Source organism: Acipenser ruthenus, chromosome 40 (assembly GCF_902713425.1).
Source record: "Acipenser ruthenus chromosome 40, fAciRut3.2 maternal haplotype, whole genome shotgun sequence".
NCBI classification, from domain to species: Eukaryota; Metazoa; Chordata; class Actinopteri; order Acipenseriformes; family Acipenseridae; genus Acipenser; species Acipenser ruthenus.
In genome coordinates this window covers 10,231,303-10,303,391 of record NC_081228.1, presented here as the reverse complement: position 1 = coordinate 10,303,391, position 72,089 = coordinate 10,231,303, and the positions used below count along the sequence as shown (strand labels likewise).

Sequence of the window (72,089 nt, the reverse complement as noted above, 5' to 3'; positions counted from 1 at the left end):
CTCTCGCCACTCCAGAGACAGAGCTTCACGCAGTTGTGCCAGATACAAACCTGCCACATGCACAGACTGCATGGCCAGGGCACCAGCTATACAGTCAGGGCTTTTCCAGACCCACTGCTCTGTGTCTATCAGATCACCAATCTTTACTATTTTAGCTTTCATAAAATAATCATTCAACAATTCTGAGCTATTTAAAGAAATATTTAGGTGTGGGTTAAACACCAAGGGCTGCTCCAGGACCCAGAAGGGACCCAAAGGATCATCATATTCAGCCTTTAGCAACATCCAAGCCCTCAGCACACTCCTATAAAAAAAAAGAGGAAGACTTGAAAATTGTATTTTGTTTAGATCTAAAAGTAGAAAATTAAAGTCAAAACCAAGCCCCCCAACCTGACGAAGAAAGGTAAACGCTAGTTCCCTCCAGGGCAACTTTACTGGAGAGAAAAACAGATTTTTCAGAGCTTGAATCCTAAAGGCAGCCATCCTGCACTCAATGTTCATCAGCCCTTGTCCACTCTCTTCTAGTGGTAGATACAACACACACTGTTTTAACAAATGACACCCATTCCAAAAAAACTCCAATAGCAGGGACTGTATTTGTTTAATCAAAGCTTGTGGGGGCTCCACACAGATCAATTTATGCCATAGACTGGAGGTAACCAGGTTATTCAAAACCAACAATCTTCCTCTAAAGGACATCTGTGGCAGAAGCCACTTCCACCTCTGCAAACGACCTTTCACTTTTTCTAAAACCCCTTCCCAGTTTAACTGTTCTACTTTCTCATTGCCCAAGAAGACCCCGAAATATTTTAACCCTTTCTGACTCCATTCCAGTCCATCTGGTAGAACCAGAGATCTACAGCTTTGTCCCTTCCCAATGAGCACAGCACTGCTCTTGATCCAGTTAACACGAGCCGATGAGATTTTCTCAAACACTTTCTGTATCTTGATTAAAGCATTTATGTCCTCTTGATTACAAACAAACACAGCTATATCATCTGCATAGGCTGAAAGCTTTATTAAGACTTTATTAAGACTATGCATTGCAGTTTGGGATAGATAGACCTGTTAAAACATTTCTTAGTTTACTTAACAATGGATCAATTGATAAGGCATACAACATTCCAGACAAAGGGCAGCCTTGCCCGATTCCTCTCTGTACAGCAAAAGGTGCGCTTAGGCCCCCATTTATTTTCAATAAACTGAACACGTTACAATAGAGCGCTTTTATTTTGCTAATGAAATCAGGGCCAAGACCAAATGTGTCGAGAACCTCCCATAAATAATGGTGGTCTACTCGATCAAAAGCCTTTTCCTGATCTAGAGAAAAAAAGACCAGTACTAATGTAGCCCTGCTGCAAATTTGCGCTATTCCTTTAAATAAAAATGTTGTATTTTTGTAACATAGTTAGAATGCACCAGAATCACATTTACTAGCTTGCGACACCTAAACACAATTCTATTGGACAGGTTTCCCCTCTGAACCAATTAGCCAACAGGTAGTGGAATTTGGGGGTGGGACTTATCTTTTGATTGGGTTTGTGCGAGAGAGAGAAAAAAGGTTCGAGAGAGTGTGAGGAGAGACAGACGCAACGTGCGAGAGAGAAAGGAGGTTCGAGAGAGTACGAAGGAACAGACACAATGTGAGGGAGTGAAAGAAAAGTTTTATAGTAAAAGAAATATTATCTAAACGATATATTTTATACTTTATTAGCAGAGTATAAGAGGCTAATATATTTCAGTAAACTAAACGTTTGCTGTAGACATTACTATCTACCTGTAATTTCACAAGAGAGAAATTAGTCACCATTTTATGGTATAGTCTTTTTTGTTTATTATTAATTTACTTTTCTGCTGGCGTCTGGAACTGCTGCTGAGACCCAGATAGCACTCGGGGTGACCAGGAGAAAGCCCCGAGTACCTCTGGCCACGTTGGAAAAGAAGATTTTTCAGCTGTCGTTGTGTTTATTGTGTCCTTCTACGAAACGAACTTACCTTGGAAGCAAGAAACGGAACTGTGTTGCTGGTCGTGAGTACTGCTTGCATTCAAAATCTACAGTCTGTAGTTTTTTTAAAGTATAATTTTGTTGCTTATTTGACATAAATAAGTGAAGGGGGCATTTTTTTTTTTTTATTGCCACTACGTACCCGAGCGACGGTTCAGGCCTGCAATGTGTTATTTCTTTTATACTGATGCACGTGTTCAGTACACGTGAGTACACGTGTGTGCATGTGTGTGTGGGCCCACTATAGTGCAAGAGTTTAATTATTTTGCATAGCAATGCATATTATTTAAGAGTAAATATATTATTTGTAATATTAATTGTATATTATTTTGCTTAGATTTATTTTAATACCTAGCCTTTGTTTATTGTGTGTTTATGTTATTATTGAAAATACCTTATTATTGCCCATTTATTTGAGTAAATTGTTTACTTATTTCTATTGGTGTGTGTTGTGTGAGTGGATACTGGGGTTAATATTTGATAATAATTCCTATTAGGGGGTGCACTTGTATTTAGATGTCCCTTACATAGGTGGAGGCACCGCATTAAAGAAACAGTACACATATTTCTAACAGACAAATTGTAATTTAAATAAGTATTGGGAACCCAGGCCTTGCCACTTACAGTGAGTTAGGTGTTGTTTACTCCATACACTAACAGGAGTGGGAGGGGCGTTACACTAAAGCCAAACAATTCTGAAGCTGCTAAAATATCTCAAACTAAAAAAATGTTGTCAAAAATGGATCTGTTTGGGATGCAATAAGTTTGATCAGGGTGCACATCCTTATTGATCATTGCGCCTAGCTTATTGGCCAAAGCTCTAGAAAGGACCTTATATTCAGAGCACAACAGCGACACAGGCCTCCAATTTTTTATATTTTTGAGATCGCCTTTCTTAGGAAGGAGTGTGATGACAGCTCTTCTACAGCTCAGTGGTAGCTCCCCTGTCTGAGGTTGGAAAAATTATTTTTACCCGCTCTCCATTCTTTCCAAAAAAAAAACTAAAACATTTCCATTAAATTTCCAATACGAGCTGCTATGTTTAAAGGAGGGCAGCAAAACAGAAAGAGAAACAAGGTTATGATCTGAAAAAAGGTAGGGGAAATGTGACATTGTTTAATTAGATTTAAATGTTCTTTAAAAACATAAACTCGATCAAGTCTAGCCATGGAGAAGTTGTTTTTGCTGTATTTAACCCAAGTGTATTGTCTTTTATCACCATGTATGTTTTTCCACACATCAACTAGCCCGTGCTTTTTAATCAAGACTGCTAGTTCCCTGGCTCACTGAGGGTGTGGCTCGGGGTGATTCCTGTCCTCTTTACAGTTAACAGTGCAGTTAAAATCCCCTGCTATGAACAGTCTGTCTTCAGAGGCACAGTTTACTAACATCTGATCTACGATCTTCAGAAATTCCGACCTCTCCTTTCCTTCATTAGGAGCATAAATATTAACAAAACAAAAAGACTGACCTTCTATTACAGCCTTTACCTTGATCAAACGACCTTTGATTTCCTCTGTAATATTTATTGACTCAGGTGTGAAATGTTCTTTAAATAAAACTGCCACTCCGACACTGACATTAGATCCATGGCTGAACGCTATTTCCCCTTTCCATTCTTTTTCCCAGACTAACTGGGTTTTCAGATCACAATGCGTTTCCTGCAAGAATATTACATCCATCTTTTTGTATTAGGTATTCAAAAACAGAGGCTCTTAAGATTATCTCTACATCCATTTACATTTAGGTTTCCTAATAAAAATGTATTCATTGAGGTAAGTAGAGAAACTAGTGCACAAACAACAGCCAGTATAAGAAAGCAATAGAAAAAGTGTATTCTCATTTTGTTTGCTTTTGTTTAAGACTATTACGAATCTTGACAACATAGGTTTTTAGATGCCAGCGTTCTTGCTTCGTCAAATTAGACCCCGACACTTTCTTTAATAAGAAAGCCCCATTTAGAAACATTTTGAAAAACTCCTCTACATCAATTTTTCTTCTTCCTTTTGTGATTTCTAGAAACTCTTTTATATCTCGTTCGCTATATCCACTTTTTATAAAAGCGGACTCTGAAGTCTGGGATGAGTCAGTGAGTTCTGCCTCGATCTCGCTCTCTGACTCTGAGCTGCTCTCTTTCACACTGCTGGCAATCACTACACTCCAGAGCTTCCCCCCATCAGCTCAGTCATTCTGTGCTACTCCTGCCTCAGCAGCATCTCCTCTCTTTTGCATTAATTTTTTCTTTTTTTTGAGGGGTTTTAAACCCATCGTTTTCATTTACAGGTTCACTCATCTCTGCTTCTCCTCCCATACTCGTTCTAGAAACCTGCACCAACGCAGTCTTTCTCTCTAAACACCTGCCTTCATCTCTAGTAAAATGCCGAGGACTCGCCCTCTGTTTCATCAGCCTCCCTCTCGTTTATATTACTCATACCAGCAGGAGCTTCGTTTGAAATTTCTGCTTCAACCTCAACAGCTTTAATATTCTTTCGGTTTTTCCCCACACCATCACCATCACTGGCACTCGGCCCCGCTGCCTCTCCCTCTTTAATTTCTGTTCTCTCCTTCTCTCCCTCTGCGTTCTAATTTTCTCTTCCACTACCAGCACTACCCGGTATTTTATCTTGTATTTCAATCTCCACAGTCTTTACATTCTTTTGGTTCACTATCGCTCGGCTTCTTGTGAGAGAATAATTACATTCTATGCTTTTTATTAATGCCTGTATTAGGTCTCTAGGACTTATAGAACTCGAGATATATCATTTTAAGTGGTTTGTGTTTTATGAAGTATTTAGTTTATGAGGATAAAATACTTGTTATTCTTTTGTATTGTGCATGTTCTCTCTAGCAGGTGCAGGCATGCCCATATTTGGGATGGAAAGTTTCTAACTGCTAGCTAGACAGAGGAAGTTCTTTTTCTTTTTGTAACCGCAAGCTGCATCCGTGACATTTCTTAAGAAATGTCACCAATTTTAGTTAGAATATGTAAGACAGACAGGTGCTTGCAAGTAGGACAAAGTTGTTTTTGTTGTATATGATTGGTCTCCTCTTAATCTTCCAAGCTGTTGCTATCTGACGTATATTGAGTTAAGCTTCTGTGATTGGCTCGCAATAACTGTAGGTTGCAAGATATATATTATGTTTACTGGCTCTATGTAGTCAGAACATTGCTCGGGTTTCCTGACACTGTATGTGTTGAGCTGTTCTCAGATTTGCAAATCATTAAACTTGTTTACTCAATTTTGTCTGTTCTACTGAGTCTCTATTACAGGGAGTGATATTAAAACTTCCACGACATTCTCTACCCTTGCGTCATTCAACTGAGTGTTCTGGTTTTCCCCTCTGCCACCGGCACTGCGCGGCACTGTGGGGTCCCGGGTCTCGGACTCCTCTCTTTCTGCCCTCTCACCATCTCCCTCTTGCTCTTTGGATTTAGGACAGTTTTTAATTAAATGTCCATCAACTCCTCAGTTAAAACATTTCATGCTATCTGAAGTTGCAAAAATCACATAATTAGTGCCTTCTATTTTAAACTTCAAGACAATATTAAGTTCTTCGTTTGAATTGTTTAAAACCATTAACAACTGCCTCCGAAAGGAGACCACATGTTTTAGCAATGGAGATTTGCATCCCAACGGGATTCTTTTTGGGGCTGACACAATCTGTCCATGCAGTGATAACTCATTCATGATTAACTTGTTTTTTAGAAAGGGCGGAACGTTGGATAGAATTATTTTCTTTGCCGGGAACAAATGAATCATTTATAACAATTCCATTCTCAACAATTTTATTTACTAAATCAGTTTGACTCAAAAAAGCCACAACTGAACCATTCATCCTTGAAGCCGACTTTATGGTTTTCACAACCAACTACTTTGCCAATCGCTAGAACACATTTTTCAACAAAAAGAAGCCTTCTGTAATCACTTTGACTCCGTGCTTTCGAGTCAGCCTTTCAAAGGGGAAAAAACCCTGACCCGGCCATGCTGGCCGCAACACAACTTTCAAAATATCTAAAACTAACAAAAAAAAAAATTCACATAGATATACAAACAAACATAAAGACTAGACAGAAAGAGTAGATAGATAGGATAGATAGATAGATAGTGTGTGGAGCGATAGCGTGTGGAGCAACAGCGTGGGAGAAGTACGAGTCGACAAGTACATCACAGTTAGAAGCAGTAAGGAGGAATTACATCTTTAAATTACATCTTGAATTGCTTTAGTCAGAAAACACTGCAGCTTAAAGTCTAACAGCTGTGTGTCGTTTTCTGATAACGAGCTGAAACTTGGAGCAGCTGATTCAAATTCGCTGCCGTTCTGAGACACGGGGGAGGGGCGGTGCCCGCAGCACAACACAGTTCTAAACAAACAAAAGGCAGCCAGTGTTCACTGCGACAGCATGTGGAGCGACAGCATGGGAGAAGTATGAGTGGACAAGTACATCACAGTTAGAAGCAGTTTGAAAGCAGGTTGACAGCTGCAGAAGCTAAACTAAACTTAAAAAAATAAAATAAATGGTCTTCAAGCCAGTAATCTGTGACAACTGCATGATGTGGGAAATCAGAGAAAACCCAACAGCTCAACCAAGTGTGTGTGAAGTGCCACACGATCCAAGACTTCAACGAGTAAGCCTGTTAGAAATGGAGCTGCAGGAAATGAGACAGCAACAGGAGCTTGAGGAGCTGACACACCCACAATTCATGGAAGTCTGCACCCCTAGCAGACTGAAAGCCACCAGGGAGATGGAAGAGAGTTGAAACAGCTGGGTTCAGATAGGCAGAAGCAGGGAAAAAAGAAACTTCGTAAACACAACCACCAGAAATCAAAACATCAAACAAATTTGAGCCACTTCAACATTTAGATGACCAAAACCAACATCAAGAGAATGAAAGGAACAACACCCAGGACCCTATAAACAGTGCTGGCCAGGCAGCAAAAAGAAGGGAGGTCATGATTGTTGGGGACTCCATATTGAGAAACACAGCAAATTCAGTGCACAGTCTGGACCCCCTTACTACAACAGTGTGCTGCCTTCCAGGAGCCTCTGTCAAGCACATCACTGAGAACGTGGACAGGCTCCTAGAACGAACAGGAGACGACCCGGTAGTAGTCGTTCACATCGGTACCGACAACATTGGAAGAGACAGGCCAAGATCCCTGCAAAACAAATTCAGAGAGCTAGGAAGGAAATTAAAAGACAAGACCAAAACTGTGGTATTTTCTGGGATACTGCCAGCACCTTGCAAAGGACTATATAGACAGCTGGAAATACAAAATCAAAATGCATGGCTGAAATCGTGGTGCACACAGGAAGGCTTCATCTTTCTTGAACATTGGAGCACATTCTACAACAAGGACTATCTATATAGGTGGGACGGACTGCACTTAAACAGAAAGGGAACCAATCTACTTGGAGAAAAATCCTTGAGGAGGTCCAGAAGCATTTAAACTAGAAAGGAAGGGGGGAGAAAACAAATAAAAACAGAAGGGAGACCACATCAAAACAAAGGCAACAACTCAGGAAAGACAGCCATTAAATGCATTAATCTTAATGCTAGAAGTCTCAGAAACACAATGTTGGAACGTGAAGCTACTGCACCAACAAGTAACTACGATGTGATAGGTGTTACAGAAACTTGGTTGTCTGAGAGTGATGGAGACGAATATAATATTAGTGGGTACACACTGTTTAGGAAGGACAGACAGTACAGAAGAGGTGGAGGGGTAGCGCTATACATAAGAAATAGTCTTGAAGCCCAGGTGTTAAACCTGGACAAAGAAAACAACGCTGAATCAATATGGGTCAGAATAATGGACAAAAATTCAAAGGGCATAATAATAGGAGCATGCTATAGACCGCCAAATTCAGACACTGAGCAAAATAATCTGTTATACAATGACATTGGAAATGCGTGTAGAAAAGGAGAAGCCATACTAATGGGGGATTTCAACTTCCCCCGTATAAAATGGGAAAACCCGGTGGGGAGCACGAGGGATGAAATTGAAATGGAGGAAATGACAAATGACTGCTTCCTAACGTAATTTGTCAAGGCACCGACTAGAGGGGAGGCATGCCTTGATTTAGTCTTTTCAAATAATGAAGACAGAATAACTAAAACAGAGGTCAGAGAGCCATTGATAAACTCAGACCACAACATGGTCTCATTCAAAGTGTTTAAAACCCCAAAAGTAATGACTAATAATGACAATTTTAGAAAAGCTAACTATGAAGGTATGAAACAGAGACTAACAGAAGTAGATTGGAGTAAAATAGAGAAAACATCCACAGAAAAAGGATGGCTTTTTAAAAAAAAAAATGTAGTACTAGAGGAGCAAAACAATTACATCCCAAAAGTAGACAAATCTAAATCTAAAACGAAATGGTCAAAATGGTTTAATAGATCAATTAAAAAAAATTTCAGCGAAAAAGGCACTTTACAGAGCGTTTAAAAGGGACCAAAAACAAAGTACACAGAAAGAGTACTTGGAACTGCAAACGCAAGTCAAAAAGGAAGTTAGAAAGGCCAAGAGAGAGATAGAAATCAATATTGCTAAGGGGGCTAAAACCAATTCCAAAATGTTTTTCCAATATTATAACGGCAAGAGAACATTCACAGAGGAGGTTAAATGTCTAAGAGACACAAATGGCAAAATCATAGACGAAGATAAAAAATAGCAAATATATTAAATGATTACTTTTCCCAGGTTTTGTTTTTACAAAGGAGGACACGGACAACATGCCCCACATGTCGACCTGTTCCTATCCAGTTGTAAATAACTTTAGCATAACAGAGCAGAAGTGTTAAAGGGACTAGGAGCTCTTAAAATAAACAAATCCCCTGGGCCGGATGAGATCCTCCCAATAGTACTCAAAGAAATGAAAGAAGTTATTTACAAACCACCAACCAAGATCATGCAACAGTCTCTTGACACAGGGGTTGTACCGACAGACTGGAAAATTGCAAACGTAATACCGATCCACAAAAAGGGAGACAAAACCGAACCAGGTAACTACAGACCAATAAGCCTGACTTCTATTATATGTAAACTTATGGAAAATATAATAAGATCTAAAATGGAAAATTACCTATATGGTAACAATATCCTGGGAGACAGCCAGCATGGTTTTAGGAAAGGGAGATCGTGTCTAACTAACCTGCTTGACTTTTTTGAGGATGCAACATTGAAAATGGATAATTGCAAAGCATATGACATGGTTTACTTAGATTTCCAGAAAGCTTTTGACAGAGTCCTGCTAAAAGATTAATTCTCAAACTGAACGCAGTAGGGATTCAAGGAAATGCATGTACATGGATTAGGGAGTGGTTAACATGTAGAAAACAGAAAGTACTGATTAGAGGATAAACCTCAAAATGTAGTGAGGTAGCCAGTGGTGTACCACAGGGATCAGTATTAGGTCCTCTGCTATTCCTTATCTACATTAATGATTTAGATTCTGGTATAGTAAGCAAACTTGTTAAATTTGCAGATGACACAAAAATAGGAGGAGTGGCAAACACTGTTGCAGCAGCAAAGGTCATACAAAATGATCTAGACAGCATTCAGAACTGGGCAGACACATGGCAAATGACATTTAATAGAGAAAAGTGTAAAGTATTGCATGCAGGCAATAAAAATGTGCATTATAAATATCATATGGGACATACTGAAATTGAAGAAGGAAACTATGAAAAAGACCTAGGAGTTTATGTTGACTCAGAAATGTCTTCATCTAGACATTGTGGGGAAGCAATAAAAAAGGCCAACAAGATGCTCGGATATATTGTGAGAAGTGTTGAACTTAAATCAAGGGAAGTAATGTTAAAACTTTACAATGCATTAGTAAGATCTCGCCTAGAATATTGTGTTCAGTTCTGGTCACCTCGTTACAAAAAGGATATTGCTGCTCTAGAAAGAGTACAAAGAAGAGCAACCAGAATTATCCTGGGTTTAAAAGGCATGTCGTATGCAGACAGGCTAAAAGAATTGAATCTTTCAGTCTTGAACAAAGAAGACTATGCGGCGATCTGATTCAAACATTCAAAATCCTAAAAGGTATAGACAATGTCGACCCAGGGGACTTCTTTGACCTGAAAAAAGAAACAAGGACCAGAGGTCACAAATGGAGATTAGATAAAGGGGCATTCAGAACAGAAAATAGGAGGCACTTTTTTTACACAGAGAATTGTGAGGGTCTGGAACCAACTCCCCAGTAATGTTGTTGAAACTGACACCCTGGGATCCTTCAAGAAACTGCTTGATGAGATTCTGGGATCAATAAGCTACTAACAGAAGACTAGCTGTACCTCCGTTACGCTCCCCTGCCTCCAGAGCCCGCTCCTTCTCCACCCTTGCTCCGCAGTGGTGGAATGACCTTCCTACAGATGTCAGGACTGCCCAGTCCCTGACCACATTCCGGCGCCTCCTTAAGACTCACCTCTTCAAACAGCACCTGTAGAACTCCTCTGTTTGTATCCTGGGACACTATCACCCTTCATGTAAATGTGCTTTATTTTGCTCTTATCTGCCCCCTATTTTACTGCATTTAATCCTGTACTTCAGAATACTGTAATCTGCCAAGTGTTTAACCAGTTGTACTTTGTATTTAATCACATCCTGATGTAACTATCACTATTTAATCATATCCTGATGTAACTATCACTATTATCTGCTGTATTATTGAATTGTGGTTTGTCACACTTGTACTTTGCTTGAACAAAAGTTATTGTATTTCTTGCTCTTATTGTATTACTTGTATTGTAACACTTGAAATGTATTTGCTTACGATTGTAAGTCGCCCTGGATAAGGGCGTCTGCTAAGAAATAATAATAATAATAATAATAATAATAATAATAATAACAACAACAACAACCAAACAAGCAAGATGGGCTGAATGGCCTCCTGTCATTTGTAAACTTCTTATGTTCTTATATATATATATGGGAACTAAATACTAATTTAAAAACAAGCCTGGTCTCTTTACACACGTTTTAGTTCAATATCTAACTTTTCAGTCAGGCAAAAGTAGGTTAATGGTTAATGGTTAATGGTTATTTAAACAAAAGGATTCCCATCTCAAGAGATATTTTAAAGGTCTATGGTTAATGTTTAAACCTTTTTCTCAGGGTATATTGTATAATAAAATCATAGGACCTCATTGTATAAAACTGTATAGAAAGTAGGTTCTTTCAGGGGAACATCTGCTTTTTAATTAGGTTCCCAGGTTGTAAAAAATAAAATAAAACACGTTTTAAAGAAAAATGGGATAGATAGATATTGTAGTTATACAGTGATTATATATTTATAAACTAAAATACAGTATTTCCCTGTATTTTGCTCCATCCATTCTTCCTTCAATTTTAACAAGATGCCCAGTCCCTGCTGATGAGAAGCATTTTTATATATATATTGTAAACGAGCGGCACTCACTCGGGTTCTTTGTCCCTTTAAAAATACGACCCAGCACACAGAAATGGCGTTTTCAAGCGCTGGCGCGCTATATTTTAATAGACACAAAATAAAACAAATACAAAATCAAAATAAACACCTAACTCCTCTTGGAGCACTAACTCAACTTTCAGGAACACACTGCCTACCACGGGACAGCTAAGCTGTTTTCCCGTCCTTACAAAAACACAGGTTTCACACCGCACTTACTTTTTTTCTCTGGCTACTCGGAGACAGAGCACCTCTCCTGCCTCCTTCTACACAGCAGCCTCGAGCAGACTGCCTGCTCTCCTTTTAAACCCTGCACCTGGGTCTAATTCCCATAACGCCCAGGTGTGGATGATAGTTAATAATCAAAAAATTAAACTAAACAATAATACAATTAACAAATCAATTAGAAAATTAAATGAAACAATAAAGCAACACAATCAAACAAAAAGGTGCATTTCTCTCGCAGGGAGGTTTTAACCCCCTCCCTGCTGTCTCTCACAACTCTCTATATATATATATATATATATACAGTGCCTTGTATTCAGACCCCTGACCAATTCCCTCATATTACTGAATTACAAATGGTATATTGAAATTTCGTTCCGTTTGATATTTTATTTTAAAACACTGAAACTCAAAATCAATTATTGTAAGGTGACATTGGTTTTATGTTGGGAAATATTTTTAAGAAAAATAAAAAACTGAAATATCTTGCTTGCATAAGTATTCAACCCCCACACATTAATATTTGGTAGAGCCACCTTTCGCTGCAATAACAGCTTTAAGTCTTTTGGGGTAAGTATGTACCAGCTTTGCACACAGTGTCGGAGTGATTTTGGCCCATTCTTCTTGGCAGATTTGCTCCAGGTTGTTCAGGTTGGTTGGACGACGCTTGTGGACTGCAATTTTCAAATAGTGCCACAGATTCTCAATGGGATTGAGATCAGGACTTTGACTTGGCCACTGTAGGACATTCACCGTTTTGTTCTTGAGCCACTCCAATGTTGCTTTGGCCTAGTGCTTGGGATCATTGTCCTGCTGAAAGGTGAATTTCCTCCCAAGCTTCAGTTTTTTAGCGGACTGAAGCAGGTTCTCTTGGCAGTATTTCCCTGTATTTTGCTTCATCCATTCTTCCTTCAATTTTAACAAGATGCCCAGTCCCTGCTGATGAGAAGCATCCCCACAGCATGATGCTGCCCCCACCATACTTCACTGTAGGGATGGTGTGTCTTGAGGCATGGGCAGTGTTAGGTTTGAGCCACACATAGCGTTTTGAGTTTTGGCCAAAAAGCTCTATCTTGGTCTCATCTGACCACAAACCCTTTTCCCACATCGCAGCTGGGTCACTCTCATGCTTTCTGGCAAACTCCAGACGTGCTTTCAGATGGTACTTTTTGAGTAACGGCTTCTTTCTTGCCACCCTCCCATACAGGCCAGGGTTATGCAGAGCTCTTGATATGGTTGACTGGTGCACCATTACTCCACTCCCAGCCACTGAACTCTGTAGCTCCTTGTCACAAAGACGGCCGGAGTGGGTGGCGTCAGACCAGATGCAGAAAATAAACAGACAGAGATTTGGAGTTTGGTGGAGCTGAGTGAATGGTTTCGCTCAGCATTTAATAAAACAGCACAGAAAATAAAAGGTTTGAACACAACACAAAACAGGACACGGCACTTGCGCCAAAATAAATAGACAAACAAAACATACTAAACACTTAACAAACGGTGCACGGAGAGACAAACAAACAAACACGGTGAGTACAAACACTTATATTTACGATCTTATTTATTTTAACTCCTCTCTCTCTCTCTCTCTCTCTCTCTCTCTCTCTCTCTCACCCGTTCTCCACTCTCGAACACCCAACCCCGACTGAAAGAAACGTGCATCTATATATACTGTTGTGCTGGGATTCAATTACTAATTAATTATTCACTTGAATCCCAGCACGTGAATTAATTCTTTGCAACCCCGTGCTCATATATTACATTTAACCAGCACGTGAAGTGATTTGTGCCCTCCTCGTGCCTAAATACAAATCTACATTTTTAAATACACGTGGGGCGGGGCACATTGCCACATATACCCCCCCTTGTGCGCAGCACACATGGCCTCAATGGCCACCTCCCCCCTTAAAAATCCAGCAGTCCAGAACAAAGTCTCGGGCTGGGAAGGGAGGCTTCAGTGGGCCCATGGCTGGCCATGCTGTCAGCACCCCTGCCGGTAGTGGCACGGCTGACAGCATGCTGGTCCATTCCTGCAGCGAAACTGCTGCTGGGGAAAGTGGTCTCCTGACCTCTCCCCCTGTCTTTGTAGCCGGTAGCTCCCTTTGGTGGGGCTCCGACCACAGTACTTCCAGCAGCAAAGAAGCTGCAGTGGGAGCAGGTCTCCTGACCTCCCCCACGATCTCCGGCAGCGAAACTGCTGCAGTGGGAGCAGGTCTCCGGACCTCCCCCACGATCTCCGGCAGCGAAACTGCTGCTGGGGTTGGTGGTCTCCAGACCTCCTCCCCCTTCTTCGTGGCCGACAGCTCCCCTTTCCGGGGCTCCGGCCACCGTACTCTCTGTGGTGGAGGTACGGGAAGCAGAGACAGCTCCTGCTGTTCTGCTTCTGGCAGTGGCGGAGGCAGAGGCAGCTCCTGCTCCTCTGCTCCTGGAAGTGGCAGAGGCAGCTCCTGCTCCTCTGCTCCTGGCGGTGGTGGTGGCGAAGGCAGAGGCAGCTCCTGCTGCTCTGCTCCTTCCGGTGGAGGTGGCGGAGGCAGAGGCAGCTCCGGCTGCTCTGCTCCTGCCGGTGTAGGTGGCAAAGGCAGAGGCAGCTCCAGCTGCTCTGCTCCTTTCGGTGTAGGTGGTGGAAGCAGAGGCAGCTCCGGCTGCTCTGCTCCTGCCGGTGAAGGTGGGAGCAGCGTGTAGTCTCCTGGCGACTGAGGTGGGAGCAGCGTGTAGTCTCCTGGCGACTGAGGTGGGAGCAGCGTGTAGTCTCCCCCTTTTTCAGGGGACTGGTGCTGCTCTGCCTCTCTTGCAGGGGACTGGTGCGGCTCTGCCTCTGAAGGGGAAACCAGCAGGCATTCTTCCTCTGCTGGTTGTGCTGGGGAAACCAGCAGGCATTCTTCCTCTGCTGGTTGTGCTGGGGAAACCAGCAGGCATTCTTCCTCTGCTGGTTGTGCTGGGGAAACCAGCAGGCATTCTTCCTCTGCTGGTTGTGCTAGGGAAACCAGCAGGCATTCTTCCTCTGCTGGTTGTGCTGGGGAAACCAGCAGGCATTCTTCCTCTGCTGGTGAAGGTGGGAACAGCTGCCTCTCAGGCTTCGGATTCCCGCGGTCCCCCCCTCTGGGCGCTGGACGCTCGCGGTCCCCCCGTCTAGGCGCTAGTTCCTCCTCTTCATACTGGGTGGGGCATATGGCTAACGTGTGCCCATAAGCCCCACAGCCAGGGCATAACTCTGCCGCGAGGTTCTTTAAAAAAACCTCCCAGCCATCATCCCCGACCTCCTCCTTTTTGGGCTGTGGACGCACCGGCTCCTCCCGCTTGGGCTGTGGACGCTCAGGCTCCTCCCGCTTGGGCTGTGGACGCTCAGGCTCCTCCCGCTTGGGCTGTGGACGCTCAGGCTCCTCCCGCTTGGGCTGTGGACGCTCAGGCTCCTCCCACTCAGGTACTGGAGAGGGCAGCGACTGCTCCTCTCCCTCTTGCTCACTGGAAGGCATCCCTCCCATGTCTGCAGCTAGGTACCCCAGCACCACCATGGTGAGGTCACGAACGGATGCCGGGTTGTGTTGTTGCTCCCAGTCCTCCCATCGTTTCCCATCTCGCATCTGCAGCGCGTGAATAACCCAGGGGAGGTCACTGGCGAAGTTCCCCTCGGGGTGCACCAGCCAGTCCCATATTTCCCGGGACGGTGGGGAACCCGGTGGCAGTGGGGGTAGAGGGGTGGCTACTGCCCCGTTGTGGCTGTCCTCCTCCCAGCCCGGCATGCAGGATGAGGGCTGCAGCTGTTGTTGCTGCTGCTGCTGCTTCTGCTGCTTCCTGCAGCTCTTTCTTCCCATCCTCGCTTTACTATTTTATTTATTTATTTTTTTTTTCACAAAACCCCCTCTCCTGGTCTGACGCTTGGAGGCGCTATTATCCCACGATGACACCACGTGTCACAAAGACGGCCGGAGTGGGTGGCGTCAGACCAGATGCAGGAAATAAACAGACAGAGATTTGGAGTTTGGTGGAGCTGAGTGAATGGTTTCGCTCAGCATTTAATAAAACAGCACAGAAAATAAAAGGTTTGAACACAACACAAAACAGGACACGGCACTTGCGCCAAAATAAATAGACAAACAAAACGTACTAAACACTTAACAAACGGTACACGGAGAGACAAACAAACAAACACGGTGAGTACAAACACTTATATTTACGAGCTTATTTATTTTAACTCCTCTCTCTCTCTCTCTCTCTCTCTCTCTCTCTCACCCGTTCTCCACTCTCGAACACCCAACCCCGACTGAAAGAAACGTGCATCTATATATACTGTTGTGCTGGGATTCAATTACTAATTAATTATTCACTTGAATCCCAGCACGTGAATTAATTCTGTGCAACCCCGTGCTCATATATTACATTTAACCAGCACGTGAAGTGATTTGTGCCCTCCTCGTGCCTAAATACAAATCTACATTTTTAAATACACGTGAAACACAGACCCGTTTATATCCCGTGTACCAATCTCTATACACCAACATTAACACACGCACACAACATACAACATATAACACACAAATGCACACAGGGGCGGGGCACATTGCCACACTCCTTCAAAGTGATTATTGGCCTCTCTGTGGCTTCTCTCACAAGTCTCCTTCTTGTTTGAGCGTTGAGTTTTGAGGGACGGCCTTTTCTTGGCAGTGCCTGGGTGGTGTGATGCAGCTTCCACTTCCTGATTATTGATCCAACTGTGCTCACTGGGATATCCAAACACTTGGATATTATTTTGTACCCTTTTCCTAATCTATGCATTTGTATTACTTTATCTCTAACTTCTGTAGAATGCTCTTTGGTCTTCATTTTCCTTCAGATTCACAGCCTGACCAATGATCCTTTAACAGTGGGGTTTTTATCCAGAAAATGTGACAGCAACTTTAATGGTTCACAGGTGGAGGCCAGTGGTAAGGTAATTGTGTCCTTGTTAGGGCATTTTCTTTCATCGGGGTGTAAACTGGGAGCTTCCACAGCACAGGGGTTGAATACTTATGCAAGCAAGATATTTCAGTTTTTTATTTTTCTTAAAAATATTTCCCAACATAAAACCAATGTCACCTTACAATAATTGATTTTGAGTTTCAGTGTTTTAAAATAAAATATCAAACAGAACGAAATTTCAATGTACCATTTGTAATTCAGTAATATGAGAGAAATGGTCAGGGGCACTGTATATATATATATATATATATATATATAATATATATATATATATGGGAACTAAATAATAATAAAAAAAACAAGCCTGGTCTCTTTACACACGTTTTAGTTCAATATCTACACATGTAAAAGGCAGAATATTTTGTTCCCGGGCTTTTCAAGCAGGGAACTTTTTTCATATTTTTATTTGGATGTAACATTTAGATGCTAATAACAAAAATTGCAAAAACTTTTAAGCAGATGCTTAGTTTTATTTTTCTTCAATGTTTTCTATATTTAATCTGTAAAAACTCAAAGAGCTATATATCTAGGCAATCAGAACGCTTCTTGCCATGTGGGCTTGTGAGGCAAGGATCCGCCCACTATTTCAGAAGCTGTTTCTGAGCGCCTTAGTTCATTCCAGTACAGACTTTCAGAGAAGATAGACCTGTTTGTTTTGACCCTTGCACGGTACAGCTCGAGTTTTTGTGAGATGGTAATGTCACAAGTGACGATTTTAGTATATGTATTGTTTTTCTGTTTTTTATGTGTAGAATCTGCTCTTTCCAAATTGTGATTTTTTTCTCCTGTGCACAGTGGCTGGTGGTTAGCTGCAGCACTTTCGCCAGCATTAGGAAGTCCCGCCTGCATGAAGCCATAGCCAATGGCAATGCAGGGGGGGGGACTATAAAAAGGGCAGGAACTGAGTACAGAGAGAGCTGGAGAACAGGAAGGACCTGGAGATTTGGAAGACAGGAAGAACCTGGGGAGTCTGTGCAGGAAGGGCACGCAGCTGCGGGAGTACTTCTGTGAGGATTTGCTATTTTGGTTTTATTTTTTGTTTTCCTTTTTGCCTTTTTTCTTACTTTTTTTCGCTGGGATTTATTGAGAGCGGATCGGAATTTGCCAAATCTTGTGGCATGGGGCAGACTGGGACAGAGACCACACAAGAGGAACGGGTTTGGAATTGTTCTGTTTATTTTTTTTCTGTGATTGCGACATAACAGGGTGTATTATTTATGTTACTTTTTGGTGGCTTTTATAAAGACGTTTTTTTTTCTTTATTTGTTTTCACTTTGTCAAGATTAAGCACGCTTTCGTGATATTTTTTTCTTTCTGTTTCACTTGTGGGCAACTTTTATAGGGAACTTGTGCCCTCCTTTTTGTTGGACTGAGCAGAGCGGATCCAGCTGGTTCTGGACTGGAACTTGTAACTTTTCCCGGTCGAACTATTGTCAGGAGGCAGGTGGCTGAGTGAGAGAGATTAATTACGCTTTCCTCCTTTTTTGTATTAATGTGAAATTACACTCAGACAACAAAAATTAGGTCTAAACAGGGCGGGACCTGTGTGTTTATTCAGGTTTCACTGTGTCCTGACTTACTAACACAACAGCCGTTTACCCTAACTATCACCCAGGCAGCTAAGCTGCTTGCTGGTTTCAAAACAAACCCAAACAAAACCACAAAACCTACAATAGTTTTCGTTGATACCGTGTTTCTATTTTCCTCCACTCCAGTCTCCTCTGTTGTTCACAGACATTAGCCCCACACTGCCAGAGAACCCCTCAGGTGGGGTGTTTAAATACCCATCATTAATTAAGCACGGGTGCAACCCATTCTCCTGTACTCTAGCCACTCAAAGCCCCTTGGGAAATGTAGTCTTTTAGCCCGCCACCATCTCCCTGAACTACATTTCTTAACTCAGTGGGCAGAAAGGGTATATGCTTCTTTCCAGGTGTGGCCCTATGTACCTGCACTCCAACACTTTACCCCACACTTTATCACAATTATATATATAATATATATATATATATATATATATATATATATATATATATATATATATATATATATATATATATATACACACAGTATATTCAATAAGTATATATGTCTTATATAAACATAAATATATAGGTATGGTTTGAAATCTATATACAATAAAATGTTTTTAAAAAAACGCCCCCCCATCAGATAATCATATACGTACACCCCCAGAGGTCAAAGGTGTCATCAATCAAAACTACACAATAGTTTTGACATAAGCTATGTTACTTATACTACTGGCAGGTATGGTAAAATTGAAGGCAATTGCAATAGTTTTTGGCATTTTCTCCAAATCTGCAAATGTTACAGCTATTAAATTAATAAGAGAAGCTAGAAGTTCACCTCTTCAATTTGAGCTCTATCTTCTATCTTGGTTTTTCCGAGGCGTTTTAACGATTTTTAGCTATTATTCCCAGTATGGCAGGTATGGTAAAATTGAAGGCAATTGCAACGGTTTTTGAGAGGTAGGGTGGAACGCGACAGAGCCCAACTGCGAATGGGAGGGGCTCGAGCATGGCGGGTGGGTGTGCCGCGGGGTCTCCCTTTCATCAATCACCGACCCTTGCAAGCAATGCCCCGGCCGGCCACCAACCAACCCCTTTTCTCTGGTACTAACCCTAACCCTAACCTTAATCCCAAGCCCTAGCTCCAGCCCTTACACCTTCCCAAACCCTAACCCTAGCTCCAGCCCTTACACCTTCCCAAACCCTAACCCTAGCTCCAGCCCTTACACCTTCCCCATCCCCAACCCTAGCTCCAGCACTTACACCTTCCCCATCCCTAACCCTAGCTCCAGCCCTTACACCTTCCCAAACCCTAACCCTAGCTCCAGCCCTTACACCTTCCCAAACCCTAACCCTAGCTCCAGCCCTTACACCTTCCCCATCCCCAACCCTAGCTCCAGCACTTACACCTTCCCCATCCCTAACCCTAGCTCCAGCCCTTACACCTTCCCAAACTATAACCTTAGCTCCTGCCCTTACACTTTCCCTAACCCTAGCTCCAGCCCTTACACCTTCTCTAACCCTAGCTCCAGCACTTACACCTTCCCCATCCCTAACCCTAGCTCCAGCCCTTACACCTTCCCCATCCCTAACCCTAGCTCCAGCCCTTACACCTTCTCTAACCCTAGCTCCAGCCCTTACACCTTCCCCAAGTCTAACCCTAGCTCCAGCCCTTACATCTTCCCCAACCCTAGCTCCAGCCCTTACACCTTCCGCATCCCTAACCCTAGCTCCAGCCCTTACACCTTCCCAAACCCTAACCCTAGCTCCAGCCCTTACACCCCCAACCCTAACCCTAGCTCCAGCCCTTACAGCTTCCCAAACCCTAACCCTAGCTCCAGCCCTTACATCTTCCCTAACCCTAGCTCCAGCCCTTATGCCTTCCCCAACCCTAATCCTAGCTCCAGCCCTTATGCCTTCCCCAACCCTAATCCTAGCTCAATCTCATTGTGAGAAAACACACAATGCGAACACATTGGGGAGAACATGCAAACTCCACACAGACAGAAAGACCCCTGAGGCCGGAATCGAGCCCAGGACCCTGGAGCTGTGAGGCAGCAGCACTAACCACCACGCCACCGTGCCGCCCTATTGAGTTTATAGACATTGTATTCATACAATACCTGCACTGTGTTCACAATTTATATTTTCAGCTGGCAAATATTACCTATCAATATTTAAATGTTAATATCACCAGTCGGTTGTTCAGTGACAGTGTTCAAATAAAGTTTGTTCACTATAATCAATTCATAAAATGCAAATAAGTTAAGTTGCATTAAAGGTCATGTCACCTGATGTGGTTTAATTATTTCAATATATATAATTTAGAATGGCCAATTGTTTTTAAGATCTTGTCTTTAAAAAAAAAATCCTCCCAACTTAATTTTTTTATTAGCTGCTAAAACAATTTTAAAAGTGGAATTAATGTTATGCACATTAGTATTACTTCAATTGAAGTGAGTTCTCTCACTGCTGCTGTACCCTTGAGCAAGCAGGCAGGTACTTTACCTCCTAGACTGATAGAGCTAGTTAGACCCTTGAGCAAGCAGGCAGGTACTTTACCTCCTAGACTGATAGACAGACAGATAGCTAGCTAGTTAGACCCTTGAGCAAGCAGGCAGGTACTATACCACCTAGATTGATAGACAGACAGCTATTAAATCAATGTTCTGTTGTATTAAGTCAGTGTTCAGCTGTTAACATTTCAAAGAATAACCAGAGCAATTATGATCAATCTCCATTCCCGAGGTGTTCATAACTCTGAGGTTCTACTGTATATATGTCACTGTTATTATTACCAGTATGTAACTGTACTTTCGAATTATTGCCAATGTGGAAACATCGAACATCCTGGTGTCTTCTGTAATTATTTACAGATGTTGACTTACTCACAACCCTCTTGTACAAATAGGTTACAAAACACATGGTATATATAAACTGTTTTTACCTCAGTACACAGGCTAAAAACATAGAAGATGAAAGTAAATGCTTACAATATATATTTTCTTATTAATAACATGTTCATTTAATAATATGCCATAGAACATAAAAGTTTATATTAAAAAAAAAAGTATTCAAATACTATTTAACCGCATTTAAATGTTATCAATATCTACTATCGCTGATAAGGGTTCACATGACACACACACACACACACACAGAGAAATACAGATCTGCCCATTTAGAAATCGTATATAAGCCAGCCTGGATCTCTGATCTCAATTTGAAGGCTGCATTAGCACCGACAGGTAAGTTCCAACTTCTAAATGTCTGTCTGTGTCTCTGTATGTCTGTGTCTCTGTCTGTCTGTCTTTCTCTGTCTGTCTGTCTCTGTCTGTCTCTGTATGTCTGTGTCTGTCTGTCTCTGTCTCTCTGTGTCTGTATGTCTGTGTCTCTGTCTGTCTCTGTATGTCTCTCAGTCTCTGCTGGTTTTTGTTCGAACTAAGGAGCTGTTCTCAATTACTTCTTCATTGATTGAACCCTTTCTCGTCAATTGAACTAAAACAATTTGCTTAATTGTTAGTTATTCATTATTAATTCAACTTTTTAAAATTGTTTTAACAACTTATAAAAAGTTGTGGGAGAGAGTTCAAGTTTCTGTTGAAGAACTTCATTCCAAAATGCTCTATGCCAATTCCACACATTTCCAGATATTGCTGTAGATTAATACCCTGGAGGGATAGCCTTATTATCACATAGTGTAAAAATCTTCATGTGAAACACTGCGATATTTCTTGTAACTTGTTTGTTTTATTGTTTCTATTAACATAGGAATTAATAGCATTTAAAATAAAAACATAAATTTACCAAAATCAGTGAAAATGGATATAGAGCATTTTGGAATGAAGTTCTTCATATATAATGCTGTGTATTATTTTCTCTCTCTCTCTTTCCAGCAGTATCTAAACTAACTGGATAGTGAAGAAGATGGCTGTATCAATCTTGGAATTCGGGTTCCTTCTCTTATTGGCCGCTCCATTTTCCCTTAGTCAACGCCCCCCACCCCCACCTCCACCCCCACCCCCACCCCCACCCCACCCCAACCCCTGTCCATCGCCATGTGGCAGCAGTTCATCTCCGGGAAAATGTGTTATACCGTTAGACATGGCCGGAAACTCCCTAGATGATCAATATATCGGTTGCGAAGATAACATGTCCAACAAAGTAAAGTCAGTCTATCTGGTCAAAGAATTAGCAGATAAAAAAATCGATTTTAAAACCGGTTGGAATTTTGGAATTCAGTACATGACAAAAAACCAACACCCACACTTAACTTTAGAGCAAGCGACTGCGATCTACGCGTACACTATGAACACGCCGTTGTTCTGCCAATTCAACACAGCAGTACGAAATGGCGGCGGATCGAATTACAATACCTTCCCGTTCAAAGCTCTGCATTTCTACTTGACTACAGCCTTGAAAATACTCCACCGGGAACAGAACTCGGGCTGTCGTGATGTCTTCAGAGGCGAGACCATTAGCAGGACCGTTAAGGTCAGTGAAATCGTGCGCTTCAGTCAGTTTGCTTCGTGTTCAGTGGATAAAGACAGGGCAAAGAGTTTTGCCGGGAAAGACGGGACTGTGTTCAGCATAAATACTTGCCAAGGTGTGCCGATTACTGATTATTCATCGAAAAAGTACGAGGAAGAAGTTCTCATTCCACCTTATGAGAAATTTAAAGTGCAGAGTGTCAAAGGCAATGAAATCACGCTCTCCGCTGTCAAAGGAGACACTAGAAGTGTCAACAACTGTTTGGCAGGTAAGTTACAAACCCAGGGGTAGTGCGGTGCGGTGCTAGTTTAAGAAACGACGACTCCAGAAAAGATCTTTGCAAAACATTTTTGAAGAAGGCAAGGACTACATTAGATATATATACACACACACACACACACACACACCTGCTGCCTCCTCACAGCTCCAGGGTCCTGGGTTCGATTCCAGCTGCAGGGGTCTGTCTGTGTGGAGTTTGCATATTCTCCCCGTGTTCGCATTGTGGGTTTTCTCCGAGTACTCCGGTTTCCTCCCACAGTCCAAACACATGCTGTTCAGGTTGATTGGTCACTCTAAATTGCCCTCTGTGTGTGTGTGTGAGAGTGAGTGTATGAGTGTGTGAGTATGTGGTGCCCTGCGATGGTCTGACGTCCCGTCCAGGGTGTAGTCCTGCCTTGCATTGCCCTGTGTCTACAGGTTTAGGTTCCGGCTCACCGCGACCCTCGAAAGGATTAAGCGGTTATGATAATGGATGGATGGATATATACACACATATATAATATACACATTTATATACATATAAAGCTTCATACCAAAACGAGTTAAATACCAATTCCACACATTTCCAGATATTGCTATAGATTTACACCTGGAGGGGTAGCCTTATCATCACGTAGTGTAAAAATGTTCATGCGAAACACTGCGATATTTCACTTGTAACTTGTTTGTTTTCTTCTTCCTCCTAACATAGGAATTAATAGTATCTAAAATAAAAAAAAAACATAAATTTACCAAAAACAGTGAAAATGGATCTAGAGCATTTTTTAATTATTATTATTAGTTTCTTAGCAGACATCCTTATCCAGGGCGACATACAATTTAAAATTATATCACATTTTTTTTTTACATACAATTACCCATTTATACAGCTGGGTTTTTACTGGAGCAATCTAGGAGGTAAAGTACCTGCCTGCTTGCTCAAGGGTCTATCTAGATATCTGTCTGTCTATTAATCTAGGAGGTAAAGTACCTGCCTGCTTGCTCAAGGGTCTAACTAGCTAGCTAGCTATCTGTCTATCAATCTAGGAGGTAAAGTACCTGCCTGCTTGCTCAAGGGTCTAACTAGCTAGCTATCTGTCTATCAATCTAGGAGGTAAAGTACCTGCTTGCTTGCTCAAGGTTACAGCAGCAGTGTGTCCCTCCCATCTGGGATTGAACCCACAAAAAGACCTTCCGGTCAGGAGTCCAGAGCCCCCCTAACCACTGCTCCACACTGCTGCCTGTGAAGCTCTTCATATATTAACACACACAGATATATACACACATACATATACACATTTATATATAATGTGACTAACAATTTGTTTTCTCATTTTGTGTTTTGTATTGTAGTGCCTTAAACTTCAATGTCTAAATGAAGTGCCTGCAACTCCATTATTTCAGAAAGAAAAGTGGACAACATTGATTTTTTCTGTCTGTCTGTGTCTCTGCTGGTTCTTGTTCCAACTGAGGAGCTGCTCTCATTACTGCTTCATTGATTGAACCCTCTCTCATCAATTGAAATTATTAGAGCGAATTCATTTTTATTTTCTGAAAACTGTTAAAAAAAGAATGACTTACTTTATGGAGTGGGTTGCTTGAATTCTTTCTTACTTTCTGCAATAAAACAGCTTTTGAATCATCATTCAAAACTCAGTTGTGTGTGTCTGTGTGCAGTTATTATTACCTGAAACCAACCAGAGTCTCCCCTGGTAAAGGCACTACAGTGTGGAGTGCAGGGGGAGTCGTATGGTCAGGGGGGAGCGCAGGGAGGGAGGGAGGAGTCTCCCCTGGTAAAGGCACTACAGTGTGGAGTGCAGGGGGAGTCATACAGTCATGGAGGAGTGCAGGGAGGGAGGGAGGAGTCTCCCCTGGTAAAGGCACTACAGTGTGGAGTGCAGGGGGAGTCGTACGGTCAGGGGGGAGCGCAGGGAGGGAGGGAGGAGTCTCCCCTGGTAAAGGCACTACAGTGTGGAGTGCAGGGGGAGTCATACAGTCATGGAGGAGTGCAGGGAGGGAGGGAGGAGTCTCCCCTGGTAAAGGCACTACAGTGTGGAGTGCAGGGGGAGTCGTACGGTCAGGGGGGAACACAGGGAGGGAGGAGTCTCCCCTGGTAAAGGCACTACAGTGTGGAGTGCAGGGGGAGTCGTACAGTCATGGGGGAGTGCAGGGAGGGAGGGAGGAGTCTCCCCTGGTAAAGGCACTACAGTGTGGAGTGCAGAGGGAGTCATACAGTCATGGGGGAGTGCAGGGAGGGAGGGAGGAGTCTCCCCTGTTAAAGGCACTACAGTGTGGAGTGCAGGGGGAGTCGTACAGTCATGGGGGAGTGCAGGGAGGGAGGGAGGAGTCTCCCCTGGTAAAGGCACTACAGTGTGGAGTGCAGGGGGAGTCGTACAGTCATGGGGGAGTGCAGGGAGGGAGGGAGGAGTCTCCCCTGGTAAAGGCACTACAGTATGGAGTGCAGGGGGAGTCGTACAGTCAGGGGGGAGCGCAGGGAGGGAGGGCGGTGTCTCCCCTGGTAAAGGCACTACAGTGTGGAGTGCAGGGGGAGTCATACGGTCAGGGGGGAGTGCAGGGAGGGAGGGAGGAGTCTCCCCTGGTAAAGGCACTACAGTGTGGAGTGCAGGGGGAGTCGTACGGTCAGGGGGGAGCGCAGGGAGGGAGGGAGGAGTCTCCCCTGGTAAAGGCACTACAGTGTGGAGTGTTAACCAGTATGCTAAAAAGGCTTGAATGTAAGAGGACCACTACGCCACTTTGGGTTTCAGAAGGGCAAGGACCTTCGTGGCCGAGAATACTTTTATCTCTACACAGTTTCTTTACGATCCCCGGGGTTCCACACACACGACAACGACGGCAAGTTTAAAATGAATAAAACAAACTTTATTAATTCTCCACAGGGTTAGGTTCACTTGTGGCAACCGCCATATAATGTGATAATGTGCTGCAAGAAGCGTAGCACCTGCGCATTCTTAAGTGAATGCCATTAAGCCTGGCCAGGCAATTCAGTTCTTTCATTATAGCGTCTTTAATTAGTTCCTTAAACTGATATATTTGTGCCTGGTTTAAAATAGCAATTCTTGTTTTAGTTTGTGTGTTGAGTACCCTGTTTATATTTGGGATAGAACGTGATATTCATAGCTAATTCACGGCAGAAACAAAAAAGTGTTGGTCTGTGTTTAGCATATATCTAGTCTTGATTAGTCAAACAACGTTGTTTTGGTTTTTAACCAGTTTCTATATCGTGTCGACTAATACTAGTTCAATAGCTATTCTCACACGCTGATCAGTTACGTTGAGCAATACTCACGTTTTTGTTTCCTTTATCAAATCAGTTGGTTTGATTTATATATTTACTTTGTTACTTTATTATTGCTGTTACGTTACAATGGATCAAGAGCAAACAATTTGAAGCAAGTGGTGACTCACAGCATGGTATGAACTGGAGGACTTGCACACGGATTCATCACGACCGGGTGAGATCCATCCTTTTTGATTTAGCACTGCAGTATTGGTATGTTTCTTGAAGGGTTATCTAGAGATATACTGTGTAGTTATTAATAATGTTTCTATACATTAGTATTTCATTATGTATCTGTAATATATACAGTATATATGTTTGTTTTTCTAATTGCCATGTTTTGTGATTTAGCACTGCAGTATTGGTATGTTTCTTGAAGGGTTATCTAGAGATATACTGTGTAGTTATTAATAATTTTTCTATACATTAGTATTTCATTATGTATCTGTAATATATACAGTATATATGTTTGTTTTTCTAATTGCCATGTTTTGTGATTTAGCACTGCAGTATTGGTATGTTTCTTGAAGGGTTATCTAGAGATATACTGTGTAGTTATTAATAATGTTTCTATACATTAGTATTTCATTATGTATCTGTAATATATACAGTATATATGTTTGTTTTTCTAATTGCCATGTTTTGTGATTTAGCACTGCAGTATTGGTGTGTTTCTTGAAGGGTTATCTAGAGAGATACTGTGTAGTTATTAATAATGTTTCTATACATTAGTATTTCATTATGTATCTGTAATATTGTGACAGAGATCGAATGAGTCTTAGTGTTAGATCTCCCTCTCGACCTGTGAGGGCACGGTGTACGAGGAACAGAGTACCCTTAATGAAATGGCACGACAATTTATTCCGTAGGGTAGATGGAAGTCGGTCAGTTCGGAAGGGGGCGGAGCTATGGCACCCGAGCTCAGTGACCCAGACGGTAAGCGGCGTGGCATCCGAGGACTGGAGGAGCGGATGCGCTCGTTAACCTCGGGGTCATGGGCGAGGGTATAAATAGGGGGCATGGCTCGAGTGATCTGTTCCTTTGCAGATGGTTAAACCAAATAACCTAGAAGGAGCCCGTCTTGTTTGTACTAAAAACCGTGAGTGTTTTGCTTGTCTGTGTATTTACACTGTTTGTCTTGTGTGTCGTTTCTCACCAAGAATATTGAGCACGATCCGGAGCTGCAGCCGCAGGCCAGCTAAAAACCCGGACATCACCACTCACCTTTCCACTACAGGAACTGTCTTTTTGCACCACTAGCACTAAAATCACGCACTGTCGGAATTGTGTCTGTGTTTGTGTTTTGTGTGGGGAAAAGAACGGGACTTTGGGTTACGGGTCAAACCCGTGGGATTATAATCAGAAGTGATACACGCCGCTGTACCACTTCCAACACTATTATTATTTACAGGTTTGCCTTAAGGCTCTGGACATTTATTAAATTAAATAAACACCCTTGCACCTGTACCAAAGTTGTCTGTGTGATTATTCTGCCCCGCACTCACCTGCACGTCTTTACCACTTTGCCACACGTGGTGTCAGAAGAGGGATGGATTACGCAACACTGTCGGCGCTGCTGGAGCAGCTGGACAGCAGACGGGAGGTAGAGGAGAGACGGAGAGAGGAGAGGTACACCGCGCTGATCGAGAGGGTCGGGCTGGCAATACCTCCCACAGCGTCAGCAGAACGCGGCTTTGTAGCGCCCAAAGCGAGGACGCACAAAATGACGGCGGATGATGACCCAGAAGCATACCTGGTGGCATTTGAGCGGCTGGCTACCACCGCGTCATGGCCCCGACAGTTCTGGGCAAGCCAGCTGGGACCCTGCCTGATTGGGGAAGCGCAGGCAGCCTACCAGGCGATGGGGGATGACGACGCCGCTCAATATGACCTGGTGAAACTGGCTATTCTCCGCCGTCTGAATATTACGGAGGAAACACATCGGGTGAGGTTCAGGGAGTACAGGAGGTCCCCGAATGTACGCCCCAGGGTGGTCGCGCAGAAGCTGTGTGACCACATGATACACTGGCTCACCCCGGCGCTAAAAACAACTGCCCAGATGGGGGAGGCCATCGTTATTGAGCAGTTTTGTCATGTGGTCAGCGCCGAGACCCAAGCGTGGATACGGCGCCACAACCCCGACACCCTGGAACAGGCAGTCAAACTCGCCGAGGACTTCGAGGACTCCCTGGTATCCGCCCAGACTGGGCTACTCACCCTGCCACCTCAACGGAGCAGCCGAGCCCCACCTCCTCTCTCTGCTCCACCAACCCCACCACCGGGACCGGTTCAACGACCTCCGAGAGCACCGACCCCAATGGGCGACCTTGCCTCCTCTTCATGGAGACCAAGGTTGGCCCCCAGCTGGGGTAGAGGTGCTACCCCTGCCCCGTTGCCATACCAGCAGCGGGACAGACCATTTAACCCTGTACCCTCCTTTCCCCCTACCTGTTTTAGGTGCCGCCAGCCGGGTCATCAGGCTAGGTCATGCCCGTCTGCGATGGAGTGTGACGTGGCCGTCTGTAATCTGGCATCTGAAGCGGGTAAGCGAGGGAAAAATGGTCGGGAGGGGCCTTGTATTGTTAAGGTGATTTTTGGAAATGTGAAAACCCATGCATTAGTGGACACAGGGTGTGGTCAGACCTTAATTAGAGCGTCTCTCTTAGGCGGTATGGTGTGGCAGCCACAAGGTCAGGTGGCGATCTCCTGTATCCATGGAGACACGGCAACATACCCCACAGTAAAAGCATATTTATCGGTCGGTCCGATTAAACGTCACCTGGTAGTGGGGGTGGCGGAAAGGCTACCACATCCCATTATTCTGGGTCGGGACTGGCCCAATTATAAAGATTTGGTGAAATTAAGGGCAGTCCCGGCCATACACGCAAATGTGGCAGAAAAAATAGAAGGGGAAATGATTGGTAATGTTTTTCCCTTCCAAGCAGAAATGTTCTCTCCTCTGTTCCGGCCGAAAAAAACAAATAAAGAGAGAAGGTTGCGGAAATGGGAGGGAGCGTTAATGAGACAAGGCTGGGGGCTGGTGGGAGCCTGTTATAACGGTGAAAAACGTCAGTCAAAGGGGGTCGGAACGCAGTGTGACCGAGAGGGCGAGGTTACTGGGCCATCAAGGGCAGATGTTACTCCCGCCCCGCTCAATATACCGGACATGTGGCACTCAAATGTGAACCTAGTGTGGGAGCAGAAAAATGACCCATCACTGGTGCACATTTGGGGACAGGTCCGGTCCATTGAAGGTAAGGATGTTGAAGGCGCTGTGGCACTAGTATTTCCACACTTCATTATCAAGGGGCAATTACTATATAGGGTAAACCTGGCCGCGGGCACAGGACATCCTGTAACACAATTATTGGTTCCCCCGTCTTGTCGACTGGAGGTCATGAGGCTGGCGCATGATATCCCGTGTGCCCGAGCTGCCTCTCTCTCCTCTGTCCTAATTCTCCTCGACCTCTCTGCTGCCTTTGACACTGTTGATCACTCTATTCTACTATCATCTCTTGCTGACCTGGGGATCTCTGGCACTGCTCTGGCCTGGTTCTCCTCCTACCTCTCCAACCGCACTTACCAGGTAACCTGGCGTGGAGCAACCTCCACACCTCACCCTCTCTTGACTGGAGTCCCCCAAGGGTCAGTCTTGGGTCCTCTCCTGTTCTCTCTCTACACCCGCTCCCTGGGCCCCCTCATCGCATCCTATGGTTTCTCATACCATTTCTATGCTGATGATGCTCAGATTTTCCTCTCCTTCCCCACCTCTGACTCCACCATCTCCTCCCGTATCTCTACCTGTCTGTCTGCTATTTCCTCCTGGATGCACTCGCATCACCTCAAACTCAACCTCTCTAAATCTGACCTCCTTTTCTTTCCCTCCTCCTCCCCCTCCTCTGATCTCTCTATCTCTGTTCCTCTGGAATCTACCACACTCTCTCCCTCTTCCTCAGCTAAGAACCTTGGAGTCACCCTGGACCCCTGCCTCTCTTATTCCCAGCACATCTCCACTCTGGCACGCACTTGCAGATTCTTCCTGAGCAACATCCGAAGAATCCGACCCTTCCTCACCAACTATGCTACCCAGCTCCTGGTCCAGGCCCTGGTACTCTCCCGCCTAGACTACTGCAACTCCCTCCTGGCTGGCCTCCCTGCGTCCGCCACCCGTCCGCTCCAGCTCATCCAGAACTCTGCTGCTCGCCTGGTGTTCTCTCTACCTCGCTTCGCCCACGCTACTCCACTACTCCGCTCGCTCCACTGGCTCCCGATCACCGCTCGCATCCAGTTCAAGACTCTTGTACTAGCCTACAGATGCCTTGATCAGACTGCACCCAGCTACCTCCAGACCCTCATCTCTCCCTACACCCCCACTCGACCTCTCCGCTCCGCCTGCACTAGAAGACTGGCTCTACCTCCGCTACGCTCCCCTGCCTCCCGAGCCCGCTCCTTCTCCACCCTTGCTCCGCAGTGGTGGAACGACCTTCCTACAGATGTCAGGACTGCCCAGTCCCTGACCACATTCCGGCGCCTCCTTAAGACTCACCTCTTCAAACAGCACCTGTAGAACTCCTCTGTTGTATCCTGGGACACTATCACCCTTCATTTAAATATGCTTTATTTTGCTCTTATCTGCCCCCTATTTTACTGCATTTAATCCTGTACCTCAGAATATTGTAATCTGCCAAGTGTTTAATCTGTAGTATTTTGTACTTAATCATATCCTGATGTAACTATCACTACTTAATCATATCCTGATGTAACTTTCACTATTATCTGCTGTATTATTGAATTGTGGTTTGTCACACTTGAGAATTATTGTATTTCTTGTTCTTATTGTATGACTTATATTGTAACACTTGAATGTATTTGTATTTGCTTGCGATTGTAAGTCGCCCTGGATAAGGGCGTCTGCTAAGAAATAAATAATAATAATAATAATAATAATAATATCCCTTTTGCGGGGCACCTCGGAGTTGACAAGACAAGGGAGCGAATATTGGCTCGATTCTTTTGGCCAGGTCTTTATAAGGAAGTGTCGAAATATGTAGCCACATGCCCAGACTGCCAGCGAGTAGCGCCGGGTCGAGTGCGCCCCGCCCCTTTGGTCCCACTGCCGATTATTTCCACCCCCTTTGAACGCATCGCAGTGGACATAGTCGGCCCTTTGCTACCTTCTGACTCCGGGTATACGCATATCTTAGTGGTGGTAGATTACGCAACGCGATACCCGGAGGCAGTTCCATTGAGGTCCACTAGTGCTGCTGCGATAGCCAAAGAACTAGTGCAGATTATGGCAAGAGTAGGGATCCCCAACGAGATATTGACTGATCATGGAACTAATTTCTTGTCAAATACGCTACAGCAGGTATATAAATTACTAAAAATACGTCCCATCAGAACGTCGGTTTATCATCCACAGACGGACGGATTGGTGGAACGTTTTAATCAGACTCTAAAGGCGATGCTGAGACGATTTGTGAATCAAGAGCAAAAACATTGCAGTGAGAGAGGTGCCGCAGAGTTCGACAGGGTTCTCCCCCTTCGAGCTCTTGTACGGCCGACAGCCTCGCGGCATTCTCGATCTGTTGAGAGAGGGGTGGGAGGAGCACAAAGGCTCGTCCAAAAATGTAGTGCAGCATGTGCTCCTACTTAGAGATCGCCTAGATTTGGTCGGTCGTTTGGCCCAAGACAATCTCAGATCGGCTCAGCATCGACAACAGCAGCATTACAATCAAAATGCATTAATCCGAACTTTTCGGCCTGGAGACAAGGTAATGCTGCTACTTCCCTCATCGGAATCCAAACTATGTGCTAAATGGCAAGGGCCATATGAGGTGATTCGGGCTATAGGAAAGGTGAATTACGAAATTAGACAGCCCGATCGCCGTAATAAAAAAGAAATTTATCACATAAATTTATGTCATAGATTCCTTCTTCAATTTCAGTATCTCCCATATGATATTTATAATGCAGATTTTTATTGCCTGCGTGCAGTACCTTACACTTTTCTCTATTAAATGTCATTTGCCATGTGTCTGCCCAGTTCTGAATCTTGTCTAGATCATTTTGAATGACCTTTGCTGCTGCAACAGTGTTTACCATGTCAAGGAAATTCATGGTTAAATTCATTTTAATATAAGCATTTCCCAGATATTTATTTCAGACTCTTGTCTATGTGGCGGCATGCTGTGTGATTGGGCTGTTAACACCAATTCCAGAACATTCCTAACCAGATCTACTTCAAAGCTGGCTGATGAGACAGGCCAAGGCACAGGCCACAAACTGTGTTAACCCTTTGAAGCTTGCCTTCCAAAATGCTATCTGATCGTCTTGGTCTCCTAAGGTGTCATAAAACTTACCAAGCCAAGCTATAGTGACTATGCAGTTGTACCATTTTTTGTGTTATATACTAATAACTATTTCTGAATATTATCCTTTTATTGTATTATGATGTGTTTTATATGCTTGTAATTGTAATTTTGTGTAGAGAATGAAACTGAAATTTATATGCTTCTCTAATGAATGTAACTAAAGTTATATTGAATAGGAGGTTTAAATGATTATTATTATTATTATTATTTATTTCTTAGCAGACGCCCTTATCCAGGGCGACTTACAATCGTAAGCAAAAACATTTCAAGCGTTACAATACAAGTAATACAATAAGAGCAAGAAATTATAACTCTAGAATCCTTTGATAACGAAATAGGTGGATACATTACATTTCTAACACACCCTTTTTGTGTGACACGCAACTGTCTATCAAATGCTGTGAACCAATGGAAGGACCGACAAGGACTTGTTTACAGTACAAGGGAACGCCTATACATCGTGTTATTTAAACTCAAAACAAGGATTTTTGTAGCTCTCTGGATTTACTCTTTCTTCAAAACATATCATCGCTCTCAACTCATCAAACTCTGAAGTTCTTCAACGAAGACACAATGATGTAATCTTCAAAGCTGTCCCGGAGAAGATGGGCTTCTCCCTGGAATGACGAAAGCTTTTGCCTACACACTTCATGGAGATGCTGTGCTGTGCTGCTGCACAACTAACTTCTACAGAGAGGACGGCCATGTTAAGAGGACTTTGTTTTAAACATCGCACCAACAGAATAAGTATTAAACTTATATTGTGTGTTTACATATAACTGAAGTAAATAAAGCCATGCTTTTGATATCGTCACAATACATAATGTGCGTCTAACTAGATGCTGAACATTGTACATGCGTACTTAGCCACCTGAAAGCTAGCACATGTATACGTAATGCGTGACTGAACCGAACAATGCGTGATGAACTAACAAAGACTGCTTCACTAATGCAGAACTCTATGACCAGAGAGCACACCAAGTATTCAATTATGAACATTCAATAATGCATTACTTTCCTTGAATTGTTATTTTGTTTCTTCTTTATACATATGTTTTTAACTATGAAGCCTAACCTTTATTCTTCTTCCTTTGAGAATATGAATAAATAATAATAAATAATAATAATTTGGATTGTTAGGTTTCTTTTTGTCTTATAACAAATATACATTTATGATTGACTTGAAATAGTTAAACATACATAATATTAATTGTTAATCTCTTTTCGTCATGAATCTAGGGATAATTAAGCCAGAATCACTAGTTCTTATTGAGGTATTGTGTTTATTATGGTTAACAATTACATTATGAGCTATAATGGGTATTCTCTTTAATGGTAATTGGCGAAGACACAGTTGTGATATAAATCCTAGATATACAACGTAAATATGCACAACACACTTGAACCCTTGTTCTTAAAGACTGAAAATATTTGTTGTGTAGCACAATGGTTTTAAACCTGTGGGACGGGACCCACCAGTTGGTTGTGAGGTATGCTCTGGTGGGTTGCCACAATTTGGCCGTTGAGAAGATAACATTTGACAATTGTTATTTATTACCATATAATTCTAACATTTCTTGGCAACCCCAGACCCTGCATTAGGAGTCACTTTGTTGTTGCTCTGAGCCACAGCACTGTTATTATTCATGTTCCCATCAGTCTCCTGCACAGACTTCAGGTCACGTTCAAAAGAAAACAGACTTCTAAATGTTTTATCATTAGTCAAAGTTAACAGGGTCGCATTTTATTTGTACATTTACTCGTGGGTCATTGGGTTATAAAGGTTGAAAACCAGGGCCCAAAACATTACATGTAGCACGACTCTGGGGAGACTCCTAGTTCAGTCCTGAGTCCTGAAGAAGACCCTTTCAAATTGTGATTATGTTTAATATCACTCGCAGGGCCCAAGCATTACACTTGAACCCTTGTTCTTAAATACTGGATGCTGCCATGAACGGTAAATATATGTTATTATTTCTCTACAGTGTAGGAGTGTATGTGTGTATATCGACTGTGTGTGTATAGAACATGTTGTTATTTCTCTACAGTGTAGGAGTATCTGCGTGTATATTGACTGTGTGTATAGAACATGTTATTTCTCTACAGTGTAGGAGTGTATGTGTGTATATCGACTGTGTGTGTATAGGACATGTTGTTATTTCTCTACAATGTAGGAGTATCTGCGTGTATATTGACTGTGTGTATAGAACATGTTATTTCTCTACAGTGTAGGAGTGTATGTGTGTATATTGACTGTGTGTATAGAACATGTTGTTATTTCTCTACAGTGTAGGAGTGTATGTGTGTATATCGACTGTGTGTGTATAGAACATGTTGTTATTTCCCTACAATGTACTGTATGTGTGTATATTGACTGTGTGTGTATAGATCATGTTGTTATTTCCCTACACTGTACTGTATGTGTGTATATTGATTGTGCTCTGATTCCAGCATTGTAAAACAGGTCTCTCTTCAGGAGATCATGAAGTAATAAATAATACACAATAACAAAACTCCTTTTCTATCAAACCCTGCTTGTTTGTCCCTGTTGATGGTTTTCATTTCTCTAAATGCATATTGGGTGTAAAATGCTGTTGCTGCATCAGCAGGTGTAGAGCTGGTAATGACATCATCATGAGCACTGCAGTGTTTTAGAACAGTGTATGATACCTCATCTAGTGAACTCCACACAACGTGAACCTCCCGGTCTCCATGTCGCTTGGGTCAGGAGAAAGATCCTTTTTATAATCCTTATTGGTGCTAGTAGCTTGCTCTTCCTCCATAAAATCCACCTCATATCCGCATCAGGTTGTCCAAATTTATCCTGCGTATGCTTGGGTAAGGACTACGTGCGTTACGCTTTGTTATTTTTTTATCGTAAAAAAAGTATACAGCTAGTGTTCCTCTCTTTTTTTAGCTCTCCTTTCCTCTCTTTTTTGCCTTTATGCCTTCCATCTGTTCTAAGTGTGGTTCCCCACTTTCCCTCTCGTCTAACACAAATTTATGTTTAATGTGTGTAGACATGTCTGCTATTCCTACTCTCAAGGAGGATGCTTCCCCTTTGGTGGTTCACTGTTCTGATAAATGTCGTTCTACTTCCTCTACCTCTAAAAGAACAGGGAGCCACAGAGAACAGTGGGGTCCTGGAGTTTCTCCTCCCAGGAAAAGAACGAGAAAGTCTACTCATTCCTGCAGCAGCCGAGAGAGAGAGAGAGAGAGAGAGAGACGTATCGGCTACCGCCATTACGGAAGCTCCAGCAGCAAAGGCTCAACCACCCCCTTCGCAGCTACCAATGCCTAAAGATATTTTTCTCTGTTTAAAAGAATATGAGCAGTCTAAACAAGCTCAACTTTTACAGCCGGTACAACAACGGATACCGTAGCACCCGAAAGTTCACAGGAGCAATACTTTCCAGATGCCCCCACCCTAGGAGAGGATGACGTCGTCGATTCCCCCCCCAAGGATGACGTTTGTGAGTTTACAGGCAGCCCCTCTCCTATATACACAGACATAGATGCTGTGCTGAGAAGGATTTCATCATCTCTCAAAGAACAAGCCAGACCTGTGCAGATCAGGATGACTTCCTTAGCATTTTATATGCAAAGGATAGAAAAGCCTTTGAGGGGTTCCCCTTCCATGAGGCGATCTGGAGGCCTGTTGAGGCTATTTGGCAAAAACCTGCTGCTTCTGCACCATGCCTGCTTAGAGTAGATAAATTCTACAGGGTAACAGTGGATCACAAAAAACACCTTTTCAAACAACATAGGTTGGATACCATCATGGCTACACCAACTGCAGGTATGCCTTCTAGATCTGTTTCTATTAGTGGGTCTGATAAAAACATTGATAATTTCTTGTTAAAGGATTTCTCTGCCTCCACATGCAGCGTGCAGATCAATAATTATAGATCCATGCAGCTAAATACCAGCATATGCTTTGGAACCAGCTCTCTGTAGTTTTACAATTGCCTACGCCTGAAAATCTAGAGGTTCCCATGCAGCTAGCAGAAGAAGGAAATAACACTGCCAAACTTCAACTACAAGCTGCATGTGATGCCATTGATACAAATGCCAGAGCCGTGGCTAATGTCATCTCTGCAAGGCGGTGCATTCAAATGAGGGAATCTTCTCTATCAGCAGACACCCAGACAAGAATATTGGAGCTACCCTTTCAGGGTGATCTTTTATTTGGCACCAACCTTAAGGATTCCTTGTCTGACATGAAAGAGGCTAGTTAGGTGATTAGATCGTGCTCTACTACAGAGAGAGGTGCACCATGCAACAGGGTTTTTTTCAACAGGCAAAGGTCTTTCAGAAACCAGCCACCTCAACCCTGGTTCAACAGGCAGGGTCACTTTCAGCGTGGCCAGGATTTCAGACCACGTAGAATGGGACATGGCTATTATAAAGAGGGAGGTAGACCCACTACCTCCTCCTGACATTTTTCTCAACCTTCCAGCACCTTCCCCCCCCTACCCCCTCCATTGCCAGCGGGAGGAAGGGTGTCCCATTTTTTAACCAGCTGGGAAAGAATTACATCAGACCCCTAGGTCCTGGGGCTTATTCAACAGGGTTACAGGATTCCATTCCAGGTTTTACCACCATCAACAGGCATCATTCAGATGGTTTTAAACTGGTCAAGTCCAAAGGGTATCTGCCTGCAGGAGGAAATGTCAAATATGTTGCATTCCCATGCCATAGAAGAGGTCCCCTTCTCAGACCCAGGGCCATTACTCAAAGTACTTCTTGATACGAAAGAAGAATGGGAAATTCAGGCCCATTCTAGACCTCATTCATTCTTTCAGAAAAATTCAAGATGATATCTTTAGCAATTATCATCAAGGCAGTTCAACCAGGAGACTGGTTGATTTCCATAGATCTCAAAGATGCCTACTTCCATCTGCCTATACACAAGGAATACAGAAAATATCTCAGATTCTCCATCAAAAACCGTCAATTCCAGTTCAAGGTCCTTCCCTTTGGGATCTCCACAGCCCCCAGGGTCTTTACCAAGGTAATGGCAGTGGTGACTGCACATCTTCGAGGAATAGGCATCCACGTCTATCCATATATAGACGATTGGCTGGTAAACGCTCCTTCCAGAGAAGGCTTTGGTGCACAGGGACAAGGTACTCTGCCTTTTTCAGGACTTGGGCTTACTGGTCAATGAAGAAAAGTCATCTCTCATCCCTACACAGTCTCTAATCTTCCTGGGAACACAGTTCAATACAATATCAGGAAGAGTTTACCTCACAGAAGAAAGAGTTGCCACAATCCGACACATGGCAAAACATTTCAATGTAGGAACCAGAATAACAGCTCGTTCCTACCAGCAGTTTCTGGGGCACACGGCAGCATCAGTCTTCCTTGTAAGAGATGCGGCATTACATATGAGACACACGCAAAGATGCCTCTTGTAAGAAATAATGAAACTGAAAAACAATATTAGTGGTGTCAAATATATATTTATTGGTATAGCGTAGAATAGACACAGAGTTGTGTCACTCTGGGCTGCAGTGAGATTGACTGAACTGAGCACAGAAGAATGCCTTCACTTCAGTTTTGTAGATTGCAAAACACACCCTTTTAATGATGTCATTTAAGACCCCCTCCCCACTATACCTAGGTACGTGGCAATTTGCCAGGCCTCACAAACATTCCTTTGCATCTTGTTATCCCTGAGATTCTCCCATCCCCCTCATGCAACCAAGCAAAGCAGAACTAAGGACTCCTTTCACAAATGCCCATACAAGGGTCATATTTGCCCTCTGTTTAGTCAATCTGCAATTTATTGAGACAGACCCTGCATTCCAAAATACCCCACCTTAACTCTGTGCTCAGTATCTCTCCATTGAAAGTACCATACATTCCAAATATTCTAACAATATGGACTATCACATTTCCTTACAGTCCTGAACTCAAAAACCCAAAATACCACTCCCAGCTTCTTTGTTCAATTTGTAACAGAAAATAACATATTATAATCAGTTCTAACACAAAAACTATTACACATTTCCTTACACTCCTTTCTTCTTGGAATCGCGTTCTGCCAGACTCCCACCGCATCAGGGTCTCCCCAGGAGCAGCCACAGAAGCCAGATGGTGGCAGCTTTCACTAGTATGGGGATGCCACTATCTCCACATCCTCCTACTCTCCGTCTATATACAGACGCCTCCCTGTCGGGATGGGGAGCTCACCAAACGGACGCTCAGGTCCAAGGTATGTGGTCACCAAAACAAGAATCTCGCCACATAAATTATTTGGAGCTCTTAGCAATCTCCCTGGCACTAAGGCATTTCACCCCAATATTAAAACAAAAAACAGCACTGATCCTCACAGACAGCACCACAGCAGTAAAATACATAAACCATCAGGGAGGCACAAAATCATGGGACCTGTGTGGAGTTCATCAGATGAGGTAAGAATACGAAGATTACCTGTAATATGGTTTCTTCATTGGATGATGAACTCCACACACCTATATCCCACCCTCCGGTTGCCCCTCTCTTTTTCATTTCTATTTCTGGTTTGTTTACTTTATCGAAATTTGGAAAACCTGACGCGGCAATGAGGTGGATTTTATGGAGGAGGAGCACGCTATTAGCGTCAATAAGGATTATAAAAAGGATCTCTGGGAAAGAGATCTGGTTCTTTCTCCTGACCCAAGCGACACGGAGACCGGGAGGTTCACGTTGTGTGGAGGTCATCATCCAATGAAGAAACCATATTACATCTGCAGTTCCTGCTACACAGGTTTGTGTGAACATTCAGCTCTGCACTGTCTTCACTGTGTTTTTTGCTCACCTGGCTCCGCTGTTTAAGACTCTGGTTCAGAGCCCAGCAGCTTCTGACCTGCTGGAGGCGGAGCAGGTGACATCATCAGGCCCCGGCTGGGAGGCTATTTACAACAAAGCTCGCCGCGTAGCGGCACGGCGAGCGGTGCGTCTCCTGTCTCCCCCTGCTTTCAGGATTGACCATGTCTAATTCCAGGCTCAGTGTGAATGAGTCTTGGCCACTTATCCTCCCTCCCCTAGGTACCCCCCCCCCCCTCGTTTCCTGTGTAGGTGAGAGCACCCAGGATTTCTCAACTCCTCGGCCTCTGTGAGAGAGTAATTTATCCCTATGTCCCTACCCCACCCCCTCCCCTTCTCCCTGCACTGTTCCCCCTCCTACAATGCCCCTTCCCTTCATCATTCTACTCCTCGTCCCATTTCTCTTTGCCCCTGTCACCTTGATCTATCCCCCTCCTTATTTATCACATCCCCCTCCTTCCAATCTTTCTCCGCTACAAAGTAACCAACCCCCGTCGCTCCCTTCCCTCAAACCTGATTTACCTCTCCCCCCAGTAAAAACTCCCTTCCCTCGTCATCACCTAACTTCCCAAGTCCCTGAACCTCTCTCCGACCACTCCCCAATCAAAATAGGCTTCTGGAACATACGTTCGGTCTGCAATAAGCCGGCAGCCACCTTAAATGCGCTCCTCTCCCTCCACCTTGATGTCCTTGCACTGACCGAACCATGGGTCACACCACTTAACACGGCCACCCCCGCTGCCCTTACCTCCTCTGTCACCACCTTCTACCACACCCCCCACCCAGTTGGTAAAGGCGGCGGTACTGGATTACTTACGCCAGCCTCCTTGACCCCTGCCCCCCCCCACACAATAACTACCACCTTCCCCTCTTTTGAGTACCAACTTACCTCCTTTGCCTTCCCCCACCGCACTACCTTCCTTGTCATTTGTCGTCCTCCTGGCCCCCCTCCTCATTTTCTGACCACCTCGACTGCCTCCTCTCCTCCCTTCTCCCTCTCCCCCACCCATTCATTCTCTTGGGCGACTTCAACCTCCACCTACATTGTTCCCCCATTGCTTCTGCCCTCCTCCCTGTCACCAACTCGTTTAACCTCCTGCTTCTCCCCTCCCCCTACCCACACATCTGGTAATACCCTTGACCTTATCTTCCTCTCCGGTTGTAAGACATCATCATCTATCATAAGTTCCCCTCGACCTCCCTCTGACCATCTCTTCCTCTCCCTACCCGTCCTCCCTCCCTCCACCCCTTCCCCCGTACTCCCTATCCTCCGCCGTAATCTCCGTAACCTAGACACCAGTTCCTTGATTTCAATTTCTTCACTTCTTCCCCCGATCTCTGATTTTTTCCTCCCTTCACCAGGACTTAGCCTCTACCATCCTAGCTACTGCGCTATCCTCCTCTCTCAACTCCCTTGCACCCACACGCCCTTACTCTCACTCACTTAGGCCTCCCCTACCATGGCTTACCCCTGCCCTTAAAATGGACCACCGTATCTTGCGCTGTGCTGAGCGACTCTCTAAGTCCTCCCCCTCACTTTCCAACCTCCATTTCTGCTCTGGAACTAGCCAAACATGACTGTTTTCTAACCTTTATTACTGCTCTGGCCCTTCATCCCCGACAGACATTCTGGCCACCACCACCCTTCGTGAATTGTTTGTCATAGGAGTTAACTTTTAAATTTCTTCAATAACTTGTGATCTTCACCTTTTCAAAATTAAGTCCCAATGCCTCCCTTAGCCCTTTTTCCATGCAAAAACTCACATCCCAAATATTGCCTTCCCCCACAGCGATTATACAATTCAGCTCCTCTGGTTTAAAACCAAGCTCTTTCTCCAATACATTTCTCAAACTCCAATCTGTTCATCGCTAGCTTGTCCTCACTGTCTGTAAACCACTCTTTCACTGCAATTCTCACACAGTTGAAACGACAACCACCAAACCTTGGAGTCGCCATTTCAAATATTACAAAAATAAACATACTAAAGTATAGCAAAATTTACATAACCAAAATTTAACAAAATAACAGAGAAGGTGCCCACAAAAGGGTCCTCCTTACCTGAAAAGCTACCTTTCTCCTAAGTCCTTTCTCTGTCCTCTCCGCCACCTTCCAGAACCTAATAGAGAAAGAAAAAGAACCAGCAAGCACCCTTGTCACCTTACCTTACTGATCGCTACTTCTTCTTCACCAATGTTGCGGTCAAGCCCAATACACTTGATCTGAGCCAAGAGGCCGAGAATGCGATGCCCACAATGGTTTTACCCAAACGCCCGGAGCTGCCGGGGTACTTGCTTCAAGGGAGGGGGAAAAAAAGGTGCTTTTAACCCCAAGTCGAGCCCCACCCCAAAGGGAAGGGCCATCCAAAAATTCGAATGCACTCGGAAATGCTCCTCTCCACGGAAATTTTTAGTAAAAGGCAAAATATATTTTTTTATATAAATTTTCCTCATACAATATTTAAGAATACTTCCTTTTGTTCAGGATCAAACACATTAAAGAAAGACCTCACCCCCTAGAAAAAAACAAAAAAACTCTTCACCGTTGATAGTCACAGAGATAATACTCTGCCAGTTGGACCACCTCTTTTGAGCTGATTACCACTCCTTTATACACAAGCATATTTCTGGCTTTCCACAAAGCCTCTCGGTCACACAATATGGTACTCTAGTTCAACATCCATCTCTCCTTGTTGATTTTCTCCTGCCGAATTCCCAGCAGCACCAAATTTCTGTTTAGTGTGCCCTTTCCCAGGTGCAGCAGCTCACCCGACTCCTTACAAACCACTTTAGCGAAAGCACAATCCCAGAACAAATGTCCAGCTGTTTCATCCTCACCACACCGAGACCTCGGGCACCTAGGAAAAAGTACAAGATTGCATTTATACATTATGTCCCTTGTTGGTAGGATTCCATGTGCAGTTTGCCAAGCCAAATCTTTATGCTTATTCAATAGCTTTGGGTGGGCCACATCCTTCCAAACCCCTTCAACCACATCATGGGGGAACTGTCCCACAGTACACACAACTGTTTTATCCTGAACAAGTTGTTTGATCTTTTTACATAATCTCCATTGTTCAACCTCCTGTCCTAAAAGGTCATATTCTTTTAAAAACCACTCTACATGACTAAAACAATAGGGAACCTCAAAAGCAGATGGAACATTATTGGATGTTTTATACAATCCAAATATTCTCAGTACCCCCCCCCCCCCGATAGAATTTCACAAACAAAGATGCTTTGTTTCTAAAGAGACACAAATCAATTTGAGTGTGCACAAACTTAAGCCATAACAAAAAAATTAAATCAGGTACACTTTTACCACCATATGCATTTTCTTTATAAAGAACACTTCTTTTTAGTCTTTCATTCTTTGATCCCCAAAAGAAACCCATAATTTGTCTAAACTATTTAAAACCATCCTTGGAGGTGGAATAATTGCAGCCACATACAATACTAAGGATAAGATCATAGTCTTAATAATTAAAATGTTCCCTTCCATGGTTAAATCCCTTAATCCCCAAAATCCAATTTTCTTTGCCACTTTTCCCACCAATTATTCCCATTTTTTTTTGTCCTGATGCATTACCATCAAACTTTATCCTGAGAATTAATAAATTATTTTTTAAAACAGTGAGGAGTGTGGTGGTTTCAGTGTAGATGTCACTAGAGCGCACACACACTGGTTGTACAGTGAGGAGTGTGGTGGTTTCAGTGTAGATGTTACTAGAGCGAACACATGCTGGTTGTACAGTGAGGAGTGTGGTGGTTTCAGTATAGATTTCTCTAAGGCGCACACACGCTGGTTGTACAGTGAGGAGTGTGGTGGTTTCAGTGTAGATGTTACTAGAGCGCACACATGCTGGTTGTACAGTGAGGAGTGTGGTGGTTTCAGTGTAGATGTCACTAGAGCGCACACACACTGGTTGTACAGTGAGGAGTGTGGTGGTTTCAGTGTAGATGTTACTAGAGCGCACACATGCTGGTTGTACAGTGAGGAGTGTGGCGGTTTCAGTGTAGATGTCACTTGCGTGCACACATTCTGGTTGTAGAGTGAGGAGTGTGGTGGTTTCAGTGTAGATGTCACTAGATCGCACACACGCTGGTTGTACAGTGAGGAGTGTGGTGGTTTCAGTGTAGATGTCACTAGAGCGCACACACACTGGTTGTACAGTGAGGAGTGTGGTGGTTTCAGTGTAGATGTTACTAGAGCGCACACATGCTGGTTGTACAGTGAGGAGTGTGGTGGTTTCAGTGTAGATGTCACTAGAGCGCACACATGCTGGTTGTAGAGTGAGGAGTGTGGTGGTTTCAGTGTAGATGTCACTAGATCGCACACACGCTGGTTGTACAGTGAGGAGTGTGGTGGTTTCAGTGTAGATGTCACTAGAGCGCACACATGCTGGTTGTAGAGTGAGGAGTGTGGTGGTTTCAGTGTAGATGTTACTAGAGCGCACACATGCTGGTTGTACAGTGAGGAGTGTGGTGGTTTCAGTGTAGATGTCACTAGAGCGCACACACACTGGTTGTACAGTGAGGAGTGTGGTGGTTTCAGTGTAGATGTTACTAGAGCGCACACATGCTGGTTGTACAGTGAGGAGTGTGGCGGTTTCAGTGTAGATGTCACTTGCGTGCACACATTCTGGTTGTAGAGTGAGGAGTGTGGTGGTTTCAGTGTAGATGTCACTAGATCGCACACACGCTGGTTGTAGAGTGAGGAGTGTGGTGGTTTCAGTGTAGATGTCACTAGAGCGCACACACACTGGTTGTACAGTGAGGAGTGTGGTGGTTTCAGTGTAGATGTTACTAGAGCACACACATGCTGGTTGTACAGTGAGGAGTGTGGTGGTTTCAGTGTAGATGTCACTAGAGCGCACACATGCTGGTTGTAGAGTGAGGAGTGTGGTGGTTTCAGTGTAGATGTCACTAGATCGCACACACGCTGGTTGTACAGTGAGGAGTGTGGTGGTTTCAGTGTAGATGTCACTAGAGCGCACACATGCTGGTTGTAGAGTGAGGAGTGTGGTGGTTTCAGTGTAGATGTCACTAGAGCGCACACACGCTGGTTGTACAGTGAGGAGTGTGGTGGTTTCAGTGTAGATTTCACTAGAGCGCACACACGCTGGTTGTATAGTGAGGAGTGTGGTGGTTTCAGTGTAGATTTCACTAGAGCGCACACACGCTGGTTGTATAGTGAGGAGTGTGGTGGTTTCAGTGTAGATTTCACTAGAGCGCACACACGCTGGTTGTACAGTGAGGAGTGTGGTGGTGGTTTCAGTGTAGATTTCACTAGAGCGCACACACGCTGGTTGTACAGTGAGGAGTGTGGTGGTTTCAGTGTAGATTTCACTAGTGCGCACACACGCTGGTTGTATAGTGAGGAGTGTGGTGGTTTCAGTGTAGATGTCACTACAGCACACACACGCTATTTGTACAGTGAGGAGTGTGGTGGTTTCAGTGTAGATTTCAGTAGAGCGCAAACACGCTGGTTGTACAGTGAGAAGTCTGGTGGTTTCAGTGTAGATGTTACTAGAGCACACACACTCTGGTTGTATAGTGAGGAGTGTGGTGGTTTCATTCTAGATGTCACTAGAGCGCACACACGCTGGTTGTACAGTGAGGAGTGTGGTGGTTTCAGTGTTGATGTTACTAGAGCACACACACGCAGGTTGTACAGTGAGGAGTGTGGTGGTTTCAGTGTAGATGTCACTAGAGCGCACACACTCTGGTTGTATAGTGAGGAGTGTGGTGGTTTCAGTGTAGATGTCACTAGAGCACACACACGCTGGTTGTACAGTGAGGAGTGTGGTGGTGTTTCAGTGTAGATGTCACTAGAGCACACACACGCTGGTTGTATAGTGAGGAGTGTTGTGGTTTCAGTGTAGATGTCACTGGAGCGCACACACGCTGGTTGTACAGTGAGGAGTGTGGTGGTGTTTCATTGTAGATGTCACTAGAGCGCACACACGCTGGTTGTACAGTGAGGAGTGTGGTGGTTTCAGTGTAGATGTCACTAGAGCGCACACACGCTGGTTGTACAGTGAGGAGTGTGGTGGTTTCAGTGTAGATGTCACTAGAGCGCACACACGCTGGTTGTACAGTGAGGAGTGTGGTGGTGTTTCATTGTAGATGTCACTAGAGCGCACACACGCTGGTTGTACAGTGAGGAGTGTGGTGGTTTCAGTGTAGATGTCACTAGAGCGCACACACGCTGGTTGTACAGTGAGGAGTGTGGTGGTTTCAGTGTAGATGTCACTAGAGCGCACACACGCTGGTTGTACAGTGAGGAGTGTGGTGGTTTCATTCTAGATGTCACTAGAGCGCACACACGCTGGTTGTACAGTGAGGAGTGTGGTGGTTTCAGTGTAGATGTCACTAGAGCACACACATGCTGGTTGTACAGTGAGGAGTGTGGTGGTTTCAGTGTAGATGTCACTGGAGCGCACACACGCTGGTTGTACAGTGGGGAGTGTGGGGTGTTTCAGTGTAGATGTCACTAGAGCACACACACAGGTTGTACAGTGAGGAGTGTGGTGGTTTCAGTGTAGATGTCACTAGAGCGCACACACGCTGGTTGTACAGTGAGGAGTGTGGTGGTGTTGCAGTGTAGATGTCACTACAGCACTGTGACAGGATTGAAAGGAGTCCCTGTTGTAATTCGCCCTCCCGACCACCGGCAGCGCTGTGTAGGGTTGACCGTGATTGGGTCAGGAAGCTGAACTCTGACCATACAGGAAGTTCCGGGTCAGGCGGCCATCTTGGCCCAAGGTGGGACCATGCGGCTGTCAGGTCCCATCATTGCAATCAGCTGTGCTGTTCTCATCGATTGGCTGATGTGAGGCAGCGTGCTGATTGCAGGGGTGGGACTTGGCAGTATTTAAGCAGTATGGTTTTGCCATTCGGCCCCCTGTCCTGAACTGAAAACACGTGCTGTGCTTTGTTGTTGTTTTGTTTTTTCAAACTGCTGTAATTCGCAGAAGCTTGAAACTTAAGGGACTTTGGTGGATTGCCGCAGTGGAAGAAACCCAGGACAAGCCAGTAATCCGTGGAAGGGGGCCAGGAGGCGGTGAGAGGAAACCCACTGCAGGAGCACAGAGAAACCCAGTGCTTCCTTTATTGTTGTGTGTAACGGGACGTTTTTGTTTATTCTTTTTATTTGAAACCTGAGTTTACCATCGCTGGTATTCCAGGTGGTTTTCTTGTTTATTTTCTGGAATACTGGACTGTTCTATTTTTGTTTGTTAAAATAAATCCTGCCTGTACCGTTGATGGTACAGGGCTCCAAGGACTAAACGACACTTCCGGCTCCTGTGTGCTGTCATTTCTGGTCCTTCCCTAAAGCTCCACCCACTACCCTCCCACAAGGTGGTGTCAGAAGTGGGATGAGCATGGACCGGCACACCCTGCAAGCCGTCTTGGAGGATCAGGAGAGACACCGTGACGGTGTAGAGCGGCGTCGGGAAGAACGGGATGCTCAGAGGGATGCTGAGCGTTCAGCCCATCTGACCGCGATGACTGACAAGATGGCGGCCATGTGTCTGGCCATTCAGAACCTGGTAGTGGCCCAGGCCCAGGCCCAAGCCCAGGTCCCGGCCGCAGCAGCTGGACCAGCGCAGCCGACGCCCAAAATCCGGCTGCAAAAGATGACCTCAGAAGATGACCCGGAGGCCTTCCTGACCACGTTTGAGCGGGTGGCTACAGTGTCAGGGTGGCCAGCCAGATGTTGGGCGGCACAACTCGCCCCCTGTCTGACTGGTGAGGCGCAGGCAGCATACCGGGCCCTGAGCAATGTGGCAGCAGAGGATTATCCCCAGGTGAAGGCAGCTATCCTCCAACGCCTCAATATCACTCCGGAAACGCATTGCCGGCGTTTCCGGACCTACAAGCGTCCAGAGGGAACCCGGCCCCGCATTGCGGCCCAGCAACTCTGGGACCATCTGACCCGCTGGCTGCGTCCCACTGAACGGACCACCCAACAAATCATGGAGTCTGTGGGGGTCGACCAGTTCCTGGAGGTGTTGGAACCGGAGACTCGAGCCTGGGTCGCTCGCCACAGTCCCGAGACGATGGACAAGGCCGTCGAACTGGCGGAGGCTTTCGAGGATTCACTGCTTCGGGTGGACCCCAGTCCAGCCCCAGCAGTCCCAGTGAAGCATCGCCCTTTACCAGCGCACCCAAGGACTGCAGCGAGGCCTTCAGTTTTCCCCGTCCCTTTGAGCGCCTCGACTCCAAAGTGGAGACCGAGGTTAGCTCCCAGCTGGGCCAGAGAGAATCCCTGGACCCCCCCCCCCCAGTGGTGGACCAAGGGACAAGCAGCCGTCTCCCACAGCGTTGCCTTCCCCTACCTGCTTCCGGTGCCATGAGGTGGGACACATCGCGAGATTCTGTCCTGCCGCAATGGAGTGTGACGTGGCCTTGCGATGTCCGGACGCAGAGGGTGGTGAGTACAGGGGAAGGGGTCGGGAGGGGCCTTGCATTATTAATGTAGTTGTTGGTAATATGAGTACCCACACATTAGTGGACTCAGGGTGTAGTCACACTATAATTCGGTCTGCTCTCTTGGAGGGTACGCCCTGGCGGCCACAGGGGTCTGTGACCATCTCGTGTATTCATGGAGAAACCAAGGCGTATCCTACCACTAAAGTTAGAATGACTGTGGAAAGTCGGACGTGCCACGTAGTCGTGGCCGTCGCTAAAAAGGTGCCATACCCAGTAATTTTGGGTCGAGATTGGCCTTACTGTAACAAACTTACCTAGTGTGCAATAACCAAACACCTAGGCCATAAGTGTATACTAGCACCAAGCATAAAACATTCAATACTACAGTCCCAGCAGGTAAATCAGTACAGCAAAAAACAAGGATTTCACGAGAACCAAGGGAGTAAATTTTAAACAGGATAGGTTTATTATGTCTATTTGTATATAGTACATAAGCACAAGTGTATCCTGGAGTAATCAGAACGGTAAGTCTTAAGTAAGATCAGAAATCTGGCAAATATCAACCCTGACTCAACGGTAAGCAAACCAAACATCCAGGTTGGTAGAACAATTGGAGCACACCAACACTGCAATGCTAATCACATAAAAATGCAATTGGAAAAGAAACACATCTCTATATATACATACAAACCGGTAAAAACCAAAACACGGTTGTTTGACCTAACACCGACTAGAAGCATGCTATACACAGACTAACTCGTTTTTTCTGCCGTTTGAACAGGTTGCCTGTAAGTTCTTTCTCTGTCTCTCTAATAACTCCGTATTTTTTTCTCTCTTCTCTCCTCCAACAGACTTTCAAAAACACTTTTTTATACCCTATTGGTCCAACACTTTAAGCAAAGGAAGCTCCGCCCCCAATTAAGGAAAACAGTAATGGCCAAAATACCTAAAACTACTTAGTCTAGGACCATAGCGTTTTAACCAAATATAAACAAATGTACCCAGCACACGAACTAAAACCATAATTCCCCCACGAGTTTATTTTTAAACCAGGCACGGATATAGATTATATATACACGTATGTAATGCGAAATATTAAGGAGCTAATTAAAAAACGCTGTCATGAAATAACGAGGATTGCCTGGCCAGGCTTACTGGCATTCACTTAAGAATGCGCAGGTGCTACGTTTCTTGCAGCACATTGTGTGGCGATTGCCACATAGTCCCCCCCCCCCCATCCGGAGGTACCGGGGTTTTTGCTCCAAAATACCGTTTTAGATTGACCACATTCAAAGTTTCACTTTTTGACTGGTCTGTCCACTGAACCCTATAATTGACAGGACCTAACTTTTTCACAATCACAGCTGGCCCTGACCACTTAGGGGCAAGCTTTGCGGAGAAATTAGCAGTGGCATCAGATATAGGATGTGTCCTTACCCACACTAACTCCCCTATTTGAAACTGTACATTTCTCCTACGTGCATTATAATATTTTGCTTGACGTACCTGTGCTATTCCAATCCGCTGTTCTACCTCTTTTACTAGGGTTTGCTGGCGTTCCACCACCGTATACTGCTGAGAACCAGGAGAGGGAGCTACAGCAATTAACTGGTCCAGAGGGCCTTTAAGAACACGTCCCACTGCCAACTCAGCTGGAGACAAACCAGTGGTTTCATGCTTGGCCGAATTGATAGCAAAGCGAAACTCAGCAAGCCATTCATCCCAGAGCTGGTGATTCTCCCCCACGAACGAGGCTATCATAGTTTTTATTGTCCGGTTGGCTCTCTCCGTGAGATTAGCCTGAGGATGATAAGCCGTCGTCAACTTTCGGATGACCCCCCACGATTTGCACACTTCCTCCATTAGCTGGCTGGTGAACTGGGGCCCTCGGTCCAAGACTAGGTAACGCGGGGTACCCCACCGAGTGAAGATCTCCTGAATGAGGATTCGGGCGATACTCTGTGTTTTACTATTGCGAAGGGGAAAGATTTCCACCCATTTAAATAATCAATCACCACTAACAGGTATACATTGCCTTTTCTGCTTCGTGGAAAAGGTCCCATTAAGTCCACTCCTAACTTTTCTCCTGGCTCACTGACCACCGTTGGTTGCAGTAAGCCTGCTGGTTTACTATTAGCTGGTTTGTATTGTTGGCATATACTGCATTCCTTCACATGTTGCCATGTATCTCTGCGCACCGTGGGCCACCAAGCCACCTCTAAAATCCTGAGCAAAGTCTTCAGCCGTCCTAAGTGACCACCCAAAGGATTATCATGAAAATAACATAAAAACGATTGTGCAAGTCCAGGGGGAACCACCAGCTGAAATCTATAACCCCCTCCTTTGATGGGGACTCTACGGTAGACCAACCCCTGTTGTTGGACAAAGGTAATCCGGTTAGGTCCTGCCGGAGATGGCGTCTTCCTCTCATCGAGAAACTCGAGCACCGTTGGATCCTTTGCCTGTGCCGCCGCCACCTCATCGAGTGAAGTAGGAAGATCAGTCCCGAAGTTGTTCTTTCTCATACCCACGGCTATAATAGCCACAGGAACGACCGGCGCGCGTGACAGGGCATCAGGGACTACATTGATGCTGCCTGCTCTGTATTCCACTGTGAAAGAAAACTGCTGAAGTCTCAGTGTCCACCGTGTCAACCGAGAAGACGTCTTCGGCGCATTAAAAGCCCATGTTAGTGCGGCATGATCCGTCACCACGTGAAACTGCACTCCCTCCAAGTAGTGACGCCACTTCTCCACTGCCCACACTACTGCCAGACATTCCTTTTCAGAAGTGGAGTAATTGCATTCTGCCCCATTAAGCACCCTGGAAGCATATGCAATCACGTGCTCTTCCTCTGCTTCTCTCTGGGCAAGCACGGCCCCCAGCCCCACCTCGCTAGCATCTGTATAGACCCAGAAGGTCTTTGAAAAATCTGGGTGTGATAAAACCGGAGGAGCTTGAAGAGCTTTCTTAAGCACCTCCAGGCTGGTCTGGCAGGCTGTTGTCCATTCCCACTTTACATCTTTCTTTTTAAGATGGTTGAGGGGAGCTGCAATGTCCGCAAAATGTAAAATGAATTTATGGTACCAACCTGCCAATCCAAGGAAACGCTGTACCTCCTTGAGATTGGTAGGTACCGGATAGTCTTGTATGGCTTTTACCTTCTCCGGGTCAACGGCTACACCTTCCTTAGACACGATATGCCCTAAAAACTTCAAGGTGTTTTTAAAGAAATGACACTTGGCCAGGTTCAAAGTGAGACCTGCTTGATGTAGTTTCTTAAACACTAGCTCAAGGTCCCTCAAATGTTGGGTTTCACTGGGAGAATAGAGGATGATATCGTCTATGTAGACAAAACAACAGCATCCTCTCAACTCTCCCAGCACATGTTCCATGAGACGTTGGAAAGTAGCAGCAGCGTTCTTAAGTCCAAAAGGCATCACTCTGAACTGAAACAACCCAAATGGAGTAGCAAAAGCAGTTTTCTTTCTCGAGTCAGGATCCATGGCAACCTGCCAATATCCCGAGCGTAGATCTAGTGAGCTAAACACCACTGCTCCATTCAGTGACTCCAAGATGTCATGGACACAGGGCATGGGGTAGGCGTCAAACTGGGTTTTGTTGTTCATCCTTCGGTAGTCCACACAGAAACGATAAGATCCATCACGTTTCTCGATCAACACCACCGGAGCAGACCAATCTGACGAAGATGGTTCAATCACGCCATCCTCGGTCATCTGATGAAGGTGCTCTTTAATCAGTGCTTTTTTGAAGGGAGACACTCTGTAGGCCCTACACCGCACTGGCATCTCATCTGTCGTATAGATGGTGTGAGTACAAACCGTAGTCATGCCCAATTGGGAGGTGCACACGGCAGGCCATTTCTTCATGAGTTGCCGGAGATCCTGTCGCTGCATCCCGTCGGGTATATCAGTAGGGGTAGGCTCCTCTGTACTATGGGCAAGACATGTAGGTGCATCAGGCTTCTTAGAGACAGCCAAATAGAGATGTATGTAAGGCACGTCAGGCATGTTTTGTACTTTCCCTGACGATTCCCACTCCATTCTGGGCAAAAATGGATAATATGCATATCCCCTTTGTCCTTTGACTCCATACTGTTTCTTACGCAGATCAATCACGGTAGAGGTTTTATATAAAAAATCCAAACCAAAAATCAAAGGAAATGCCAGGTGTTGGTCTGACATAACATAAGTGTCGACCGACCAAATTTCGCCATGAAAATCATATGTAAGGCAGACTTTCCCTAAAGCGCTATGAGACTGTCCATCCGCCAACACAAAGGCTTGATCCTCACATGGCTGCAGCACGTCACTTGGCTTCTGAATTTGATGCCATACTTGGTTTTTCATTAAAGTAAATGTACAACCTGTGTCCAGTAATGCAGAAATGTGTGTGTTCCTTACCCCAACCTTCACGACTAATAGAGTCAAACCTGAGAGACTGGGGGTATCCGGGATGGATCTTCGGATATTTTGCATTACACTCACCTCTGCTGGTTTTCTTAAGGCTCCTTTCTTTCCGGTGATATCTGTGGAAGTTTTATTATTTACTTTAGCCCAATACTGTTTCTGCTCGCTCCAGTCCCTTTCGATCATGGTGCCTACGCGAACCAGATCAGTCACAGTACTCACTGTGCCACGGAGACCACTGGCCAGCTTTGGGTTGCTGTTATTCAGTATTCGTCGGACAATCTCCGTTTCCGTTACGTCCGGCTTCCACCTCAAGCACAGTGCGCGATAATCATATGCGAAATCTCTAATACTTTCTCCAGGGGACTGTACTCTGTCACGTAGCCTATCCTCTACAGTAGTGAGAAAATCTGCTGGGAGAAAAGCTTTCAGGAATTCATTTTTAAAATGACTCCATGAGCGTATTCCATGTTTCTCAGCCATCCACTAGCTTTTGGCAGACCCCTTTAACACTGTAGATAACGTTGCCATAATTTCAATGTCTCTTAATGGCCGCAAAGCTAAAAACTCTTCACACAAATCAATATATCCCACTGCATCACTGCTCTCCTCACCTCCAAACTCAGGAAAATTAATTTTTATCGGCAGTTTAGGGTCATGGGCCCCTCTAGAAGTGATCTCTGGTACCTCCGTCCTGCGATCAGCTGGATGGGACCTTGACGTAGGAAGGTGCGATGGTATTGCCGACACTCTGGGGGTACTGGCTCTTCTCGCTAGCTTCTTCAATTCTCTGTCCCAATGCTCCTTCCAACGGTTAAAACAATCCACCACTGACCGCTCCAGCTGATCAACAGATGATTCCGTCAACCTATCGACCCTCTGGAACTGGGTGTCAACATATTGCCGAAAAGACTCCTCCCTATTAATACTGCTGCTTTGTGCCAGATTAAAACTTTCTTCTAGTGTCTTAACCTGTTCCGTTAGCTGAGCCAGCCTATTACCTAACTCTTCTAAGGTTTGCCGTTCCTCAGACGAGCACTGTTCTATTTCCTCCTCTGCCTCATCAGGGTCTGGCTCTTTAACGTACAATTCGCTCAACAGGGAGCCCACTTCAACAATTGGCTCTCTCGGTCTTCTCTTGGTGATATAAACACTAGGTGGTTCTACTAACATATCAGAGGGACCTGTCTCTCGAAACAGGGTTAACAAATCCAAAGACATGACTACAAAATACTACGCAGTATGCCAGAATGCTATAAAAACGATGCAAGCTTACCAACTTAACAAAACTCTTATCCACTCTACCTTAGTCCCCGTACGGGCCACCACTTCTGTAACAAACTTACCTAGTGTGCAATAACCAAACACCTAGGCCATAAGTGTATACTAGCACCAAGCATAAAACATTCAATACTACAGTCCCAGCAGGTAAATCAGTACAGCAAAAAACAAGGATTTCACGAGAACCAAGGGAGTAAATTTTAAACAGGATAGGTTTATTATGTCTATTTGTATATAGTACATAAGCACAAGTGTATCCTGGAGTAATCAGAACGGTAAGTCTTAAGTAAGATCAGAAATCTGGCAAATATCAACCCTGACTCAACGGTAAGCAAACCAAACATCCAGGTTGGTAGAACAATTGGAGCACACCAACACTGCAATGCTAATCACATAAAAATGCAATTGGAAAAGAAACACATCTCTATATATACATACACATATATATATATATATATATATATATATATATATATATATATATATATATATATATATATATATATATATATGTTACACGAACAGGCCTTTGTACAGATAATCACAATACCAATGTATAGCAACACCATTAATAAATCTGCCTCGCTGTTGGAACTGGAGTAAACAAAGAAGAAAGAGAGGGAAGGAGACAACAAAAAAACAGGCAGGCCAACCAATAATCAGGCTGTTAATTCTATGGCCCACGCAGTTGCAATAATTATATCCAAGTGTATGAGTACTTAAGTTTCAGTCCCGGGCTTGATATTAAAACACACCCAGAAAGTAACAAAACAAACAAAAACAAACCAATAGAGTTCTAGAAAAATAACACAATAATCCGGCAATCCCAAAAGGACGCTCTCCAAACAAAAACCCGAATGGCCATTCAAAAAATATTTGTAATCCAAACTGCAGCAAAAAAATAGAAAAGGATCGATCTCACCCGGTTATGATGAATCCGTGTGCAAGTCCTCCAGTTCATACAATGTTGGGAGTCGCCATTTGCTTGAATACCTTCCCTCGTTCCGTTGTCCCGTAAAAGCAGTAAAGAATCAAAGTAAAGGTATAAATCAAACCAACTGGACGAAAAATAGGACCCAACACGGAAGTATTGCCCAACGAGCACTGAGCAGAGTGTGATAATAGCTGTTGCACTAGTATAAGTCGAACCCGCTATAGAAACCGGTAAAAACCAAAACACGGTTGTTTGACCTAACACCGACTAGAAGCATGCTATACACAGACTAACTCGTTTTTTCTGCCGTTTGAACAGGTTGCCTGTAAGTTCTTTCTCTGTCTCTCTAATAACTCCGTATTTTTTTCTCTCTTCTCTTCTCTCCTCCAACAGACTTTCAAAAACACTTTTTTATACCCTATTGGTCCAACACTTTAAGCAAAGGAAGCTCCGCCCCCAATTAAGGAAAACAGTAATGGCCAAAATACCTAAAACTACTTAGTCTAGGACCATAGCGTTTTAACCAAATATAAACAAATGTACCCAGCACACGAACTAAAACCATAATTCCCCCACGAGTTTATTTTTAAACCAGGCACGGATATAGATTATATATACACGTATGTAATGCGAAATATTAAGGAGCTAATTAAAAAACGCTGTCATGAAATAACGAGGATTGCCTGGCCAGGCTTACTGGCATTCACTTAAGAATGCGCAGGTGCTACGTTTCTTGCAGCACATTGTGTGGCGATTGCCACATTACTATACACAAGTTAAGGTCAATGCGGCTCGGCCACCTATTGTAGAAAAGGTGGTCGCAATGGGGGATCCAATTGGCCAGATCTTCCCCTTGCAGGCCGACATATTTACTTCCAGGTTCCGGCCCCATAAAACTAAAAGAGAGCGGAGGGCCGAGAAACTTGAGGGGGCATTAATGAGGCAAGGCTGGGGATTGGTGGGAGAGTCTGCTTTGCCTGTCAAACGAACACAGAAGGGGGTGGGTGTCCAGTGTGACCAGCAGGAGCGGGTTACTGAGATCCCTAGAGCAGAAGCTACTGTGGCCCCGCTCGGCATACCGCAATTCTGGGACCGGGGTGTGGACCTAGAGTGGGAGCAAAGTAACGACCCCACTCTGGTGCACATCCGGGGGTGGGTTCGGTCTGTCGAGGGGAAGGAAGTTGAAGGCTGTGGGCCGCTCACATTTCCTCACTTCATCGTGATGGGGCATTTGCTGTATAGGGTATCCCAAGCCCCGGGCACAGGACAGCCTGTAACCCAATTATTGGTTCCGGGGTCTTTCCGCCGGGAGGTCATGCGGTTGGCACATGATATTCCCTTTTCTGGCCACCTGGGGCGGGAAAAGACCTTGGAACGAATACTGGCCTGGTTTTATTGGATGGGACTCCACGTGGATGTGAGGAATTATGTAGCGGAGTGTCCTGATTGCCAGAGAGTAGCGCCGGGGCGGGTTCGCCCGGCCCCGCTGGTCCCACTGCCCCTGGTTTGTACTCCCTTCGATCGCATAGCCATGGACATAGTGGGCCCAGTGCATCCCGCCGACTCTGGATATACGCACATTCTAGTAGTGGTGGATTATGCTACGCGATATCCAGAGGCGGTGCCACTGCGCTCCACTAGTGCCGTCGCCATTGCTAAAGAACTAGTTGAGATCATTGCTAGAGTAGGGGTGCCCAAAGAGATTCTGACGGATCAGGGAACCAACTTCATGTCCGATACCCTCAAAGAAGTATACAAAATTTTGAAAATCCGTCCCATCAGGACCTCTGTGTACCATCCGCAGACAGATGGCCTGGTGGAAAGGTTTAATCAGACCCTGAAGCAAATGCTGAGGCGATTTGTGAACCAGGAACAAAAACATTGGGCAAAACTCCTCCCCTTCCTGATGTTTGCAGTGAGAGAGGTGCCACAGAGTTCAACAGGGTTCTCCCCGTTTGAGCTGCTATATGGGAGACAACCCCGAGGCATTCTCGATCTCGTGCGAGAAGGGTGGGAGGACCAAACCTCTACTTCTAAAAATGTAGTCAAATACGTACTACTGCTAAGAGATCGCTTAGAATTAGTCGGTCGTTTGGCTCAAGAGAACCTGCGCAATGCTCAGCATCAGCAGCAGCAGCAGTACAATCAAAAAGCACGAATTCGGACTTTTCGACCTGGAGATAAGGTACTGCTGCTCCTTCCCACAGCCGAATCTAAGTTGTTTGCCAAGTGGCAGGGGCCTTATGAGGTGGTTCGGGCTATAGGGAGAGTGAATTATGAAATCAGGCAGCCCGACCATCGAAAACCACTCCAAATTTATCATGTAAATTTGTTAAAACCCTGGAGAGACAGAGAAGCCCTGTTTGTTGCTAATGATAGCCCCGAGGAGGATTTCGGTCCTGAGGCAGGGCCATCTGGTCAAACAGCTAAAATTTCGATGGGGGAACAGTTACTTCCCCGTCAGAAACAGGAGCTGGGTCAATTAATTGAGGAATTCAGTGATGTTTTTTCTGAGTTGCCCGGTAGAACTGACATTATTGAACATGCCATTATTACTCCGCCAGGTGTTCGGGTGCGTCAGAGGCCTTACCAGATCCCGGAAAGTCGGCGGGGTGTAATGCGCCGGGAAGTGGCCAGTATGCTCGAGCTGGGAGTAGTGCAGCCTTCCCAGAGCGAGTGGTGTAGTCCTGTGGTAATGGTACCTAAGAAGGATGGCTCCACTCGTTTCTGTGTGGACTTTAGAAAGGTGAACGCTATCTCTAAGTTCGATGCGTACCCCATGCCTCGAGTGGATGAGCTCCTCGACAGACTGGGTAAGGCGAGGTTCTTGTCCACTCTGGACCTGACAAAGGGATATTGGCAGATCCCGTTAACACCCAGTTCCAAGGAGAAAACCGCATTTGCTACCCCGGATGGCTTGTTTCATTTCAAGACCATGCCCTTCGGTTTGCATGGGGCCCCAGCTACCTTCCAGAGACTGATGGACAAGGTGTTACATCCCCATCATCAGTATGCGGCAGCGTATATTGATGACGTTGTTATTTTTAGCTCTACCTGGAAGGAGCACCTTGATAGATTGGCGGCTGTCCTGCAGTCTTTGAGGGAGGCGGGGCTAACAGTCAACCTAGGCAAATGCGCGTTTGGCAAACAAGAGACCCAATATCTTGGCTTTAGCATGGGTAATGGTCGGGTGAAACCAGTGGCTTCCAAGGTCCAGGCCTTGGTGGACACTCCGGTCCCACGAACCAAGGCTCAAGTGAGGTCACTTTTGGGGCTGGCAGGCTATTATCGCCGTTTTATCCCCGAGTTTTCCACCATTGTTAGCCCCTTGATTGACCTCACTAAGAAGAGCGCCCCAAACACTGTAAAGTGGTCAGATGAGTGTCAGGAAGCGTTTGACACGATAAAGCGGATACTTTGCCAAGCCCCTGCACTAGTTTCACCAGATTTCGACAGGGAATTCATCCTCCAGACAGACGCCTCGGATGTCGGTCTGGGGGCCGTCTTGTCCCAGGAGATCGATGGGGTAGAACACCCCGTGCTATACATTAGCAGGAAAATGGCTCAAAGGGAGCGCAACTACTCAGTTATTGAGAAGGAGTGCCTGGCCATTAAATGGGCCACAAACTCTCTTCGATATTATCTCCTGGGGCGGTCCTTCACTCTTGTCACAGATCACGCTCCTCTTAAGTGGCTAAACACGATGAGGGACACGAACGCCCGGATTACTCGGTGGAGTCTGGCGCTGCAACCCTTTAACTTCACTGTTAAACATCGTTCGGGTAAGGAGCATCAAAATGCTGATTTTTTTTCAAGGGAGGGGGGTCATTTAGGGGAGTTAGGGTTGGCCGAGTGTGCCTACGGCTCCACTCTGAGGGGGGGGGATGTGTGACAGGATTGAAAGGAGTCCCTGTTGTAATTCGCCCTCCCGACCACCGGCAGCGCTGTGTAGGGTTGACCGTGATTGGGTCAGGAGGCTGAACTCTGACCATACAGGAAGTTCCGGGTCAGGCGGCCATCTTGGCCCAAGGTGGGACCATGCGGCCGTCAGGTCCCATCATTGCAATCAGCTGTGCTGTTCTCATCGATTGGCTGATGTGAGGCAGCGTGCTGATTGCAGGGGTGGGACTTGGCAGTATTTAAGCAGTATGGTTTTGCCATTCGGCCCCCTGTCCTGAACTGAAAACACGTGCTGTGCTTTGTTGTTGTTTTGTTTTTTCAAACTGCTGTAATTCGCAGAAGCTTGAAACTTAAGGGACTTTGGTGGATTGCCGCAGTGGAGGAAACCCAGGACAAGCCAGTAATCCGTGGAAGGGGGCCAGGAGGCGGTGAGAGGAAACCCACTGCAGGAGCACAGAGAAACCCAGTGCTTCCTTTATTGTTGTGTGTAACGGGACGTTTTTGTTTATTCTTTTTATTTGAAACCTGAGTTTACCATCGCTGGTATTCCAGGTGGTTTTCTTGTTTATTTTCTGGAATACTGGACTGTTCTATTTTTGTTTGTTAAAATAAATCCTGCCTGTACCGTTGATGGTACAGGGCTCCAAGGACTAAACGACACTTCCGGCTCCTGTGTGCTGTCATTTCTGGTCCTTCCCTAAAGCTCCACCCACTACCCTCCCACAAGCACATGGTTGTACAGTGGGGAGTGTGGTGGTGTTTCAGTGTAGATGTCACTAGAGCACTGTGACAGAAATACAATGAGTTCTGGTGATAAATCTTCCTCCCGACCTGTGAGGGCGCTAAAGAACGGGAGGAGAAGTATCTGGAAGGGCTGGCCTGACAGTTTGTTTCCGGGACCGGGAAGTGGGTCAGCCTGGAAGGAAGCGAGACTCTGTTGTAAGACCGTATTGATTTGACAGGTAAACGAGGGGCAGCTGCAAGTAATAAGGCAGCTGCAACCGTTTACCTAGATATCATGCGGGATTACATATAGGGGCCAGGGTAACGCTGTTCTTTTCCTTCGTTTGGGTTAAGCCAAGGACCGAGAAGGACGTTAGTAGTAAAACTGTATTACTCTATAGAGAGTTGCGTGTGTGTGTGTTTGTGTTTGTTTATCACTGTACAATAACTGTCTGTGTTTTTGAAACCACCAGACAGCTAAAGCACATCCGGAGCTGTCGCCTTGGGCCAGCACAAGCCGGATCACCACTGCACGAACTGTCACGGAAATAAAAAGTATATTCACTCACCACCAGCACGACTGCACGCACCCGAGACGGGTGAACGTGTTTTTGGTTTCTTTTTCCAGGACTGTAAACCTGTGTTTTCATCCCCACGCTCTACACATCGTTGTGTATTGCCGGGGCTTATTATTTATGGTCACTAGACCAGGAATTAAAATAAAATAAAGTTTTTCCCACTGGATTATCGTTGTCTGCCTGTCACTCCTGCACCGCATCACCGCTACACCTGTTCCCCTTACTAACCACTTTGCCACAAGCACACACACAGGTTGTACAGTGAGAAGTGTGGTGGTTTCAGTGTAGATGTCACTAGAGCGCACACACGCTGGTTGTACAGTGAGGAGTGTGATGGTTTCAGTGTAGATGTCACTAGAGCGCACACACGCTGGTTGTACAGTGAGGAGTGTGGTGGTTTCAGTGTAGATGTCACTAGAGCGCACACACGCTGGTTGTACAGTGAGGAGTGTGGTGGTTTCATTCTAGATGTCACTAGAGCGCACACACGCTGGTTGTACAGTGAGGAGTGTGGTGGTTTCAGTGTAGATGTCACTAGAGCACACACATGCTGGTTGTACAGTGAGGAGTGTGGTGGTTTCAGTGTAGATGTCACTGGAGCGCACACACGCTGGTTGTACAGTGGGGAGTGTGGGGTGTTTCAGTGTAGATGTCACTAGAGCACACACACAGGTTGTACAGTGAGGAGTGTGGTGGTTTCAGTGTAGATGTCACTAGAGCGCACACGCGCTGGTTGTACAGTGAGGAGTGTGGTGGTGTTTCAGTGTAGATGTCACTAGAGCACACACACAGGTTGTACAGTGAGGAGTTTGGTGGTTTCAGTGTAGATGTCACTGGAGCGCACACACTCTGGTTGTACAGTGAGGAGTGTGGTGGTGTTTCAGTGTAGATGTCACTAGAGCGCACACATGCTGGTTGTACAGTGAGGAGTGTGGTGGTGTTTCAGTGTAGATGTCACTAGACTACACACACGCTGGTTGTATAGTGAGGAGTGTGGTGGTGTTTCAGTGTAGATGTCACTAGACTACACACACGCTGGTTGTATAGTGAGGAATGTGGTGGTGTTTCAGTGTAGATGTCACTAGACTACACACACGCTGGTTGTATAGTGAGGAGTGTGGTGGTGTTTCAGTGTAGATGTCACTAGACTACACACACGCTGGTTGTACAGTGAGGAGTGTGGTGGTGTTTCAGTGTAGATGTCACTAGACTACACACATGCTGGTTGTATAGTGAGGAGTGTGGTGGTTTCAGTGAGCACTTCAGCCATGGAGAGATTCCTGATCTCCGGAAACTAAGTCATTTTTTCTTGTTTAGTTTTTTTACAAAAAGATTGCATAGTGTTGTCGGAAGTGAAGCGTTGTTCTGTTACTCCAATGTGAAAGACAGAGAACAACAATGAGGACCTTGCTTGTACTGCCTGTGTTGCAGATCCTGAAAGATGTCCTTCTAATTATATATGAAATAGACACGTTTCGTGTACACAGTGTAGTAACATGAATGCGCAAACAGGAAGGGGAGGGGAACTATATCAGATATTATCAGATTACTTGGGATGACTTAACATTGTAGTGGAAATCTTTTTTTTTTTTGTAATCACTTCTTTCCCGTTTGTTTTGTGGTATGTGATGGCAGCTCTTTCACTGTCGCCTGTCACTGTTTCCAAGTGTTTGTCATTGCTTCCAAACTGTTTCTATGTGCTGTCTTGATGTGGACACGTTTTAAAACGACAGCATTTTGGTGAACAACACATTGTTTCTAAATCCCCTGTTACATTCACACAGGAATGCTCCAAGCCTCGTCCACACGTGTAGAACAGTGCATTTGTAAAATGTACCAGTGCTAATGTACATCCCAGTGCAGCACTGCAATCTTATTCTGCTGGGCAAGTGTTATTCTTACTAATGTGATTAAATATAGTCACATGTTTTGGCCATAACTGTATTGAATTTATTTTTTAAAACTTGTTATATATATATATATATATTAAAAGGGCATCCAATAGTCAGTGCTGTAAAAAAACTGAACTTAAGTTTGCTTTATTGTATTTTTTTCTTCTACGTCTGGGTTTTCTTTCTTCAGATTTTAGTAAAATGGTTTAATAAATTAATTTAACTAACTGTATTTATTAATACTCATTAACAGTGTTTTTGATGAAAAAGTCTTTGCCGCAGAATTTGACAAGTCTGGAATAAAACGCATTTTTCTCTCTGCGGAGTTTAGGAAATTATACTGCCATCTAGTGGCTGGAATTAAAACCGGGCTTTAATGTGTTGATATGATGCTGGATTCAAAATGTGCTTCTCTTTGGAAGCACCAAAATTACGTCACCACCTCCTTTCTCATCAATATTAATGAAACCTTGTACTGAATATTAATCAGGGGGATGAATAGGCGTGCATTAAAATTAACGTGACTATTTAGAATACGTATCTTAAGATAACTATGAACAATTTGAATGGATGTATTAGTAATTGTAATCACAGTCTGTTATATTATTGCAATAAGTGAATATTTTACTAGAAACTTTGAATAAAACTAATTGTAAACTAATAGCTGCTGCAGCAGGAGTGAATCTTGTGGAGACAGGTAAGATGGGGTAGCGCTGCACCCACACCAGAGATAAAGAAAGAAAATGACATGACATGCTGTGTTTCCATTATAACTGAAACAATGATGCAGGTTGTTTACAATGCTTCCCTGTGCTTTACCACACCTCTGTGCTTTACAATGCTCCCCTGTGCTTTACCACACCTCTCTGTGATTTACAGTGCCCCCCTGTGCTTTACCACACCTCTGTGTTTACAATGCTTCCCTGTGCTTTACCACACCTCTCTGTGCTTTACAGTGCTTCCCTGTGCTTTACCACACCTCTCTGTGTTTACAATGCTTCCCTGTGCTTTACCAGACCTCTCTGTGCTTTACAATGCTTCTGAGTTTGCTTATTTTAAAATGGTGCACGACCTGGATAGTTTTGAGAGAGGGGTGTGTGTCGTGAGTGAGGAGGGGCAGCTTGTTCTGCTCATATGAGAAACACTCTCTGAAAGACTGAGATCCCATTGAACTGGAACGTTTGAAACTGGAATGAGAGATGTTGGATCTGTTATGTTATTTTTCACCAGTGTATTTTGTTGTTTTCTTTTTTTAAAGTGGCCTTATTAGTTTTATATTGTATTCTAATTTATAAAGGGATTTAAAAGTCAAAGTCTCTCTCTCTCTCTCTCTCTCTCTCTCTCTCTCTCTCTCTCTCTCTCTCTCTCTCTCTCTCTCCCTCTCTCTCTCACACACCCATACAGCCCTCACTCACTTGCCCTCCCACCATGTTTAGTGTCTGGCAGACGAGGATAGAAGCGCTACTCTGCTCCCCGGTCCCCTTCTCTCCGATGCCTGCAGCTTGCAGGGAGATGCTGCTTTGAAGGGAGGAGAGGGAGAGACACGTTGAAAAGATAACCTGTGGCCACATGTTCACGGCAGCTCCAGAAAAGTAAAGTGGAACATATGTGGAGCAAAATAGGATCCACCATATCATTTGCTGATGGCTGGCCCATGTTCATCAACAAAGCACTGTGGGCTTTATACCACCATTTGACGCGTACCACTGAATAACATTACACTGTTGTAAAAAAAAAAAAAAGTATATGCATTTGCCTGTGTACGGACACGTTACTGATCCTTTCAAATCCCCTGCCATACACTATATCACAAAACAACAATACATAGCAGACACAAACACAGTGGTAATCCATGCAGGGGATACTGTGGGGAAAATAACTTCTATAGAGAAGCTGAGGTCTGTTCTATAGAGAAGTTGAGGTCTGTTCTATAGAGAAGCTGAGGTCTGTTCTATAGAGAAGCTGAGGTCTGTTCTATAGAGAAGCTGAGGTCTGTTCTATAGAGAAGCTGAGGTCTGTTCTATAGAGAAGCTGAGGTCTGTTCTATAGAGAAGCTGAGGTCTGTTCTATAGAGAAGTTGAGGTCTGTTCTATAGAGAAGCTGAGGTCTGTTCTATAGAGAAGCTGAGGTCTGTTCTATAGAGAAGCTGAGGTCTGTTCTATAGAGAAGCTGAGGTCTGTTCTATAGAGAAGCTGAGGTCTGTTCTATAGAGAAGCTGAGGTCTGTTCTATAGAGAAGCTGAGGTCTGTTCTATAGAGAAGCTGAGGTCTGTTCTATAGAGAAGCTGAGGTCTGTTCTATAGAGAAGTTGAGGTCTGTTCTATAGAGAAGCTGAGGTCTGTTCTATAGAGAAGCTGAGGTCTGTTCTATAGAGAAGCTGAGGTCTGTTCTATAGAGAAGCTGAGGTCTGTTCTATAGAGAAGCTGAGGTCTGTTCTATAGAGAAGCTGAGGTCTGTTCTATAGAGAAGCTGAGGTCTGTTCTATAGAGAAGTTGAGGTCTGTTCTATAGAGAAGCTGAGGTCTGTTCTATAGAGAAGCTGAGGTCTGTTCTATAGAGAAGCTGAGGTCTGTTCTATAGAGAAGCTGAGGTCTGTTCTATAGAGAAGCTGAGGTCTGTTCTATAGAGAAGCTGAGGTCTGTTCTATAGAGAAGCTGAGGTCTGTTCTATAGAGAAGCTGAGGTCTGTTCTATAGAGAAGCTGAGGTCTGTTCTATAGAGAAGCTGAGGTCTGTTCTATAGAGAAGCTGAGGTCTGTTCTATAGAGAAGTTGAGGGCTGTGAAGTCATTTCACAGCGTGGGAACTGTAGACTACGTGACAAACATCAGCAGAACAGTTAGATTTGCTGAGAATAAAAAAGTACAGGCAAGAAAGTGATATGATACAGAGTTGTTATTTGTGAATTCAAGTAAAAAACAAACAACAATCATCTATTTGTTCCACAGGAATTCTGAGTAAGAAAACAAAGTAACAATTAAGACTACAGGGGTTGGCAACAAATGTGTCCATGGCAAGAGTTGTCTATGTCTATGGCCGGTGTGTTTACTTTCACTTGTTCACACCAGTTGCTTGTTTAATAACTGTTTCGAGTGTACTTTTACCTGTTAGCACTAACTTTTTTTTTGACACTGGATTTTTAAGACCACGATATTCTCTGGTGTACTGCAGGCTAATCCTTATGCTCCCGTGTATTTTCTTTTGATGCAGCCATATGATCTTGACAAAAGATCATAGGCGGTGAGTTCACAATTTTTTTTTTTTACACACAGCAGAAAAAAGAACACAAGGTATATAAAATATTAATAACTAACAAAATAAAAGCAGAGGTAGAAAATGTTATCTAATTTAATTCCTTCCCTTTTTCACTGACAGAAATTGAAGCGATTATTATTATTATTATTATTATTATTATTATTATTATTATTATTATTTATTATTATTATTATTATTATTATTATTATTATTATTATTTATTATTATTATTATTATTATTATTATTATTATTATTATTATTATTATTATTATTATTTATTATTATTATTATTATTATTATTATTATTATTATTATTATTTATTATTATTATTATTTATTTCTTAGCAGATGCCCTTATCCAGGGCGACTTACAATCGTAAGCAAATACATTTCAAGTGTTACAATACAAGTAATACAATTAGAGCAAGAAATACAATAACTTTTGTTCAAGCAAAGTACAAGTGTGACAAACCACAATTCAATAATACAGCAGATAATAGTGATAGTTACATCAGGATATGATTAAATAGTGATAGTTACATCAGGGTATGATTAAATACAAAATACTACAGGTTAAACACTTGGCAGATTACAGTATTCTGAAGTACAGGATTAAATGCAGTAAAATAGGGGCAGATAAGAGCAAAATAAAGCACATTTAAATGAAGGGTGATAGTGTCCCAGGATACAAACAGAGGAGTTCTACAGGTGCTGTTTGAAGAGGTGAGTCTTAAGGAGGCATCGGAATGTGGTCAGGGACTGGGCAGTCCTGACATCTGTAGGAAGGTCATTCCACCACTGCGGAGCAAGGGTGGAGAAGGAGCGGGCTCTGGAGGCAGGAGAGCGTAGCGGAGGTAGAGCCAGTCTTCTAGTGCAGGCGGAGCGGAGAGGTCGAGTGGGGGTGTAGGGAGAGATGAGGGTCTGGAGGTAGCTGGGTGCAGTCTGGTCAAGGCATCTGTAGGCTAGTACAAGAGTCTTGAACTGGATGCGAGCGGTGATCGGGAGCCAGTGGAGTGAGCGGAGTAGTGGAGTAGCGTGGGCGAAGCGAGGCAGAGAGAACACCAGGCGGGCAGCAGAGTTCTGGATGAGCTGGAGCGGATGGGTGGCGGACGCAGGGAGGCCAGCCAGGAGGAAGTTGCAGTAGTCTAGTCGGGAGAGTACCAGGGCCTGGACCAGGAGCTGGGTAGCATAGTTGGTGAGGAAGGGTCAGATTCTTCGGATGTTGCTCAGGAAGAATCGTCAAGTGCGTGCCAGAGTGGAGATGTGCTGAGAATAAGAGAGGCAGGGGTCCAGGGTGACTCCAAGGTTCTTAGCGGAGGAAGAGGGAGAGAGTGTGGTAGATTCCAGAGGAACAGAGATAGAGAGATCAGAGGAGGGGGAGGAGGAGGGAAAGAAAAGGAGGTCAGATTTAGAGAGGTTGAGTTTGAGGTGATGCGAGTGCATCCAGGAGGAAATAGCAGACAGACAGGTAGAGATACGGGAGGAGATGGTGGAGTCAGAGGTGGGGAAGGAGAGGAAAATCTGAGCATCATCAGCATAGAAATGGTATGAGAAACCATAGGATGTGATGAGGGGGGCCAGGGAGTGGGTGTAGAGAGAGAACAGGAGAGGACCCAAGACTGACCCTTGGGGGACTCCAGTTAAGAGAGGGTGAGGTGTGGAGGTTTGCTCCACGCCAGGTTACCTGGTAAGTGCGGTTGGAGAGGTAGGAGGAGAACCAGGCCAGAGCAGTGCCAGAGATCCCCAGGTCAGCAAGAGATGATAGTAGAATAGAGTGATCAACAGTGTCAAAGGCAGCAGAGAGGTCGAGGAGAATTAGGACAGAGGAGAGAGAGGCAGCTCGGGCACACTTAAGTGAGTTGGTGACAGACAGGAGGGCGGTTTCAGTGGAGTGAGCAGAGCGGAAGCCAGATTGGAGAGGGTCAAGCAGAGATGTTCAGATGTCCTCTACTACAGTGGTTCTCAACCAGCTTGGGGAAAGGTTGAAATTCCAGAAATAGCTCCCCAGCATAAAACTACTGTAGGGTAAAAGGGGACCCTTACAACTACCAATAGCAGCTACAATAATTTTGGGGACTTGTTTTTTAAGGGGAGGAAAAAGCCTTGCAACGCTAACATCTCTCAATATTAGACTAAATAGAGACAAAGTGGACCCCATTCCAAGTGCTAGAAATAACTCCCCAGAATGAACCTATTGTAGTTGAAAAGGGGATCCTTAGTGGTACTATTATTTTTACTAATTCTGTTCAGTTTTTCAAATGGTAGAAAATATGTATAAATTATTATTATTGAATTATAATGATAAATATCATTTAAATAGTGTATTACAATATTTTCAATTATAACACAAGTTGCTGAAAGCCCAAGACTAAGTATTTTTCTGTTTTAGACGTCTTTGTAAATTTCTTCACCGTTCCAGCGTTCCATCACAACTGTCGTGCTTTTTTTCCCCCATACGCATAAGTTTGAGCAGATAAAAAAAAACATTAATGGAAACATAGCTAATGAAACAAAATACGATGCCTCACAAATGGACCAACAGTTATCTCTTAACAAACATATGTCTCATCTTAAGGTTAGTTCCTCTAAAGTTATCTAAAACAATTCCTGATGAACTTGGCCTTACATAAACAGCAGACGGGGACGTTAAGTCTTAACATTGTGATTGAAAATATCCTGTTGTTTACTCTGCACCGTAGCAGAAGTTCAAAGACATATAAAGACTCTTGTGATAATAGCCAGAATGAAAGTGCAAAAGGCCAGATGTAGTTCCCCATTTAATCCCAACCCAGGATTTAGCAATCGCTTTTACATCTAGATCTTGTTCTGTCCCTGTCAGAATCAGTCAGAGTGAAAGTGCAAAAGGGCAGTTTCCTTGTGAGTCCCACATGTCACCTGAGCTGCAAGCAAAGTGCATACCAATAAAAGGAGAGACAGAGCAAGCTGAGAATCACCTGGGGAAAGTCGAGCTCTTGCTGCAAGTAAAGAAAACCCAAAGTTAAGAAAGAGAGGGAAACTTTCAGGGGAAAAAATCTGCTGAAATCAAGGTTTGGAATATTTTGTTTAGTATTTAATATTTGTCTATGGTTAAATTCTTGTTGGAGAAAAAATAACTTTTCTTTCTTTCTGTGAGTTAACCTTGTCCTTTACATACAATAAAAATGTTTACCCCCCCCCCCCCCCCCTTATACAGACGACTCTTTGAAGACGATTGCTTGTAACTGGCTAGTTACAGATGTTTAGTAATGTGTTTTAATACTTGGGATGGGATTAAATCAAAATGTTGACCTACCTGCTAATTGCAAATTACAAACCTGTACTTATTGGTAGTTTCTTTTCTTGTGAGAAGCTTATTCTACTTGTAACAAACACCTGCTGTACACTGGGTTGTAATTTGTAATTAAAAGTTTTAATTTAATCCCAGCCTTCAATTTGTTAATTAGTTAATAGGTGACCCTTGAAATAAAGTGTGATTTTATATTGACTCTCAATGTAGCAGGGTGGGTGTGAATATTTGAAAAGGGATGATTCAGCCAGCTGCTTGGGTATAGAAAGCAGGACAGATGAGAAACCCTGATATATTATACAGGCTGTATTCTTTACACACGACTGTAATGACTTCCATAACCTACAGAATGGCTTTTTACTTTCAGCATTTCAGCCCTGCAGAGCCTGAATCATGGGTGGCAGTGTGTCAATTGAGAATCATACTCCCTACTACTGGTCCTACTGCTATTCCTATAAGGGCACCTCCCCCGACTTAAAGGTAAATCATGCATAATTACAGAAATGATAAGAGAAGGAGGGAGGGGGTGCAAATACTAAAATACATCCTTCCTTGCTCTCTCATTATTTCTCTTTCTGTCAGTCTGTCTCTCACACTGTCTGTCAGCTCTCTTTATCTGGGTTCTCTCTCTCTCACTCTCTCTCTCTCTATCTCTCCCTCTCTCGCTTGGTTTCTATTTTTCTGTCTCCCTACTGCATCTCACTCTCTCTGTCTCTCAGTCTCACTTTCTGTAATAGGATATATTAGCTTGTACAGTGCCCAGGGAAAATAAAATTATCACTTGTGACAATAATATACAGTATAAAGTAAAAGTATCACTTGTGACATGACATATTATAATAATAAAAAAAAACAACTAAGTTATAAGTGAGTGTAAGAGCTGACAAAGCTGAAAAAGCTGAAAATGACGGGAAATTGTCAGGTAAGATTGCCACTGCACTCTTACTTCACCCATGTTCTGACCAGTTTTCCAGCACACACTGCTGAACTGGTACAGTAGCTGGGTTCACTTCAGACAACACATGTAGTCACCAGCACTGGGCAGGTCAGTGAGTTGTTGAGAATTCACAAGTTCTCTGAAGCAGCCTAATATATATGCATAAGAACAGTGGTCCTCAATCCTGGTCCTGGGGACTCCTGTGTCTGCTGTTGCTTTGTTTCCAACTCAATTAAACTAACAATTTCCCAAATCAAAGATGTTTAATGATTTGAAAAAAGTTGGAGATTTCAAGTTGTGTATGAAATTGTATAAAGGACAACTTCTTATAAACTGAAGAATAGTTTAAAAATCTGATTAACCAAATGATTAGGTCAATTGAGTGTTCCTTTAAGTAACAGAGCTGGACCAGGGTTGTGAACCACTGCATTAAAAATTAAATAAAGGCATTGTCCTTTTTCATGTTGTCATAGATTTATATTGAATTGCAAAGGCTAATCAGAACAATTAGAATATGATGACATCTGGAGGGAGACAATGTATTTCTTCTGTACTTCTCTTTTTCAAGTATACAAACATTTCTAATCATAACCTTTGTTTTCAACCATTTCAGCTTTTTTATTTTATTTTGTTGACAAAATCCCGCCCCATTTGTTTGATATGCTGTAAAATAAATGTGATGAATGTGTGGCAGAGTAAAAAGAACATTGAGAGGAGATATAATTTTAACTGAAAGGAGATACAATACTGTCAATCGCAGGTTTGTTTTCTTGTTTTTTTTCTGAAAGGAGATACAATACTGTCAATCGCAGGTTTGTTTTCTTGTTTTTTTCTGAAAGGAGATACAATACTGTCAATCACAGGTTTGTTTTCTTGTTTTTTTCTGAAAGGAGATACAATACTGTCAATCGCAGGTTTGTTTTCTTGTTTTTTTCTGAAAGGAGATACAATACTGTCAATCACAGGTTTGTTTTCTTGGTTTTCAACTGAAAGGAGATACAATACTGTCAATCACAGGTTTGTTTTCTTGGTTTTTAACTGAGAGGAGATACAATACTGTCAATCGCAGGTTTGTTTTCTTGTTTTTTTCTGAAAGGAGATACAATACTGTCAATCGCAGGTTTGCTTTCTTGTTGTTTTCTGAAAGGAGATACAATACTGTCAATCACAGGTTTGTTTTCTTGGTTTTCAACTGAAAGGAGATACAATACTGTCAATCGCAGGTTTGTTCTTGTTTTTTTTCTGAAAGGAGATACAATTCTGTCAATCGCAGGTTTGTTTTCTTGGTTTTCAACTGAAAGGAGATACAATACTGTCAATCACAGGTTTGTTTTCTTGGTTTTTAACTGAGAGGAGATACAATACTGTTAATTGCAGGTTTGTTTTCTTGTTGTTTTCTGAAAGGAGATACAATTCTGTCAATCGCAGGTTTGTTTTCTTGTTGTTTTCTGAAAGGAGATACAATACTGTCAATCGCAGGTTTGTTTTCTTTTTGTTTTCTGAAAGGAGATACAATACTGTCAATCGCAGGTTTGTTTTCTTGTTGTTTTCTGAAAGGAGATACAATACTGTCAATCGCAGGTTTGTTTTCTTGGTTTTTTTCTGAAAGGAGATACAATACTGTCAATCGCAGGTTTGTTTTCTTGGTTTTCAACTGAAAGGAGATACAATACTGTCAATCGCAGGTTTGTTTTTGTTGTTTTCTGAAAGGATATACAATACTGTCAGTCGCAGGTTTGTTCTCTTGATTTTTAACTGAAGAGATGATTAATGTTTAGTTTTTAGTTTGGTTTAGGAATAAGGAAGACACGTTAATTGTTCTACTTAGCTATTATAATTCACATATAAATCTATAACAACATGAAAAAGGCTGTGGTTTTAGACACAAACGAAAGTGACTTGGTTCACACTCCTGGTTCTGGGGACCCCTTGTGTCTGCTGGTTTCTGTTCCAACTGAGCCCTCAGGTACTTAAATGAACACTCAATTGAACTAACAATTTGGTTAATCTAATTTTGTAACTATTCTTCATTTTATATGAAGCTGGAGATTTCAAGTTCTATACAATGTCATACATACTGTAACTTGAAAATCATTCAACAGCTTTGATTAGGCAAATTGTTAGTTTGCTTGAGTGTTCAATAAAGAAATATAGTTGGAAACAAAGCAACATCAGACACAGGGGGTCCCCAGGACCAGGATTGAGAACCACTGTTCTAAGGCATCTATATTAGGCTGTTTGATAGAACCTTTGAATCTTCAGCAACTCACTGACCTGCCCAGTAGTGGTGATTACATGTGTTGTCTGAAGTGAACCCAGCTACTGTACCAGTTCAGCAGTGTATTCTGGAAAGCTGGTCAGAACATGGGTGAAGTAAGAGTGCAGTGGCGTTCTTACCTGACAATTTCCCGTCTTTTTCAGCTTTGTCAGCTCTTACTGTCAATTAAAAATTATTTTTTTTATTTTTCATTTCCATTGTTTTTTCATTGGAATGCTGATTTAAAATATATATTTTTAATAAAACAAAGTATATCATTTTTTACATTGTAGTCCTCTCTGTGTAACTTTTAGCTTTGCTATTTTTAGCGAACAATTTCTACGTATCTGCAACATCCTCTATTTTTACAGCAAACTTTCCTAGTATTATTACATTTTAAATACATTATACACTTGTACATAGACTTCTCGTTAACAGACAGTGTATTTAAAATAATTGTTTACTTATGTGGAGTCTGTATATATGCAATGATGTGGAATAATAATATTTTAAATTCAAACTTTTTTCTAAGGTGCCCAAAATCAAATCAATGTGAAAAATACTAAATAACTTGCACACTTATTGTGAAGTGACACATGGCGAATCTGCTTCGAAAGAATAGTACTGTAATAAACATTTACACTACCTTGAAAAACTCTTCACACCCTTGAACATTTTTCACATTCTGCTGCCTAAAAAATACAATTCAAAATGCATTAAAGTAGGAGTTTATTTCACTGATCTACACAACATCATCTACACTTCCAACGTGAAAGAACAAATATAGAAATA

At 43.9% G+C, this 72,089-nt stretch overlaps 3 protein-coding genes across 4 annotated transcripts in view; all 3 read left to right on the top strand.

Moving 5' to 3' along the window:
* Positions 1-21,347: 21,347 nt before the first annotated feature.
* On the top strand, positions 21,348-24,563 carry LOC117404935 (erythroblast NAD(P)(+)--arginine ADP-ribosyltransferase-like). Of its 2 annotated transcripts, none has more exons than XM_059010290.1 (3): positions 21,348-21,406; positions 22,058-22,917; positions 24,261-24,563. In XM_059010290.1, exons 2-3 carry the CDS (start codon positions 22,086-22,088, stop codon positions 24,266-24,268), a joined length of 840 nt encoding a protein of 279 aa, XP_058866273.1. In that variant the 5' UTR covers positions 21,348-21,406; positions 22,058-22,085; the 3' UTR covers positions 24,269-24,563. The 2 variants fall into 2 exon arrangements, with proteins under 2 accessions (XP_058866273.1, XP_058866272.1); XM_059010289.1 differs by having other exon boundaries at positions 21,358-21,406; positions 22,055-22,917.
* Positions 24,564-46,122: 21,559 nt separating this feature from the next.
* Positions 46,123-59,676, top strand: LOC131708085 (uncharacterized). The gene is made up of 2 exons (XM_059010179.1): positions 46,123-47,829; positions 58,713-59,676. Exon 1 carries the CDS (start codon positions 46,772-46,774, stop codon positions 47,750-47,752), a length of 981 nt encoding a protein of 326 aa, XP_058866162.1. The 5' UTR covers positions 46,123-46,771; the 3' UTR covers positions 47,753-47,829; positions 58,713-59,676.
* A 7,998-nt stretch (positions 59,677-67,674) lies between these two features.
* The window catches only part of LOC117404934 (uncharacterized), a 30,163-nt gene continuing 25,748 nt past the window's right edge, over positions 67,675-72,089 (top strand). The window contains exons 1-2 of the mRNA XM_059010175.1: positions 67,675-67,864; positions 68,471-68,583. Coding sequence (XP_058866158.1) covers positions 68,497-68,583 — 87 coding nt within the window. The 5' untranslated portion in view covers positions 67,675-67,864; positions 68,471-68,496. The remainder of the gene's footprint in view (positions 67,865-68,470; positions 68,584-72,089) is intronic.

Coding starts and splice junctions, on each gene's coding strand:
- LOC117404935 (XM_059010290.1), top strand. CDS start 22,086: ATGGCTGTATCAATCTTGGAATTCGGGTTCCTTCTCTTATTGGCCGCT.
- LOC131708085 (XM_059010179.1), top strand. CDS start 46,772: ATGAGCATGGACCGGCACACCCTGCAAGCCGTCTTGGAGGATCAGGAG.